Consider the following 72089-nt stretch of genomic DNA (forward strand, 5'->3'; position numbering starts at 1 on the left):
GCCTCCTTCTGTACCGCTCCAGCTTCGTTCCTTAGCTCTCATGCCTCTTTCTGCTCTTTTCCTGTCTGTTTCTGCACCTCTCTTGACTCTTTCTCCACTTCTCTTGCCTCTTTCTGCACCTCACTTGCCTGTTGCTGCACCTCACTTGCTTCTTTCTGCACCTCTTTTGCTTTTTTGTGCACTTCTCTTGTGTCTTTCTGCACTTCTCTTGCCTCTTTCTGTACTTCTCCTTGTGCACATTTCTTACTCTTTCCGCACCTCTCTTGTTTTTTTCTGTACTTCTCTTGCCTCTTTCTATACTTCTCTTGCCTCTTTCTATACACAAATGGGAAGTGCAAGCTGTCAAGTTTAAAAGTCTGCATGCTCTCTTGACTGAGGTTTTTGTCTACTTGTACATGTATTCTTACATGCGCTATGCGTCTGAAGATGGGAGCTTAAAAAGCTGTTAGCTTCTCCTATAGGTGGTCAAATCTTCTCAGTTCTGCTTTGTCATTCGGTTGCACAGGCAGACATGTCTTACATATATAGGTGTTATAGAGTCCTTCAACTATACTATTGAGTACCCATGTGTATTATGAGCAGAACAAAATACATACACCTTCTTATACACAAAATTACAGAGTATGCTGTTTGAAACATAGGTTTTCAAGTATTTGTTTGTTTATTTTAATGTAACATGCCACTAGGTAAAAGCAGAGACACATGCAGGTATATCTTCACAAACTTGGTGAGACTTACAGCAGTGATATGGTTAAGGTTTCCAGTTTTTCATTTGATAGGCCAAACATTTAGAGCAAGAGAAAAGTGATGTGTAACACATCTTGGAAGACGGATTAGTGATTTGGTTAGTTTGTTTAAGTCTGTGGAAAGTCAATATAGACCTCTTTCAGCACCTCTGTTGCTTCCTTCTGCACTTTTCTTCCCTCTTTCTGAACCTCTCTTGCCTCTTTCATCACTTCACTTGCTTCTTGCTGCACTTTTCTTGCCTATTTCTGCAGCTCTATTGCTTCTTTCTGCACCTCTCTTCCTCTTTGTGCACCTCTCTTGCTTGTTTGTACATCTCTGTTGCTTCTTTCTGGAATTTTCATGCTTCTTTCTGCTCCTCTCTTGCTCCTTTCTGCAGTTTGTGTGTGTCTTTCTGTACCTCTCTCGCCTCTTTATGCACATTTCTTACTGTCTCTACACTTTTCGTCTCTTTCTGCACTTGTGTTACTTGTTTATGGTGCTCGCTTTCTTCTTTCTGCGCCTCTTTCTGCAATTATCTTGCTTCTTTCTGTACCTTTATTCCTCTTTCTGCACCGCTCTTGCTTTTTTCTGAACCTCCTTTGTTTCTTGCTGCGCCTCTCTTGCTTCTTTCTGTACTTCTTTTGCTTCTTTCTGCACCTCTCTTCTCCCTTTCTGAACATTTCTTGCCTCTTTCTGCATTTCTCTTGCCTCTTTCTGTACCCTTTTGCCTCTTTCTGCACCTATGTTGCTTCTTTCTGGACCTGTCTAGCTTTTTCTGAACCCCTCCTGTGTCTTTCTGCATATCTCATGCTTCTTTCTACACTTCTCTTGCCTTTTCTGCACTTCTCTTGCCTCTTTCTTTACCTCTCTTCCTTTTTTCTGTACCCCGCTGGCCTCTTTTAGCACCCCTCTTCCCTCTTCCTGCACCTCTATTGCCTGTTTCTGCACCTCTCTTGCCTCTTTCTCCACTTGCCTTGCCTGTTTCTGTTCCTCTCTTGCATCTTTCTGCACCTCTCTTGCCTCTTTCTGCACATCACTTGCCTCTTTCTGCACCTCTCTTTCTTCTTTCTGCACCTCTCTTGCTTTTTTCTTCGCCTCTCTTGTTCCTTTCTGCAACTCTCTTGTCTCTTTCATCACTTCTCTTGCTTCTTTCTTCACCACTCTTGCTTCTTTCTGCACTTCTCTTGCTTCTTTCTGTACCTTTCTTGCCTCTTTCTGTACCTAACTTGCATCCTTCTTCACATCTTTTGCCTCTTTCTGCACCTCTTTTGCTTCTTTCTGCAGCTCTCTTGCCTTTTTTATCACATCTCTAGCTTCTGTATGCACCTATTTTACCTATATCAGCACCTCTATTCCCACATTTCTGTACCTCACTCTGTTCTTTCTGTAGCTCTATTCCTTCTTTCTGCACCTTTCTTGCTTCTTTCTGTGTCCACTCTTGCTTATCTCTACACCTGTCTTGCTTCTTTCTGCGTCTTTCTTTCTCTTCCTGCACATTTCTTCCTCTTTCAGCACCTTTCTTCCTCTATCTGCAGTTCTCTTGCTTTTTTCTGCACTTCTCTTGTTGTATTGGTTATGAAGAGAATAGCAATGTAATTGTAAGTATTTGCTTAATGGTTATTATGAATATTCAAATGTAATTATTTTAAAATTGTTAATTGATGTAACAAACTATTAAAACTGTTCTTTGTTTTTTAGAAAATTATTTTTTTATCACAAATTGAAGATGGCAAGAAAACATCAAAAGAGAATAGAACAAAGAAAACAGTACTACTTAAAGAAAAGTGAAAAGAGTACATTAGAATAAGAGCAAAATGGTACTCAGCATAAGCTCTCTTCTGGTAGGAGCAGTAAACAGTTTCTTAAAAGAGTTGTAAAGAAATTAAATAAGGCAATAATAATGAAAGGAAAACGAAAATGTTTACAACAAATCAGAATGAAAAGGAGAATTGTAATTGTAAAAAAAACATTATTTCATGGGAAAACAACACATATTACAAGAAGGCAATAAGCATTTAAAGATATGTATACGAATGTTTAGAATTAGAGTAATTCAAAATGATTTAAAAGATTGTAAAAAATATAAAAGAAGATCAGCAGCATATAAGAAAAAGCAACACATTGAAAGTGTAGTAGATAGTGCTTTTGAATTAAAACAAATGTTATGTTAATATTGAAGAGAATGAGAACATTGGATAAGACAATGGTTTTTATGAAAGAGAAAAGCAAACGAAAAAGACTTGTTAATAGAAATAACCTTTGTAAAATGTTTACTGGTGAATGGAAGCACACTTCCAGTACTGAGACTTTCTTTACTGAAGAAAGCTATTTTCAAGAGAATAAATAAGTACATCCAGTTGATACTAGTGGTCGATGCTATGAGATGAAAGATGGTTCTCCCATTCCAAAAGTAAAAATGGTTTCTAGGAATGTGGAAGTAGTAATAGCTGAAGAAGTTGAAGGGAGATGTACACATGCTCCTGTATATAACTGGAATTGTAGCAGTATTTGCAGTATTCGACAGGAATCTATTGACATATTATGAATTATTTTACGACAATATGCAAAAAAAGTGTTAGTCAGAAGATTAAAATGTTACAAGGACTAGATCCATGTAAAGTAAGAACCTGTATTAAGTTGCAAGGTCATTCTCTGGCTTGTCCTTGAAGAAACGTGTGCAAAAATACTTTTCATCATTTAAGAATGTTAGCTGTATACCACTCTGAAATGCGGAAGATAGTAAGGACACAGTACTATGTAAAAACTCCTGCATTATGTTTAAGTGAAATTAACACAGCTCTTCTGCATGGTTCAATATCGGATGCACAAAAAGTTTGTGATGATATACAGTTTTGTTTTTTTGGTTCAGAAGACGAGTGTAGACAAACTGAGAGTTTGATAGGTGTAGGTGTTGTACAACACAGGAAAGAAATTGTTTTTGTGTTTGTAGAAGAAATTACAAAGTTTAAGACAGTTTAGTCTGAACAACCAAACTATGTTTGTATTTGTTGTTGACGTACTCACTCTAAAAGACAAACTAGCAATGTTGATTTTTATTTAAAATTGAAAAGTAAAATAATGATAAGTGACAGCAATTCGGTGTTTATTTGTTGGTAGAAGGTCAGTTTGAGTGGGCTACTGATCAAGGTACTTGTAAATACTGTTACAACAAATTAGAAGATAACAAAATGCCAGCAAGAGAAGTAAATAACAACTTAGAGTTGATACCTATTCTTCAAGAACTGGCAGATTCAAATGCAAATGAGTCTATTCATATTCAATCTGTACACCCATTTCAGGCCATAGTTCGTATGGAGTCTAAAACAATTAAGCTGCCACCAACAGTTTTACAAAGAGGTCTGAAAGGAAGAGTTTGGTACTTACCGTCAGATTTTAAGAAAAACATTGAAACTGTTGGTATAGAGAATGAGGAAGGTGAGCCAGTAGTTAGTCTAGTAAATGGTGTATCAACAAAGGGTCAAAAAGTCTGGCAACAGTTTGTAGATGTTACTAAAGTTCCAAAGCCTACATTGTATCAGGTACAGACTAATATTTTTTATAAGAATGTAAATGTTGATGAAGAAGAAATATGCTTAAAAGATGAAACAGTAATGTCAAGAGGCCAGATAGAAAAAGTGGACCAGTCCAGGAGTGAAGAGATTTCTGAACAGTATACTAGACATCCTCTGCATTCAAAAGAATCATAGGAAACCATAGTGATTTATTTCAAATGTAGCAAGCAAAGGGAACTCCCATAAGTGTATGGGAAAAATGTTTTGAAGCTTGTTGTTTTCCACAGCTATTCCCCACTGGAGAAGGTGGTCAATTTGATGAGCGAGCTGTACGGATTCAAGCTTCAGAATACCGGTCAACAAGATTGTACTCTGAAGATTCAAGATTTCTACAGTGCATTCCATATATATTTCATCTTCTGTTTGAAAAGCGGCTTGTCTGCACTTTCATATGCAGTGAACCAAATATTAAAAACAGGATTTAATCTTCAACGTGTATGTGCAAAAGAGATCATGGAGAAAGTTCTACAAAGAGAAGAAAATTTAGCATTTAGAAAACCTTATTAATTCACTGAAAAAGCGGAGGTTTCAGGGACGTTATGGTTACAAATTTGCATTTTTAAAATCTTTAGAAGTTCATAGAAAAAAACAAAGGTTACAGGGTCCTTATAGATAGGCTGACATTTCACTTGCACAAAACCAAAAAATTCAGCTGTTATAGTTAGCTGAGCTAAATATAACTCGTGCCCCCACATCACATATTACATCCCTCATGACATGGTCAGTGATATCACTGATGACATCACTGATGACATCTCACATTACATCTCCGATGCATTGCAGAGAGGTATATATTTTTGGAAAGATGACTTGAAGGGGTATATCTATTAGGAAATCGCATATATGTTTACATGGTGATCTATGTTCAGTAAGGTTGAAGAAAATGTTATGTTTACGGTAGGGGTAGTGTTTTTCTTAAACATGGTGTGTTTAAAATTGAGAAGGATTAATAGTGCAGAATGCCTCGATTGTTCTTGTGATAGCTTCATTTCGAGTGTAACTTTTATCTGAGATATGCTGAATACAGGTGCGGCCCATGCAGGTAAGAACGGTGGGCTGGGTTGGGGGAGATTTTACAGACGACCCAGAGGGAAAATGAAATAAATAATTATTTTTCCCTCGTCATCGTCTGTCGAAATCCCCCCCACCTGGCGCCACCGCCCCACCACTTTTACCTACGCGGGCTGCTGCTGGCTGAATATATGTTTTAGAAGCAGAAGAAGTACTTGAGAAACGATGTAGGTATGCAATTTGCATGTTTTGTGCTTTGTAAATTTGTCAATATGTTGTTCTCTATTTTTGAAACTTACTGATGCATGTGCACGCTCAGTAACAAAGCAATGTGAGTTTCTAGAGGGCCATGTGTGCAATTATGCATCAAGTGTGATACTTAGATTTCACTCACACATAGCTCAGAAGAAAAGTACATATACAGTAAAAAAAAGTAGTTTGATACTGACAGAAGGAAATAACCAATGATTCAGAGTTATGTCACAACTGTTATGTATCTAACAGCATCGAACAAACTTTCTCAGTCAGTCAGGCACTCATGGAATCACCCATCCACCACTCAGTCAGTTATCAAATCGGTGAGTCAGTATCCATGGAGTTATTCAATTATCCAGAAACTATACATGTACTCTTATAATCAGGCAGGCAGAAATGATGTAGTCATTGAAGTATGTAGGGACTACATATACATTCATCTAATCACCTAGGTACTATCTATTGAGGTATGCAATCATTAAAACATTTGTGCAGAACCTCATCAGTCATCTAAATACCCACTTACAAACCATGCAGTCATTGAAATACTGAGGCACACACTGCATGATTTCACTGTTAAAGCTTGAGAGACTGGATGAAACTAAGTATTCGGCTGGGGTGATTGTTTTGCTGCAAGACTATTGGCTCAGTAATTAAATTACTGCATAGCTACTGGATGGGTGATAGGTTTACTACAATGGTACTCTCTACGTAATGACATGAGTGCATGAGTAGAGCCTGAGAGTTTCATTAGAGCACATGTGTGCCTCATTATTTCAATGACTGCATGGGTTGTAAGTTGGTGTTTGATGGCTTCATAGGTTCTGCGCAAATGTAATAATGATTGCATAGTTACAGCCTTGTAAATGTAGTGTTAAATTGAAACATTTGTATAAGAAGGAGAGATAAAACATTAAAACAGAAATAGCAAGTTGTGAGAGTAGTTGATAAGGCCTTTGCTTTGAAGAGGAAGCTTTTCATTTGATTCTAAATACAACAAGTGGACATTGAGTCTGGGCAGAGATGGCGGAGTACTGCTACATGGAACTCTGTAAAGTGCAAAGAAAAGTCTGCCATGCTATGCTGAGCTCTGCAAGCGTACAGTTCATTAGAACAATGGCATTTGCTGTAATATTCAGCACCGGGGGTTTGTCCGCGCTGTGAAATTATCACAAACAGCCCATGCACAGTGCAAATGGGCGCAAGCAGGTGCAAGCGGGCGCTGATTCCTTTCTGACACTTTCTACTCAGGCGACAGCTTTCTCAATGTGAACGGACGGTTTCCCAAAGCGAGCGGTCGTAAGCATACGCGGCCACCCGCATTGAGAAATCTCGCCAGGAGGTAGATTTTCCCCGCTCGCCACCTTGATGTTGACGAGCGCTAGTGAGGAAAAATCTCTGCGAGCTCTGTGTAAAGCAGACGGCGGAAAACTCTGCAAACTCCATCAGCAGGGCGGTGTTCACTGCTCTGGCTTACATTGGGTACATACTTCTTGTACAGAGGCTTTCTTTAATGAAGAAAGCTATATCCAGTATAACAAATAGTTCATGCTATTGAAAGAGGACAATGTTATCAAATGAAGAATAGTAGTCCTGTAGCAAAAGAGGTGATGGAACTTAGAAAGTAGAAAAAGTTATTGTAGAAGAGGTACGAGGAATGCATAGTCAGGGTACTGTATACAAATGGAATTGTAGTAGTGTTTCTGGTATTAGGCAGGAATCCATTTATATATTGAGAAAATCCCTATTTACCTTTCCAACACAAAATAAGTTATACAACTTAATAATTCAAACTTTAGGTAGGATGCAGTATTATGTGGAAACTCCTGCTTTTTTTTTAGGAGAAATAAGTGGAGCACTTTTGCATGCTAGTATGGCAGACGTAGAAAAGGTTTCTGGTGATGTGCAGTTTCATTTCTTTGGTCCTGAGCAGGACTCTAGGGGAAATGAAGCGATGTTATGAGAAGGAATTGCAGAGCAAGACACCTATATTATAGTTAATAGTTTTAAACAAGATATTACAAAATTTAACAGAGTGTTATGTAAAAGCCCAGAGTATGTTTGTATATGTTGTTGATGCAATTACGAGAAGATTTAAACACAGACTGTTGACTTATATTTAAAAATTGAAAAAGTAAATTATGATGACTGGCAAACGTTAGTTGTGTATTTATTTGTAGAGGGATGGTTATATGCAAGTAGTGTTACAATAAATTGGAAGATAATAAAATGATCAACACATAGATATTAGGTAACCTTTTTGTAAGACAATAAAATGCCTGCTAATGAGGAAAAACTATGTAGGTCAATAAGAAAAAAAACATAAACATTCAATATCCTTTCCAGCATTGCAAAGGACCGTTATGGACTGCTCCCCAAGACTAACTACAACTCCACAATCCATGCAATATGTTGTCATTGGGGAAAACTGGGGAGCCAAATCTTGAAGTTGAGATTGGACTTTTGAATGGACTCTCTGCTTCGGTATTGTTGTGCTGCTATTGAACTTGAGGTTCCTTCAGGTTTGTGTTGCCTTCTTGTTGCTCACTATGAACTCCTCTTATCAAATGTGCATAAAATATAAAAGGAGGAAAAAAATAACATGTGTGATTTTTGGCAGCATTGTAAATAGCTGTAACAGACTGCTCACCAGCTCTTATAACAATACTACATGCCATTCTTAAAAACCGTGGAACCATACCTGTTGTGGCAATCTGTACCTCTAAATGGACTTTCTGGTCAGGTTTTGTTGCTGCTGCCACTGATGTAGATGGCTCTGCTTCCCTCTTGTAGATCACCAGTTGGAAACGTTTTCTATGATAGATTTTAAGATAATATGAGATGGAAGTCATCAAACATGAAAAAATGTAGTCCTTCTTATAGAGAGGGTCTTGTCAGACATAGTTTTGCAGTAGTTTTTGATTCTCCATATGTTTGGGTAACAATAGATAGTTTGATGTTTGTTTTGAAGTTATTTTGTGTTTGTGTGTTTAGATGTTGAAAGTTATTTTTTTGAAACTGGTCTGTTTTTTACAAATATGTTGTTAAAATAAAGTTAAACCAATATGTTACTAAACAGCTAGACACTAATGTTGTGTAAAATATGTCCATATATCTGTTTTACACTTTTTCATTTGTATTCATGACTACTAATGTCATGACAACCTACAGTGTTGCTGTGAAGATAGAAAATGCATTTTGATGTAGTTATTTTGACAAATGAATACAAAGGGGAATGTTATATTAGTGATATCATCAGTGATGTAATTTCAGATGTCATCAGTGATGGTATCAGTGATGTCACTGACCATGTCATGAGCGATGTAATCTGTGAGGTCATAAGCAGTGCATTGCGGGGGCTTGAGTTATAGTTAGCTCAGCTAACTATAACTGCTGAATTTTTTTGATTTTGTATGACGTTCCTGTTACCTTTGATTTTTTAAGTAAATTTCTAAGGTTTTTAAAATTCTATTTCTTAACTGTAATGTCCATTTTGTTTTAGGTGAGTCTTTAAGATTTTCAGATCTTCTTCCTAAAATTGATATTGTATATTATATTTATATTATATACCACTCATTTTTTGATTTGGTGTGTGTTTATCAGAAGTATTTTATTAACTGGTTTTATTTTTAAGAATTTGTGAGTTGGCACAACATTGTTGCATTTAATGTGGAGTACCTGTGATCAGTAAATGTATTTCACATACTGAAAAATATACTTAAAGGCATTTTTCAAATAAAGTTCAAGTCTAGATATTGTTTTAAGTTTTCTCTTTGTCAATTATTTAAAAAACGTTTTCCCAAAAAATGTTATTACTGACATCATCGTGGTGCTGTAGGTAGTCGCAAAGAGCACATGGTTTGTGCAAAGTGTAAAACATATATATAGACACATTCTATTACAGCATGCATCACTGTATTACTACGTCTAAATGCGTGACTGCCTCAGTACATCTATGAGTGGGTGCATCAGTGTCACAATATATCTGTGATTGGTTGCATACGTCTCTCTCTCAATCTGTGAGTAGGTGCATGAGTACCTTTGTGCATTTTTAAGTAATCATATGACTGTCTGACTGGATATTTTTTCACCAATAATATGACTAAATTGCTAAAGGTACAGGAACAAAAAAACATTCCTTATGGCACAAGGATCCTGGTAACACCCTCTTGGAATCTAAGAGTTACACTGAATATAGCATGCAATAAAAACAGCAAGATCCTTACACAAGCAGCCAACAAAGACCTAGAACTATTTGATGACTACTTCACCTCTTTAAAAGAGTGCATTCATAACACCTCTCCCTCAAAAACTTGTCAATACCATATCGCACAAGCTGTTACCCTACCCAGGAGTGTCATAAACCTCTAGCAAAACACTAACTCACAAGCCTTTACCACACACATGAGTCAACCTGATAAGGTAAAATCTGACAGCGTTGAGGAGATCCAGCAGCCGAAACACAAGTCCAGAATACCCGAAGCTAGGAACATCAGCCCACAACACAATAAAACAACATTGTTCCCCATCTCCAATAGCCTCATGACTCCTAGCCCCATCTCCAATAGGCTAGTGGCTCCTAGCCCCAGTCTATGCCCCAACAACAGGCCTTTCCTTAGTCTACAAAATATGGTCGGGCAGAGCCAATGACCACTAGCCGGGACTACCGGAGATGTAAATATGCCTTCTATACTAACAATCTCAAGATATCCTTGACGAATAGGATTCTCTCTACAGTAAGGTCAGAAAGCAGCCACAATCACCAGAAATTAGAATTATCTAGCACTCCATTACACACACCCACAGGTTCACCACAACAGCCACTCATCTTTCCTCCCTCACATCTGGAGCTAGATACCCTCAGCCCCAATCGAACAAGACATACAGGGCCTTGAAACTCGCTATCAGAGACATGAAGAACATTTTACACCTCTGAGAACAATATCTCTCAAAAATAGACTTTTTCAGAAATCATTATACGCACCACACAGCAATCTAAACACTACACCAATGAGCTTGAGAAACAAACTAACCGTCCTCGCAATCAACCTAAATCAACTTAAATACCTCACAGATATTGATTTACAAATCCTATTGCTATCCTATGAGTCATCGCCCAATCTTCCCCATAAAGTGGACGAACAAAAAATTCAATCAGTCCTAATCAACGCAAATAGAACCTCACAGATGAACCAAAGAAAACCAAACCTCAATAACCTGAAAAAAGTAACTTTAATCCCCAAAAAGCAAGACTCAATAAGGGACATCCCACAGAAACCTATTTCATGCCTACTAATAAACTACCACTGAGCAAGGAAACATGCCGCAGACATAGCCGACCTCATCTTAAACCAGTAAACGTAACCATCCTAACAGAATCATGGCAATCAGAATCATCTTCCCCTTGATTTGATCTATTAGTTCCACCAAACTACAACATCCTGAGACTTGACAGAATAAACAAAACAGGAGGAGGACATCGCCTGTATACATAGACAGTACACTCAGACCCCCTTGAATAATGTGAATACCTTGGGCTATCCTTAACATCCACAGATAACGCATTTTGCAAACTACACGCATTTTACCATCCCTCAGTAAAAAATACCATAATCACAGACAAGCTGATAGAAATCATCACAGCAAACTCTGCTCCTCACTCCAACAATATTTTCTTAGGGGACTTTAATCTTCACTGGGAAGACCACAATGATAGTCTGGTCAATTTACTCAGAGTCTTCCTTGGAGATCAATCCTTGGTTCAAGCATGCAATCTACCTACCCACACGCAAGTCTCTACACTAGATTGGATCATCTCAAAAGAAATAGCAGTGGATACAATTGCGACCATCCCTTGTGACTGGTCAGACCTTCACATTATTACCTTCCGAGTACTGTAAATGAAAAGGAAAACTTCATCACAATCAATCAAACGCAGGCAATGGGTCCATGACGCTAAAGGTCTCAATATTGAGAATCTTGTATCACGATGTGAGAAAGAACTGCAACCACCCAACAACATGGCCGACATCAGCGAACTCAATGAACACTACACCACGACGATGACAAAATTAATTAATGACATAGCACCTTGAAAACTTAAAATAATGCCAATCAAAGACAATAACCCCTGGTTTAACGGATCCCTCAATGAAGAAAGATGGACTCTCAGATTAACTGAACGGAAATGGAGACAACATCCATCCTCCACCCACCTAAAACTACTAAGAAAGGCCAGAAATGAATTGGATAACGCAAAAAACAGACCGAGGAAACTCTTCGAACTATTAAAAGATCAATCTATCAAAATGGCCAAATCATCTCTAAAAGCAAAAAAATCAGAAATCAGCTGTGAAGAATTCTCTTCCTTCTTTACAGCCAAAGCCAATTACCTGAAGATCAAGTTCAAGAATGCCACGGTGACCCCCTTGACTAAATAGAGCACTCCAACTAAGCTTCAGTCTCAACCAGTACAAACAATTCCCAAAAATAATGCTCTCTGGTCAGAATTCAAATACTATGACCACAAAGATATTGCCAAAACCCCTTTGACCATAAAACCAAGCAACCATTTCAAGGACGTACTTCCCCAAAATGCTGGTCTACGATCAACCACTTGCTCATCCCCTCGTGGACTAAGATTATTAATGCTTCGCTATCACAAGTTTCATTACCAGACAGCCCAATCTTAAAAAATCCTACAGGGAACCCCTCAGACCCAAACAACTTTCAACCGGTAACAAATATTCTCATGCTAGCCAAAGTCCTGGAAAAATGTGTTAAAAAACAATTGAGCCAACAAATTTCTGAATTCAAACTTCTGAACGAATCGGGGTTCAGACCAAATCACAGTACAGAAACAGCAATTCTTCACCTAGTGGATGACGCTCTTCTTGCCTTAGACCGCAATGAAACTTGTCTCCTAGTACTGCTCAACCTCTTGTCCGCATTTGACATGGTAAAACATGCCAAAATTTTAGACCAGCTGGAGAGAAGGATGGGACTATCGGGCACAGTCCTAGAATGGTTTAGATCCTTCCTAAAGAACAGATCACAAAGATTTGAGGTGAACCAAATGCTATCATCATCAACCGCTAATCTCATTGGAGCTCCACAGGGATCAACACTATACCCATCTCTATTCAATCTTTATGTAGAAACTCTAACAGAAATTTTACAGCAGCCAAACATCTCCTTTCACATGTATGCAGATGACACACAACTATATATCAAGATTACTTCATTGGTAGAGATCAACATCATGAACCTGGCATTGAAGAGGACCGTTCATTGGCTAACTAATAATCATCTCAAGCTTAACCTGCATAAAACAGAATTCCTTCTGATTTCACCTCAGAAAAGCTCACTGCGTTAAACTGTACTCCAAAGAGAGTGGACTCAACCAAGTCTCTTGGAATCACACTAGATAAGAACCTATACATGCAATCTCACATTAGTACGATGGCTAAAACTGCCCCATTCCATCATAGCTATCTTAGAAAACTTAAACATTTCATTTCTACATCAGACCTCAAAACGGCTGTCCAGGCATTTGTCATCTCAAGGATTGAGTACGGATGCACAACTTTATCATGACTACCCAAGATTTCAACAGCTCCACTAAAAGCCTGTCTCAATGCGGCCAGAAGACTCATAACAGGCTCCAGAAAGTTTGACCACAGCACCCCTCACCTGACAACACTTAACTGGCTTCCTTATGAAGCAAGAATCCAGTTAAATATGGCATGTATCACACACAAAGCGATACACTACAAAACACCACTATACCTAGCCCAGAAAATCACATTGTCAGGAGGAAGCAGATGCTCTCTGAGCAATGGAGACCTCTTACTGAAACCTGCCCTCTTCCGTAAGAAGAGAACTTATGACAGAGCATTCGCTGGCGTGGCACTAAGAATCTGGAACTCACTCCCCTAGAGCATTAGAAAGATCTCATCCACAACAGTTTTCAAAAAAGAAGCTAAGACCTTTCTTATGAGCAAGTTCCTACCATAAATAACAAAAGACCAGACATTGTTATGATACCTTTTAGATTACAGACTATGCTAATTGTTAACACAGATAGATCTCTAGTAATCGTTAGGACATGTATGTATGTTATAGTAAGCACAAATGGTCCAAACTGATTATTTACATTTGCTAATGTTTGCTTGAAGGTTTATAACAAACCAGCCATCGAAAGTTCTTGTTATGGAATCATGAAGCGCTCTGATACCCTAATAGGGTCATGTCTGCGCTATAGTGATTCTGTCAGTGGGTGCGTGGGTCTCTGAGTGTGACTGTGATTTGGTATATGAGTCTCTGAGTGCATAACTGACTGGGTACATAAGTCTCTGAGTGGGTCTACGAGTGGCTGTGTGAGTGACTGTATGGGTGTGTGAGTGTCTGAGTGGGTCCATGAGTAGATTTATGAGTGAGTGGATGCGTTGCAGCACTGGAAAAGAACCTCAGAGAACTAACAGCCTCCTTGCAAAGGGACCGTGTTTCTTTCACCACAAGTCTTCCCCCTGTAAGGCCTTCGACTGCCACTACCATTCCTAGTTCTAGTGGCAGTGGCTTGGGGGCAGGAAACATGGTGGTGTCTAATGTGGCTCATCAGTCAAACATCGTGACAGCTGTCACCTCAGTACCAACCATGATCAAGCCTGTGCCCGAGCCTCCTGATCGCTCAAACACCTGTAGGAGGGATATTATTTTGAACTCTGTCTCCTTTTCTTTTCGCCAACCCTGGAATGTTAATGTTGGCGGTTTGCATTGTCTCGCTGACAAGCGAGAAGGGTCTGATGTTACACCACCTTCCCGTATTGTGGGCTCTGTCCACTTCCCTCCCGGGTCTACCCCTCTTGTCATGGTGTTAGCCAACATACCGCATCTTGACACCAATAACAAGGAAGACTTTTGTCAGCTAAAGAACAAGGTGGTGCACTGGCTCAATTCTAACATTGCCCCGGTCCTAGGGTAGAAAACCAAATTCTTATGGTGCGACGGACCGAGTGGGTTGGTGGCACCAAAAAATCTTGGCAAGGGGACTGTATCATTGTTAACTTTAATAACCCAATCATTGTAAACCATATTTTAAGCTCAGTAGTGCAATTAGAATCTAGGGGTTGGACTCCCGTTGGGTTTTTTTTACAGACCAGGTAATTTTCATTCGGGTGCTGACCAAGAGCGGATCTCCGAGGGGGATTTTGGAGGCCGTATGGAGGGGACATTAGGGGTAGCCACCGTAAATAGGTTTGCCCCATTGAGCACACTGGAAGACTGTGATTGGCGCTCTGTGGGTTCATCGGACTCCACGGTCCATGCATCACAGGGGAACATTCCACCCCCAGAACAGGTACTGTGTACGAATGAAGGGTGTAAGTTCCTGTCCTGGAACTTTGTGGGGATGGCAAACAAGATAGACAACCCTGGATGGATGGCCCTTGTGAAAACATTTGATGTGATTTGTCTCCAGGAAACCTGGGCCACTGAGTAAATATCACCGGGATGGCTTTAAAACTCTCTTTGTCCAAGCAACTCCGTTCTTGTCAGGGAGAGCAAAGGAGGGCTTATTACATTTGTCTCATTAGCAGTCCTTGATATCGCAGTATCTTTACTTCATGCCTCGCACAAAGTACAAGTGATGTTGCTGTCTAGTGGCAAGGGTAAAATCCTTTTGGTATATTTTTACGGTGCGGGAGCTATATTCGAGGGTGAGGGTAACACAACGCAGTTGGGGTTAGCATTATGGGGTTGTATCCTGAATGTTCAGACCTGTCATCATATCTTCTTAACAGGGGACTTTAATAACCACCTGTGTGGGGATATAAGAAAAGGAGGAGTGGAAGCCATGAGTTGTGCACGGCAATCAGGCCTGAACATGGAGCATACCCTTCAGGGTACTCAGCTTAACTATTTTCTGCTTGAATTCGACTTAACATTAGCCATAAATAAGTTGCCCCCAGGGAAAACTGACATCGCCCACACCTTTATTGGAAGAGGTTGTGCGACTTTTATAGATTTTACTATTGTATCCACCCCCTTCTTTTCTCTGGTCACACATTTTTCAGTTCAGAGAAGTGAATTTAGCGACCATAATCCTATTTGTATAGCAACAGGCTGGTCCCGAGTATATGGACGTCAGGTGGTGGGCGGGGGAGGAGTCCCTCTCAAAGTGGCTGAGGCAGGGAGGGGTCTAAAATGGGGGTGTGTAGCACTAGAGTCATTTCACATATCCCTCACAAACCAGTGTAGTAGGGAGTTTGCTACTTTTCTCGATGGCGATGTTGGTGCCTCGGACATCTTGGATGCTTTTGGTACTATGTCCACCGTCATACGGAGGCTACTAGATACCCCGGAGGGGGGCAGGGAGCCTGCACGCCCAAGATGGTTTGATTCTGCATGTTCCCAGGCTTCTAGGAAGCTGAGAAAGGCATTGAGCGACAAGCCCTGTGATATGGTCGGGGTTAAAGTTCTTCGCAGAGCATATAAGGCCGCGTTAGCAACCCGTAAGTCCACCTTGAAGGATGAGGTCTGGTCAGACCTAGTGGAGGCAAGCACATTTCGAAATAACTCTTAGTTTTGGGCTTTATTAATAGCCTATTTCTCTCAGAAGAGAGTGTTCACTTATTGGATGCTCACATCACATAATTCGAGGGCATCTTTCAGCCAGACTCCACGTCTATCGGGAGGCAGAATAGGGTGGATTGTAAGGTGGATCTCGTCTTCTCCAAATTAGAGGTAAGAGCAGGCATACTAGGCCTGATAAAGAGAAAAGCCCCAGGTCAGACGGGATTCCGCCTGATCTCTATATCGCCTATGTAGACACTGGGGCACCCATCCTTACAGCTGATATTAATGCCTCGGTCCAGGCTGGCAGCCCTGATTCTTAGGGTTTATCGACCATAGACCCGATATTTAAAAAGGGCGATCGGGACGACACCTCATGTTATAGGCCCATTTCCCTACTAGACTCTGTGGTGAAGGTGGATAGCTGCATGATTCTTGATAGATTAGTATCTTGGGCGGACGAAAGTAATTTCTTATCTCAGATTCAATATGGGTTTCACCCTGGTCGATCCACTGTGGAGCAGTGTCTTAATTTGTATCTTGTTTTGAACAAGTATACGGTGGCTCGTGCCTTCCCTATATACCTAGCCTTCATGGACCTGTCCTCAGCCTTTGACTATGTGAACAGGTCCAAGTTATGGCAGCTGATGTCATCTGTCGGCATTGACAATAACATCATCTGATTTTCGAGGGATCTTCATTGAGATTCCAGGGCAGTAGTACGTTACTCAAAGGACTTGAAAGTGTCCCACCAATTTAACATAAAGAGGGGGGTGCCAGGTGAGTATCCTTGCACCCTTCCTTTTCTATTGATATATCAATTCTCTAGAGAATGTTCTCCTAGATACTAAAGCATACACTCCTCAGGTAGGCAAGCTCAGTGTGCCGGTCCTCTTACATGCGGATGACGCAGTCCTCCTGGGGAGGACTGCAAGGGGGTTACAACTTCTTCTCAACTCTTTCTCCTCTTTTATGGAGGAGCTGGATCTATCAGTGAATCATTCTGAGTCATACATCATTCAAGTGGGCCCTGGTAAGACGAAGGCAAAGCAGCCCATTTATAAATTAGGATGTTCGCCAATACCTAAAACAAATGTCTTCTCCTACCTGGGAGTAGTGTTTGATGACTCCCTGAGTTGGTGCCCCTTGATTAACCGCAAGAAAGGGAACCTAGTGAAAGCCTCTGCAGCCATCTTTAACTTTGCCAGTAGTGTGGGAGGGAAACCAACAGAGGCCCTCTTGAAGATTTACCAAGCAAAATGTATCTCTAAGGTTAGGTATGGGAGTGAGATATGGGGTCATATTGATCTTTGGGCCGTGCAGAGAACTGAGAATTCATTCCTGCAAAGAGTTCTCTCTGTTCCACAATGTACTCCATCTTATGCTGTTCATGAGGATTTGGGGATGTCTTTCCTTGCTGATTATCTAGCTTTCCGCCCTTTGTCATTGTGGCTCAAAATTTGGTAAAAACAGGAGAATACACCTAGTAAAGACATCATACTGGATTGTCTCTCTCTTGATCATGCATCACGTATATGCTGACTCCAGTACATAAGAGTTGGCCCTGCCAGGCTAAGAAGAGTAGATTTTTACACAAATCCAGAGGGTATTTGTAAAAGGGACCTCGTTTGGGCCAAGGAGGGTTTTTAAAGAAATTGTCATTGTGATAGAGAGGATAAAGAGCTGTGTAAGCCGAGTGTTTATGAAAGTATGTGATATTGAAAACTGCGTCCACCACTGAGCCTTATCTTCTAGGGCTCAAATGTATTTATGACCGTTTTCTATTTTCGTGGTTCCGGCTCAACCTCTTTCACTATCTATTGGCATACCCCCAAGGCTCCCATAAAGGTCAGTGCCTTATGCCCTGTGGCCGCGACGGATAGTCTCCTCAGGACATGATGCATTTTTTAATGTTTTGTACTTTTTATGTTGTACCCAGAAAGGTGTTTATTATTCCCATTTTAGAAAAATGGGTTTTAGGAGGGTGGGACCAGCATTTATCTTTTTACAACTTCTTTCTAGTGATACTGTTTTGCACACTCTTAGTTTTTTACGGGATGCCATTAAACTTAGGAATAGCCGCAACTAATATTTTGCATTGCAAATCATGCATTTTTATCTTGTGTTTTCATTACTTTACAATTATGAATGTATGACTTGTATGATGGTACTTTGCAGGATGTTTGACTTTTATGGTTTTATTCTTAAAGCCAAATAAAATTGGTTGATGTGATGTGAGTGAGTGGATGTGTGAGTAGGTTCATGAGTGTCTCAATGGGTCTGTGATTGAGAGCATAACTCTCTGAGTGAGTGAGTGAATGGGTACATGCATGAGTGCCCAAGTGGGGCTGTCACTAGGAAGGCGAGTGTCTAGGTGGCCCTGTGAGTGGATGCATAAGCATTGACTGGGTGAGTAAGTGGGCGCATGTATATCTGTGTGAGTTTGTGTGTAATTTTCTGAGTGTATGAGTAAGTGAGTGACTGAGTCTATAAGTCTCTAAAAGGGTCTGTGACTGAGTGTGTGCTCGACTGCATTGGTGTGTGAATGGGTGTATGAGTGTCTGAGTGTAATTGTGAGTGGCTGTATGCATGTCTCACTGATCTGTGAAGACATACATAAGTGTGTGAATGAGTCTGTGAGTGGGTGATGGAGTCACTGAGTGGGTCTGTATATGGGTGCATGAGTGCCCAGGTGGGTCTGTGAGTGGGTGCATAAGTGACCAGGTGGGTCTATGAGTGGATGTAAGAGTCTCTAAGTGGGTATAACACTCTATGCATGAGTCTATGAGTGAGTCTAGAAGTAGCTGCATGAGTCTATGATTGGGTCTGTACATGGGTGCATCGCTCTCTGAGTGAGTCTGTAAATGGGTGCATGAGTACCTGAATGGAGTGTGAGTGGGTGCATGAGTATCTGAGTAGGTATATAACTGAATATATAAGTGTCTGAGTGGGTATGTGATGGGGTGTTTAAGTGTCTGAGTGAGTTTGTGAGTGCATACATGAGTGTGTGACAGAGACCGTCAAGTATGCACAAATATAAATACTTTTTATATATTTTCACCAATATTCGCAATGACATCGCTATATTCGCGATGTCCCTGCAACGGTACACGCGGGGCCATGCCGGCTATTACAGTGTTGTTGTGTACAATCAGAAAATTCTATTTTGAACACATAACTTGTGTCACATTCACACCCATTTGTCAAACATGGGGTCAAAGTATCTCAACCCTGACCCCTTATGTGGGCTTTCACACAAATGTTCAGCCCTGGGAACCATTCCCTGATGCTAAAATGGTTGCCGCAACTTTATGTTCAAGTTGTGTCCAGCCAATCATAGCATTTCTGTTGGCACGTACAACTGCAATTAATCACTAAACCGTGGCAAAATATCCAAGGCCAGACATATATCTATCATGTTTAGCCTAAATTTCTCAAAAACTACTCAACAGATTTGCACCAAAAAGTACAATCTGCGTAACAGCATCTCCCTTTCTGCTAAATTTGGTGTCATTCTGTCCAGAGGTTCGGTCTGTAGGTTCAACAGCGCTTTCCTTTGGGAATTTACTTTACAAATACACTCTTTTATTTTTCACCTATTCCTCAGTCCCCACTGCATGCATCACCCCTAAACTTTCCATGCCAATCAGAACCTACTTTGACACGTTTTTGGAAAATTTCATGAAGATTGGTCAAACAACGCCAAAGTTATAGGCAGGTCCAAAAATGCTTGTCCTATGGAAACTAGGTCCTAACTATATTTACCTACTGACAACCGTCTTTGATAGAAGACTGTAGTTGGTTGTGATATATATGGAGTTGGTTGAGGTATATATATATGGAGGCCACCAGTAGGAATTTATAGATAGGACCTAGTTTCCAGAGGGAAAGTGTGTTTTTACTTACCAATATCTTTGTCACTGTTTGACGAATCTTCACAACATTTTCCACAAATAAAAGTGCCTCAGTGATTCTTGTTGTGCATGTAATGTTTCAGGGTGATCCGTCAAGCAGGGGACCAGTAAAGGGGGGTCAAAAAGCATTTACCATGTTAATTCCCAATGGAAATTTAGACACAACTGCAACCTGAACCGCTGAACGGAATTACACCCAATTTGGCAGAAAGGTAGCTTTTGAACCCGAAAGTGACCTTTTTGTGAATTGGTGTAAATCCCTTCAGTAGTTGTGAAAGTATTAAAAGAAATTCAAATTTGTATATATAGAGACGCAGATCCTCCAAGGATCCAACAGTTCATGTGCTGAAATCTGATTGGTTGCCAATACTTCAACCAGACAGCTTTGACAGCCATCTTGGGACTCAGCTGCTGCAGAATCCCACAAAAACATTTTTAAAAAACAGAAGGAGGCAGGGTAGGAAAACCCTCACACCTAGGCCTTTTGGGGGTCCTAGAGGATTTCTGCCAGGGCAAAATAAGTTTTTTTTAACAGGGTCGCAAATCTGTTAAAATAAAAAAAAATGACGAGCAGTCTTCTGCACTTATTTTTATTGTAGCCCCCAGGAGGGCCAGGTCCTGGGGCAAATCTGTATAAATAAATGTAGGGGCCCAAGCGCCCCCCAACAGCCCCAGTGACTTCCCCCTCCCCAGGGCACCTGAAAATATGTTATCGGGTGGGCCCTCTGGGTACACATGCATCCCGGAGACCGCCACCTCCCCCGGGAAACTCTGTTTAAATAAATGCAGAGAGGCCCATGTAGTCCCCCGCAGCCCCAGGGATAGCCACCTCCTCAAGGCACTTGAAAAGGAAGCCCCCTTTCCGAGTGGTTAGTTGAGAAAGAAGGCCTCTGATGACATCTCACCTGTCCAGCTGTGGTGTGCTTACTTGTGGCAACAATAGGTGTTCTTGTCCCCAAGAACCCCCAGCAGCCAAGGGGACTTTATCCCCCAATCAATAGTGCGCCAGTAGGCCCCTCTGCAACGTGGTTGAGAAAGGGGGTGGGGCCTGTCCTGAGGATCCTGAAAAGTGACACCACTACCCATGTTGTGTATTCTGTGAGCTTTTACCTGACCAACGTATGGTACAAGCATGCACAATTTCTATCCCATGCAACTTTCTGAATAGTGAAACTGTTTACAATTATGTTAACCATACACAATTTTTTTTAACATGAAACTGCTTATAATTATGTTAGCCATGAACATGGAACCTGATGTCTTCTGATGCTTTGTATTATGCATCCCTTGATATTACATTGATAGCCTTTTTGCACTTCGATTACCTTGAACTTTAGAGTACTGGATGAGCTATGACGATTTGCACTCCCTGGCTTTGCATTAACTGATCTCTATATGTACAGTATATTGGTGACTTTGTACTTAACATCTTTGGATAGGTGAGACTGGCTCACAATATAATGCAAACTTTTTATTGATCTGTTTTTTATATGAGGAGTGTTGTGTCTTTTAACCTGTTTTTAAAGTTTTTTTTTGTAATGATAGTCTTTTTATTTCTTGTATGCTTTGTTGGTTATGACAACCACATAAACTATTTTTGAATTTGAAGTTGACTCCTGTTGGAGGTCTGTTTAGGTGTTAAAATGAAGTATACAGAATTTGCCTTGATCTTAGCCTACTTTTCACTTACCATCAATCCTTTTAACTGGTAAAGTTGCACATCACTAAGGGCCACATGTACGTACTGTAGAAATTGCAAGTTCTTAATTGCAATTCCTTGTAAATCAGAATTAGACAATCACAATTTCAAATTTTCAAAACTTTATTGAGTTCCATGTGCGATTCCCAGTGGGTCGCAAATGGACCTGCCTCATTAATATTGATGAAGCAGGTTGCAAGTTTCAACCCATTGGGAATCACTAAAACATAGGGATGGTGGCCTGCTTGGAACAGCAGGCCACCATGTCTGTGTGTACCTTTAAATAAAGCAACTTTTTTTTAACTGTGGCCCATTTTCCTTCAACGAAAACAGGATGTGTACCAAAAACAAAAACTTAAATATTTCAGTATTATGTTTTAAGATGGTCCTTCGGACTACTGCCTGCTCTTCAAAAATGTTTTTGCATGGATTCATGAAGGGGAAAGGGTCTTTTGGGGACCCCATGTCATTAGCAAATGCGTTAGCATGAACTTGAAATTGGTGTTAAAAAGCGAATGTTTTGCAATCACATTTAGTTTGCAAAACATTCCTGCATAAGACTGTGAGTTGCTATTAGGAAGGAACGTCTTAATGCCAAATTGCTAACCCATTTTGTAATTCTGTAATAGGTTACCAGATCACAAAATAGGTCTTTACGCATAGGAAAATGCTTTTTTAGGGGGCCAAACAGCCTGACTCTGTGAATCAGGCCGCTTGCAACCGCAAAAAAAGCCCAGTACATGTTGCCCCTTGTTTGATAAATGTTGTCATATCGCAGCCCTTCAAAGAATCTGTGCACTCCCAGAGCAATAACATGCTTTCTTTAAACAAAAAACAAATGGGCCTGACACAAAGTGAGTTTTTATCCTGTGTGGAGGGAGACTCAGTCGTTTCCCTGTTGGTGTACTGCATGTCAGATGCTGTAGGGCACATCAGTGGCGGTTGCCACATCATTAATAGGGCTGGAATATCACTGTGACCTCGACCCCTTTGTGGATTGACCACCAGGTCAGAGGTATACAGTGACCAAGCAAACAAAGCAACCGCCAGTGTAAATACAGCAGAAACAACAGGTCAGGCTGATCTGGAGAACTGCTAGTTTACAGAAGTGATCTCTCCTAGTCCAAATTCTAATTCTAATTGTAAATTCTAACGGAGAACTTATTACTCCTGCTTCATAGCAGTGGCATCTCCCACAGGTTATGCTGAGGGGCGGTGAGGCAGGGCGGGGGGCAAAGTGAGGGCAAGTAGTGGAGTTCAACATCCAGTTGGTGATGCAGCGAGCGCAAGGTAAGTGGTTTTGTTTATTTATTTATTTAATTTTCCCGTCGTATGTGGAACTCCACCACCCCCCCACCCAAGCCCTCCTCCCTGCCGGGCAGCATTACCTGTGCGAGCCACCTCTGCTTTATAGTATTGACTATCCAACCGTTTCTATTGTAATGGAAAATGGGAAAGAATGCATCTATCCACAAACAGGTATGTTTGGGGCATTCCACTACTGCAACACTCAACCCCTGACGCTAAGACAAGATGTACTCGTGCTACAGCTCTTATTATGAGTGGCACTCCCCCATCCCTGGACTTACAAATCCAGGGGACCCCAGTAAATCTGTTGCAGAAAACTCCACCCCAAACTTAAATGAGAAATTACCGGAGGGCTCATACATCCAGGTCTGGTTTCCCATTTGGATTGACGGTAGTTGCAAGCAGCCCATGGTATAGGGCATTAGCATAGTACAGATTATGTTACACTGAGATGAGAGAAACGTACAGAATCAGTATAAAACATTCTGAAATAAAAATTGTGAACCTGAATAGGAAGAGTAATTGTTTTAAATGAGGGTTCGCTCATCTCTATCCCTCTTAGATGTTGAAATTTAACGTAACAACCTACCTTAGAATAATACAGGTCACGAAGGGTCACGCAATGCTCTCATCAAACACATGAATTAGTTTTGTAATTCTGTGCAAAATTCTATTAATTAAAGTGACTTTGACTACTTTTTTCTAAGATCATAATGTGATTTCAGAATATGAAAAAGGTATTTCTTGAGAACCTAATTAAAACAGTGAAATGCAGCATATACTGTGATATATTGATTAAATGAACATAAATAATGTTTATTTTACATTAATGTTTACTAATTAGTGTCTATTTGTCAGTGGTAGAGAACACTATCCTTTCCATTTGATGGCAAAGGTATAATTACAAATGTGATATTATATCTGTCAATTGGAAGGGTCTAATTTACTTTTAAACATATTCAAGTATGAGTTTTGCATACGGGGTTGTGTCACATATGACTGCAAAAATCACACTCGCAAAATGATTATGTAACATATTTCAGTGGAACTCAGGTATGGGTATATTTCAGTTATGCAAATTAAGATTTTTTTTCAATATGTTACTTCACTTTTAATTATACATACCATTCAACAGACACTGAATTTATTTGGTCATTATTAAAAAGAAAGCGGCAATGAATTGCAGTTTGAACCCAAAAAAATTGCGTTTCGCAAAAACTCGAACATTTTGACTGACTTACAGAATAACAAAATGGGAATGAAATCACTGGCGTTCAAGGACCATACCGTTCGCAAATCGCAAATCTAGATGCAGCCAATAGCTTACAATTGCGATGCCCACTTTGAGAGCTGCGACTTTCCAAAAACACATGTGGTTGGTGTTGATGACATCACAGAAGTCAAAAGAACATGAAAGGAGCCCAGAGCGGTGTAAACATTTGAAAGGTTGTGCATGTGCCAAAGAGAATATGCCAAAGAGCATCTCTCAGTCTCAGATCACAGCAATTCATAGGAAGAATGGAAAGAGCTCTTATTCCCAAAATAAAAGAAATATAAGATTCAGTGACAAGGAACTAAGGGTCAGATGTACGACCACCAATTTGCGACTCGCAATTTGTGTCACATTTGCGACTTGCAAATTTGGATGTACAACAGTGTCAGACACTGTTTGCGATTCCTAATGGGGTCGCAAATTGCATGCCTCATTAATATTAATGAGGAGGGCGCAATTTGCAACCCCATTAGGAATGGCTAGTACTCACAGGGAAGGTGACCACCATTTCTGTGACTGCTTTTAAAGATGGTGTTTTTTTTAAATGCAGCCCGTTTCCTAAAAGGAAAACGGGATGCATTTTAAAAAGAAAAAATGAAACTTTTCAGTTTTATTTTTTCAAGGGTAAGCAGTTGTCCCTGAAACCACTGCCTGCTCTTAAAAAACAATGTTCTCACATACTCACAAAGGGGAAGCTTCCCGTTTGCGAATGGTTTACCACCTATTTGAAATAGGTGGTTAAGTGCAAGTGTTTCGCGACCGCAATTGCGGCCGCAAAACAATAGTACATGGCATGGTGACTCGCTATTAGGAAGGGACGCTCCTTCCTAATAGCGAGATTCGCAAATGTTATTTTGCAAGTCAGTGACTCGCAATATAGAATTTGTACATGCCATTACACTTTTTTGCGCTCGCAAACGGGAGGATCTCCTGTGTGTGGCACCAAAAAAGGGTTGTATATCAGGCCCTAAGTATATTAGTTTAGGAAGCCATGAAGGACCATGCTGAACAATTTGAAAGCAATAAACAACAGAATTGCCAATACTGATAATTCTTTTCTAACAATAAGGGGCCGATTCCGATCCTGGAAAAATTTTCCCCGTACGAATCGTATCCGTTTTTTTTTCCGTCCGAATCGTACAATTACCGTACAAACTGGCAAGTACGATTCGCATGGGAAAAAATACATACGAATCGCATTGGGAAAATTCCCCCACACGTCCTCGGGTCGGAAAAAGTGTCCGACACGTCCCCAGACAATTTACGTACGAATCGGAAAACTGAAGTCCGAGCGCGCAAGTACGATCCATCCCGTCCGTCCGATTGTACAACCGTATGGAAAAAAACACCGCACGGAGCGAACTTCAATAGCAACCATGGAGACATGTACCCGCATACGCGCCGTCCCCCCCCAGCCCCCCGTATGTACGCGCCTTCCCCCCCAGCCCCCCGTATGTATGCGCCGTCCCCCCAGCCCCCCCCGCGGATGGACGCGCCGTACCCCCAGCCCCCCCGTGGATGGACGCGCCGTACCCCCAGCCCCCCCGTGGATGGATGCGCCGTACCCCCAGCCCCCCCATGGATGGACGCGCCGTACCCCCAGCCCTCCCATGGATGGATGCGCCGTACCCCCAGCCCCCCGTGTATGTACAGAGTGTACCCCCACCCCACCCCCCATATGTCCGGTGCATACCCCCACCCCACCCCCGTATGTATGGTGCGGACCCCCACCCCACCCCCGTATGTATGGTGCGGACCCCCACCCCACCCCCCCGTATGTACGGTGCGGACCCCCACCCCACCCCCATATGTACGGTGCGGACCCCCAGCGTGTAGCTACCACCCAGCCCCAATACACTAAAGCCTGTCTGGGAGGTGGTTACACCTTCCTGTGACAGGAAACCTATTGTCCAGGACTCGCCTGCCAGAGTTTCGGTCAGCAGCAGGAGGCCATTTTGTGATGCGAGGGCTCTTTTAAGTTGGTACCGGGTATACCGGTGCTGTCATGTATCTCCCTCTAGAAGGGGGGGATCATACTCCCACAGCAGTTATTGGTGTGGGGGTATGATTCCAAGGTGTTTGACACCAAACACAACATGTTTCCGTGCTGCCAGTCCAAAGTTAGCGTTTACCGTTTTAGTTACAATGCACTTAAGAGTATATGGTCAGGCTGTACTACTGACAACCCCAGAGGATAGATTCCAAAGGCTAAGGAGGGGCTCAGCTCATGCCTGGGCACACTCTCACATATAACCAAGTACCCTGCCTTCAGGATTGATAAGGCCTACCATAGGGGTGACTGATAGGTTTCTAAGTGCAGTGATAGGTGAGATATAGTGAACCTATATCTCTGTAAGGGGTGCATGCACCACCTTACCCAGACTGCAGTAGCAGACCTGTGGTGTCATTTTGGAGGGATTTCCAGGGGTGGCATAATACATGCTTCAATCCTAGTAGCCTCTGGGGTACCTATTCCTTGGGTACATAGTACACCATATACTAGGGACTTATAAGGGCACCTCAGAATCCAATCTGTGGTGTACCTAAGGTACATGGAATCAATTTATAAGAGAAAGCAGATAGGCTGGGGACCTGAATAGCAGGTTCCCAGCCAAAGTAAGTCAAAAACCATCAAAACACCAGAAAAAAAAAGTGGGTTAATCATGTAGTCAGATTCCACTTCCCTACAACCCGCACCTGCTCAGCCGTCTCCATCTGGCACTCCAGCACACGGCATTGGAAGGCCATGTGTTGATCCTGGAGGTCTTGGGAGGGTGCCGGTGCTGTGGGTACCTCCTGCTGGGTGGTTTGGGTGGTGTCTCATTGATGTAGCTGGGCTGCCATGAGCCTGGAGGTGAGTTGCGGATGAGGTCAATGATGTCCTGGATGGTTTGGGCGTCGATGCTGGCATTGTCCTCTTCGTCATCCGTGAAGAGTGGCTGGGACTTCTCTGCAGGAGGTATTGACGGTGCCCCTGCGATGTGAAGGGGAGATGGTGCATTACAATGTGTCCACATGTGTGTAGACGCATGGTACAGGTTGACATTCAGACAGCATGACATTGTACATTGTGACAGTCTGTAGATCTGGGCGATGACCCAGAGTCATTGTGGGTGTGCTCTGTGCTCTGCTTGATGGTGCATGTGTGCCATTGTGCCCATCTCCACCCGTCCCCCCAGTACCGGGTGGTCACTCACCCTGTTGCGGTTGTGTTGTATCCTGTCGAGCAGTGTCCGGTCCCCCGACTCCGGCCACAGTCTCCACACTGATGATTGTCGACACCAGCTCCTCCATGTCATCCAGCTCCAGCTGTGGCACTGGGGCCCCACCTACTGTCTGCGTTGCTGCCTTCTGGTTGACGGAGAGTTTCTCCTTGGTTTTCCTCTTTATGTCATTCCATCACCTCTCAACCTCGTCCATTGTCCTCTTGTGCTCTCTGACGGCATTCACCTTGTCGATGATGTCCCGCCACATTCCAGTTTTGGTGCCCAATGGCACGTTGGAGGTGACGAAGAGTTGTTGATGGTGTTCCATCACCTCCGTGACTATGATCCTGTTTGCCTGTGGATTGAACTTCGCCTTCCTCGTCTTCTTGTCCTTGCCCTTCCCTGTCCCCGAGGTCCCAGGATGGTCATCCGGGGTGCTTGTGGAGTTGCGCTCCTCCTCTGTGCCTGCTCCGGCTGCCTCCATGGTGCTTGGGTTTAGGTCAGTTTGTGTGTGGATGTTTTTTCTGCTTTTATGGAGATTTTTCCCACCTGCCAGGTGTGTGTTGCAGGCCTGGCACTGCTTATCGCTGATTTCCTCATCGCGCTTTGGCCCATCGCGTGTTTTTTGGTGTTGTGGTTTGTGTTGTTATCTCCATCTAAGTGGTTTTATCACTGACATTGTCCGTGGTTTCGGCAGACTATTGCATGCTACTACCTTGTTGTGAATCCTACGTTGTCAGGGGGTTATTTTCCTGCGATAGGCTGCGATATTGAAAGTTGCGTTACTCCACTCTTGCAGTATTTATCACACGTTCTTGTGAATATACCCCCTAGTCTATAATCGGTTTTCCTCTTGGTGACTCAGCACAAATATTTTCAGTCTGCCTTAAGGAGATGACTCTTTGGATGAAACCGAACTCCTTAGTAGTAAATGCTGATAAAACAGAGTTCCTTATTTTATGCAAACCCACAAGTTGGTGGCAAAATATTGTGTGCCATATTCCACCTCCTATCCAAAATGCTATCTTTTGAAGAACAAATAAAGGTCCTCACTTCTACTTGCTTTTATCTTCTGAGTAGAATCATAAAAATTATTCTATATCTTCATCCATTTTCCAGGGACATCCTTATATTAGCTTAAGAACATCTATGCTAGACTTCTTCAATTCTCTGTTGGTAGGCATTCCACACCACTTGTTATAGAGGCTTCAGATGGATCAAAGTGCAGTGGTATCCTTAGTCCTCAGATTGAACAGAAGATCTTCCATCTCAAAGCACTTGTTTCATCTTCATTGGCTATCTATTTCCGAAAGATGTTTGTATAATTCTGTGTGCTTATGTAACAAAGCCATTTATACTGCCACACAGGAAAGTGTCTTCTTTATTCTCTTGGTAGCTTTCTGGTCATTCCATCCATTCTAATACATGCCATTTGATGATGGTTTCTAAATTTAAAAAGACTAGGATCTGTAGTCACTCACTTTATGTGATGACAACCTAGGCATGGGACCGAAGCAAATGAAGGAGGAAAAATGTGCAATTCCTTGAAATCGAGCGATTGCGCAAGGTATGAGGTAAGAGACAAGGAGACCCTAGGAGTAAGACGGGACCGACATCCTAGGCATGGAACCTACTGTCTTTCATCTCTTTGAGCTCAATCTAATGCTACTGTTTCAGGAAAGGGTTTTTAAAAAGTACCTGTTCTCAACTTTGGAATAACATATGTTTGCTTTGTTTCATCCTGTAAGTTCATTACTGCTATTTGACCACCTAGGCAGTGCAAGGACAGTGATTTTTGAAGTATTTGTGCGTTTAATAAATATTTTACATGTATATAGATAGTTGCAAATTGGAAAGTTAGATCCTTTATAGACTGTTGATGCACCTATATAATGTCCGAATCTGAATATCAACAATTCTACCACTGAGTTCTCCAACCAGTGGCTTCCATAAGACTATTGACCAAGGGGAGATACTCTTAACCACATATCAGGGTGCCAAGGAATTACAATCTAAACACTTCTAAAAGTCCTTGGAGTGATGAATCATGAAAGTTAATGGTTTAACGGGGACATACCTTGAGCTAAGAGTAAATAGAAGAGATGGGAAACTCTAAGGAGGAATATTTATATCATTGATTTAGCATAAAGAATAAGCATGGAAAATAATGATGAAGCTGCAGCTCCCTCCAACAAAATGTTTCCTCAAATCTTGGCTAGATATTGAAGAGGAAGCTGAGAGGAGGGCACACTTCTCTGTATATCGTTGGCATACCAATAATTATATTTTATTAGAAGGAGGTGCTAGCTGCTATTAAAAACATAGACCATTATTAGGAGTAACCTCTTGATTCTGATGAGGCTGGCAATAGCTCTTTTTGCTCCATTGGAATTTGGAGATCTCTGGGAACTCAGCATAATTCTACCCTTTCAACTGGAAAAAAAACTTTCTGGTGACAACAGCTCAAATCTCTGTATGAAAGTAAGGGGGAATTGATGAATTACCAAGGGAATCGGATTGTTAATTGCCTAGGTAATTTCTCATTGCTTGGAGGAACCTGAGGATAAATCTTGTAATTGGTTGTATTTTCCGCTCACCCTGGAATTACAGGTATCTCCTGTATCTATATCTCTTGGAATTGCGAAAATCTGGCCCATTTCCCAAGCCATAACAATGAGAGCCCTTGTAGGATGTTCTCTAATAGAACACCCAGCCACCACAATTTTGTGTCTGTATCCACCTGCCTGGGGATTTTTATTAATAGACTAATGCTAGACAAACTATGGAATCAGCAAACCAGTCCCACCGGGTGAGCATGGTGTGTAATGATGATCTCCAAAATGATAGCTGTGAAGAGGTTGTCTGTGCACATTAGGTAGGAAAGTGATATATTTTTGGCAGACTGACACCGGTTGTAAGATGTATGAAGGAGATCAGTAGGAGGTGACGTACCTTGCTAAGTTAATAGCTCTTAGGATGTTTGACTGAATGGGTTATTGTCATACTGGTACAGTTGTTCAAGGGGATATGAGAAGGCTTGTGAGTTTCAGAAACTTGATATATAGTATCTGCAAGCTGCCTCTTGTTGGAGCAGGAGTGGAATAGTAATTTTATATTGTTTTTTTCTATTCTTAACCATAAGTTGAAATGAATGTTATGACTGTTTTTTCAGTATTCTGCATTGTGACCTCATATGAAGATCAGTGTATGTTGCCGATGACCATGTATCACACCAAACATCTTTATTACTTTGAATATTTGCCCCTAATGTCTTCCATTTAATTTTATTTGCTGTCTTATTTACTTCTACTCTCATGTTTTAATATTAATTTGAATGAAATGTGGTTTCTTGTTGACAGAGGAATGCATCCTGTTCAAGCAGGAACCACAGTCCTAGTTAGGGTAAGCCAGGTAAGTTAACATGTCCCCTCCCATTGGTAGCTTGGCACAGAGCAATCAGGCTGAACCTAAGAGGCAATGTGTAATGTTTTCAACTTCAAACAGTAAAACAGAAAAGACACCACACAAAAATATACTCCATCTCGCTAGAAAAATAAAGCTTAACTTAATTAACAAAACAAGACCAAAACAACAAAAATCCAATAAGTATATCCAGAGTTATGAATTTGTAAAGAATGTCTTGAAATATAGTGCTTAAATGCATGAAATACCAAGTAGGGTCATCTAGTTGTGGTAGACTGTAGCCGAATACAAATGGTCAGGCCAGCTGTGATGGAGCATGGGTCGGATACAGGGACCAACCTTGTTCTGCTGAAAAGTACCCTGTTGCGTCATCGTTGAAGATCCGATGAGTGGTCAGAGGAGGTGATACATCTGAATCCATCCTTTCGGAAGTAAGTGATGCAATGGTTCTGAGCCATTCAAGTCGGTGATGTATCATCGTAGCACCCCAAGATGTAGGCGATGAGTCGTCGAGCCACACAGGTCAAGGATGTGTTGGAAACTTAAGGTGTTGCACCGTGCAGTCAGTTCTTGCTGCAGCTGTGATACATCGGTATTGAGACACACAGTGATGACAGTGTGTAGATTTTGATAGTTGCAGCACTTTTTACACACTTCCAAGGGCCCAGGACTGTATTGGCACCACTTGGCAGGGCATGACTCTCAGATGCTGTTGATGAGTGGTTAGAAATCTTTAATGTCTGTGAGACTCCCAACAGGAGGCAAGCCAGAAAACCCTTGGAGTCACTTTGATTCTGGCTTGTAGAGATGCAAGTCCAGTCCTTCTCATTCCCAGACAAGAAGGGTATCAGGTAGCAGGTCAGCACAGCAGAGAAGGAGTTCAGCAGAGTGTCTGTCCGTTCAGCAACAGGAACAAGGTCAAGACTGATTTGCATATGGCTGGGTCTGAACTGGGGTGGGGAAGTGACCTAAAGAATGATGATGGATTCAACCCAGATCTAATAGTGTCTGGTGGTGAGGTGAATGTCTGAAAAGTTTTCTGCGCTCTGTCCATAATCTCCTTGTGCTTGCTTTGCCCTTTCACTGGCACAGTCCTTCTTCCTGGCAGAATATCCTTAGGTCCAGAATTGTACTGAGTTGGTGGTGTCAAGGGTCCAGTACTAGGACCCAGTTATGCCTTTGAAGTGGGGGAGATTTCAAAGAGAGGCCATTGATGTGCACAGAGTCCCTGTCCTTCCTGACCTGGCTGCAGACTCACTACAGGGGTGTATGCAGCCCTTTGTTTGGGGACAGGAAACAGCCTTTTCAGGTGTGTCAGCTCTTCCCTCCCAAACTGCCCAGGATGGACCATCAGGATTTGAATGGCCTATCAGTCACCCTTTGGCTCCCTTTGTGTGTGGTTGTCTGGAGAGAAGGCACAAAGCCCAGCTGTCACCCACCCCAGACGTGTATTAAGAGACAGGCAAAAGGCACCAGATGCCTAAAGTAAGAAAATTACATCTTTCTAAAAGTGGCATTTTCTGATATTACAATTTAAAATCTGACTTCATCATAAGTTAGGGGATTTTAAATTTTGATACCAGAGAAACCAAACTTGGGGGTCTCATCTCTACCCAATTGGGAATTACACTTATAGGATGTAATAAGGTATTATCAATTTTAATACACGAGAGAGATAGGCCTTGCAGTAGCGAAAAATGCATTTAAGAGTGTTTTGCTACCAGGACATGTAAAACTTAAAAGTACATGTCCCACATCTTAAATGCACTGCACCTTGCACTTGGGCTTTTCGGAGCCTACCCAACAGGTGACATATGTTTTAAAATTGAAGGTTTGGGTCTGGCAGGAGGTTTATCTTGCCAGGTCAACATGACAGTTTATACTGTAGACACAGGCTCAGCAGTGTCAGGCCTGAGATATGTTTAAAAGGCTACTGAAGTGAGAGGCACAATCAGGCTGCAGGCCCACTAGTAGCATTTAATTTACAGACCATGGGCAAATGTGGTGTACTTTACTACGGATTAGAAGTAAATTTAATATGCCAATTGTGGACAAGCCAATGTTACTGTGTTTAAAGGAGAGAGCACATGCACATTAGCACTGGTTAGCAGTGGTAAAGTACCCAGAGACCTAAAGCCAGCAAAAATGTAGTCAGTAAAACAGGAGGTTAGAAAGCAAAAAGTCAAGTGAAACCATGCCAAGGATGCCAGTTCTAACATAATTCCACATGCCTCCTTCTGTTTTCATTTACAGACCCTTCCTTTTCCTGTTTCTTTTTCACCATATTCCCATGTCTTCTTCAGGGTGGTCTTTTTCATTTCCTCCTTTGTTCCTTTACTTATGGACACAGCCTCTCCCCTCTTTCACTTTTCCTCTACATTCCCCTATTCTTTTTTCCTGCTTCAGTTGTTCTGCCCTTCATACAGCCTCTATTCTCTATTTGGTTTTATCATTATTGTATTATTTGTTTAAACTATTTTTAAGGTTTAATAATTAAACTTTCAAAATTATACTTTTAGTTTTTTTGTTAGGTATTACCTTTTATCCTCCATTTTATTACAGATATTTGATATTACTAATCAGTGCCTTTTTCTTTCAGCAACATAGGAATATTAGGTGGATGGGGTTGAGGAAATTGGCTGCTTGGGCGAGTCATAAGTCATGCTTATTTCTTAATAAATATTTCTGGTACTCGTTACCCCTAACCCAAGTTATCCCCCCTGTAACTTAAGCCTTTTCGTCCATTTTTACCTGACCATGTTTGTGTTTCTGTTTTTGTCATTTTCAGGATTAAGGGTAGTACACTATTAACCCATACCACCCTGCATGACATCATAAGCCATCCCATGCAACTTCAGCTCTCTTCCATTAACCTAACCCATCTGTACCCAAACCAGCAAAAACCCAAAGGTCAACTTTACATAACCCCAAACAAAGAATAATTTGTGTTGTACTATTGGTGGAATAGTAAATGAGGGAAGTATGGAGCAGAGCAGATAGAAGACATGGCCTCCAGAATTATGAAGCAATCAATGACAACATTATCAAACAGAGTTGAAAAACCAATAGCAAAGAGGCAAATTACACATCACAATTCAGCTCATTTTTTCACAGTATAAGTTTGCTGTTTTGTTGTTTTAATACACTCTAATGCTATCTGTGCAAAAGTGTCACCTCATCCATAGTATGGGTTTAGTACATTAACACTTTTCTACATGTACTAACCTATTGCTCAGAATCCAGCAGAAGCAATGTGTTCTTCTGTACCTCAATCCTCCACCATTGACCACATACAGGGAAATCTGAAAGCCAATGGTACTAACAGGGACATGATGATGGGATAAGAGAGACAAAGAGCCACTTCTGTTGCTCAAGGATGTCTGTAGGACGTAGTGGGTATCTAAACATCAAAGAGATACGCTAAGTAAGTTGCCACACAGTTTTCTACACTTAACTTACTAATAAATGGCTGTACCTTAGCAACATCTCTATACTTTGAAACTAAGCAATTAAAGAATGAGTACTGTATATATATGTTCAATAAGATTTCTCCATATGACTTGAATAACTACTTCAATTTTCAACACTATGTACTCTCTGTGAAAGATGAGCTATAGTATCCGTTTGACTCATGAAGCACTGTGAGATAATCAACAATGTTAATATGAGAGCTTATATTTTAAGATTTGTAAATCACAAAAGCAACATTGTCTAGACAAGGGTGCCTTTCTGTTCCAGCCCGAAAACCCCTAATAAAGGTAACAACCACACAAGACTTCATGTAAATGTTATGAAATAATACAAGGTTTATTTCTACCTACAAAACCTTCTAAAATACATCTCTGTATTCCCAATGTCTTTCAGAACAAATCCATAGAGAAACAAGAGGGGCTTTGGCGAAGGAAATCCGAGATCCACATAGCAAGGTATTGGGTGCAGCATTGTATAATGATTGTGCAGTAAATTCTGGTTTTGTTTTTGCAGGATGTGAGGCCTGCACATGTAATAGGTCCACAATTTACCCTTACTGGGAACCAAGCACTCCATTGTACCGTTTGCCCCTGCTAGTAATCATCATTCACTGGCATGCAATATTAACACTCAATAAATAATTATCCAGTCAGTGCTTTTTCCTTAGAAAAGGAAAATTACATTTGTTACTCATACTACTAAATACTACACATTTTTTACAAATATATCAAAAAAACCTTAGATGTCGTTATAATATTACATTGGACCTCAAAGGGTCATGACCCTCAATATCTCAGTGCCCCCGCCCCCCATAGCAGACAACATGTCATAATATTCGGTGGTATGACTTCATACAAAACCGGCATATTGGCATTATGGAGGGTTCACCATATTACAAGTACAACAAACCCATGTCAAAAACACCATAATTTTGTGCATACACGCAAGAATTAATAATAAACATGCGTGAATGCAATGATTAATTTCAATAGATCATAACAACTTTGCTCACTAATCGCTGTCAACATTTTTATATTCACTATGGAAGATATGTAATTAAATATATATGGATATACCTGTATATGCACATATATCCACTGAAAAAACAAGGTTAAAGTGAAGTGATGTTTGGATTTGGTAATAGCACCGTTTTTGAAGATATTAGACCGACACTGAACTGTATTTAGCAACTGTTGTTGAGAGAGGTAGTCAAAATGGGGTGGTGCGCTGATCCAACCTTGCTCCAGAGTCGATAGAGGAGGTCAGAGTATGGGAAGAAAATGGAGAGAACAGAAAAATAATGTGCATAAATAGAAGAGGAAAAAGGGGAGAGGATGAGGGCTAACTGGAGCAGTTCACCTCGAAGCAGGGAAACCAGGTTCGAGTCTCGGCAGGGACGCTCAACATCCTGTGATTCTGGGCAAATCACAAAAATTCCTGTGCTTAACAAAAAATAAATGAGCCCGTCCATCTGTAACGCAACTGGTGCTCATGTAAAGCACTCTGGTACCTTTGGGTCGAGTTCGCGCAATATAAAAGAAAAAACAAAAAAAGATTACTTTAGGTGTCTTCAACTTTGTGCCTGCAGGTGGGAGCACTGGTTATACTGGGTTGGAGAGGTTCCTGATGTGTAAGCTGGTTTTAAAATGCTGGCAAAGTAGGAGTGTACAAGTTATGGGAAGTGTACTATGGGCTGCCGGTGCTTCCTTTATTAGCCAATAATTGGACTCTACTTTTACAATATTATCTCTTGATCTTTACACCCTGGCAAGAGAGTTGGGCCTTTTCCATCAACCATGGGATTGCACACGCCTCCTAGGGCTGTGGAAGAGTCAAAGGCGATCTGATAATATTCACCCCCACTGACATATGAACAGTGTTACAATTATACTCATTCAGTAACTATGTCTGGCCTAAGCACATCTTGAAACATCTCTCGAGGTTATGAAATGACTGAAAATGTTGTAGACAATGATTCCAAAATGCTTACACCACATTCAGAAAGAATATGTTTTAAAAAAAATGCAAGAGACATCTAATTAGCGGAGATTTTTAGCACGGTTCATTGCTACCTTTCGGTCAGCTTGTTCTTCTCCTGCTTTGATGATTTCACGGGAACATGAAACATCCAATTATCCAATCATTTTTACACTGGCTGAGTAGCAGCAAGAGAAGGTCAGAGGCCGGCAGATTTCAGATAGCAGAACTAAAATGATTTCATTTGCGCTAACACTGCTCTGCTTAATTACTTGAACAATTGTTTGAACAGAGTGAAATATTAATTCTGCATAGGAATAATCGCGTGCGTTGCCTCCATATGATAACAGAGGAGCACTTTGTTCCAATTATATTCAGTATACAGTTATGGCATGAATGTAGAGAGGAACCTCTCGCAGCTATTACGATGACCAGCCACAAAGGATTTTAGGTTTCTCAGGAATAACCTCTTCCTCCCCTGCGTATGATCCGAAAAGAGGGAAACTCTGCCTTCTGTGAAAAGCAAACTATTGTTACTTAAAATCTGAGGAGAGTACCTCAGAGCAATTCACACATTCATGCCGTAAAGAGAGAATCACTGAAAACTTCAAAAACAAGATATGTGTATAAAGTTTGTAGTATCCTTAGTTCAAATATTAGAAATAGCATTAAAAACAAACGCAAGAAAAATCGAGGTAGAGTGGTACATGCAAATCTTCACATACACTGAGGGTTTGTATCGAACAGGGGTTTTGTGAGTCGGTACTCTGTGGCGGAGTTCCAAGCTTTGGGGCCTGAGCACGGACTCTCATTTCCTGGGACATAAATGGCATTTCCAAGAAAAGTATGGGGAACGTTCATGACTTCCACTCTCTGAGGAGCCCCCGCACAAAGCCCGCCAGTGCCTCTTCCTTTGGTGCATGTGGGCGGTAAACTATGCCGAGTCCTGCTCCAGTGTCCCTGCCTGGGCTCTACTTTTCGCATTTAACTGTGTGCTGCTAGAGGGCCTAAAAACGTACAACACTTTACCGAGAAGGGAGTCTGTGGGACACAGGATTCGACTCCAATACTAAAAGGGGTAAAGCAACTGGCTAGATGAAATATCATTATGGACAGGAAAAAATAATACACTAATCTGTATAAATACCTTGATAAAAGAGCCCTGAACATTAGTTCGTCTGACCAGCCCACAATTGGGTGTCAATGGAGATATAATTTTTCAAGTGAGTTTTGAAATGCTTCAAATAAAACACACGAGTTTCAGTGTTTAAGTAAACAATAACCTCGACAAGGGTAAAAGCACAGTTATTGTGCTGAACATTTCGTAATAGAAAATGTTAATTTTCATCAAAAATCCCTTTGGATTGGACAGCTCCCGGCGTGTTTCTGGTTTTTAATACGACTGAAAAGGGGGGAGGAGGAGGTGCTGAGCAGGGCCGGGCAGTCCTTTTACTCCACGGGGTATTTCCCCAGCGCGCTGAGACTCTTCGAGGCCGGTTTCGAGAGCCCGGGGCTGCTCTGGTGCCCCTGTCACATTTACTGGCTCCCAAAGGATAATTACAGCAGACATGGAGAGGCTTCAAGAGAGAAAGAGTGAAAGGGGTGGAAAATAGAGAGAAAGCAATCAGAGATAGAGAACAGAGAATGAAAAGAAGGAGAAAGAGAGAATGGATGGTAGGAAAGAAAGAGATTGCGCCAGGAGACAAAGGAATTGGGCTAGTTTGAGCAAATTTGCTAGGGCTGCTTTTGGTTCCCAAGTCCAGTCCTGATGCTGTGTGCTTAGAGAGAGAGTCAGGACAGACTCCACAAAGCTTTATGAGGAAGGTGGCTGTAGAGGCAAATCAATATTAAAGAATGTGGGGGCATATTATCAAGACAGGTGATAAAATTATCGCCGCTTTAGCGGCAGAAAACTGCTGCTAAAACGGCGATAATGGGCTTGATAAAATGCCCTTGAGAATTCCAATAGAAGCCCATGTTAGATGTGAAGGACATCTAACCTGAGCTTCAATTGGAATTCCTTAGAGCATATTATCAAGCCCATTATCGCCGCTCTAGCGGCAGTTTTCTGCCGCTAAAGCGGCGATAATTTTATCGCCTGTCTTGATAATATGCCCAGTAGAAAGTAAAGACAGAAGGGCATATCAGCAACAACCGGTGATAATTATTGCTAAGCGCACTTAGCGCTAGGATAATTATCACCGGCTAACGTGGATTTTTATCGCTGAGATAGCGTGCTATTAGCACCGCTTAACCCAAAAGCGGTAAAAATCCTAGCGCTAACTGCCAAACATGAGATTATCGCTGGAAACCCAGCGATAAGCTCACAAAGTTTGGCGTTAGCTTGATGATAGGGCCTCACATACTTAGCCATAATATCCACCCTCCATAGGATATCATGGCTAAGTCAGTCCTGAAGCAGGTGTAAGGAAAGTTGCGATAACAGGGGTTATTGCTACTTTTCTTGCCGCTATGCTTCATAGCGTGGAGCTTGACGATAGGAGAAATGTCGCTTAGCGACATTTCTCCAGTCATGTCAGGTCATAATTTAATATCGCCTCGTTGCTGATATGCCCCAGAGATCCAAAAGCGACACCTAAAGAATAAGGAACTGAAGAGAGCAGGAGAGCTCCAATGATTACAAACATGTAACATACTCTGTTGGTTCACCTAAAAGATAAGGATGTTGCTCTGAAATTCTAACTGTCCTGTTGAACAGACAAGAATCCCTACAGCACGGGCTCAGTATGTAAGTGAATTTATTTAACCCGATATTTCTCTGAGTTGGGGCCATATTATCAAGATCAGCGTTAAAATTATCGCCGCTTACCAGAACATGGGCTCTTATTGGAATCCCCAAGGGCATATTATCAAGCCCATTATCGCCGCTTTCGCAGCAGTTTTCGGCCGCTAAACCAACTTTAATTTTTAACGCCGTCCTTGATAATATGCCCCGTGGAGTTATCCATACCTAACTCTGGAGCTCTGAGCTCACAGTGCAGGCTGGGAAACAAACATGAGCAGTTACACCTACTTACATCTGGAGATATGTGCTCACGGTGAAGGCTGAGAAGCAAAGCATGTGCATTTACACATACATACCTCTGGAGACCTGAGCTCACTGTGCACTGAGTAGCAAAGCATGTGCAGTTGCATACCTCTGGAGGCCTGTGCTCACTGTGCACTGAGAAGCAAAGCATGTGCATTTACGCATACTTACCTCATGGAGGTCTGTGCTGACATTGCACTATGAAAAGCAAAGCATCTGCAGCTACATATACTTACCTCTGGAGGTCTACGTTCACAGTACACTCTGACATGTACAGCATGTGCGGTTGCACATACTTATGTCATGGAGGTATGTGCTCAGAGTACACTATGATAAGCAAAGCATGTGCATTTGCACATAGTTCAGGAGGGCTGCCCTAAAGATGCACGATGAGAAGCAATGCATATACAGTTACACATACCTCTGCAGGTCTGGGCTCACACTCCATGATGACAAGCAAAGCATGTGCGTAGCCTGCGTCTATTCTGGCTGGATTAGGCGATGAACTAGTCTCTTTAAAAGTTGTAGCTAGTGGAAAGGTCAAGAAGGAATGGCAGATTAGTGATGCACTTGAGTATCATTATTGTATCAACCCTGGGGTGATTCTACTTTTTAAGTCTGCTTGAATCTTCTGTGGAGGTTAGTCAGGGCGAATTCTTTAGTCTGTGTCACTGCGACTGTGTCGGTCTGACATGGGTCATCCAAAAATAGTTGACTGATCTCAGCTGATGCTAAAAACAGTGACTCAGTAGGTACCCATTATGTTTTACAGCTTTGTCAGTGCTGAGCACTCGAAGGACCTGGGTCACTGTATCCAGTTTACAGCATACTTTTATCCCACTGATGAACCTATTTATAGGTGGTTGCAAAACACTACCAGGAATAATAACTTGTGTGGCATGCTCTAGCTGTTTTTTATGCCAATGTGAAAGTCGAAATTGTGGCCGGTTTACACATTTTGTTTTAATTTTCAGTATCTATCTATCTATCTATCTATCTATCTATCTATCTATCTATCTATCTATCTATCTATCTATCTATCTATCTATCTATCTATCTATCTATCTATCTATCTATCTATCTATCTATCTATCTATCTATCTATCTATCTATCTATCTATCTATCTATCTATCTATCTATCTATCTATCTATCTATCCATCCATCACAGTCGCGGTCGTCAGTTAGGTCAGCTTTTACATAGGAAATGCCTTTTTTTTGCTTTGCTTGTCACTTTGGCAACATTTGACATATCTTCCAGAAACTTTTTTTCCTAGTTTGTCCATGGAAATCCATTAAATGGAGGCTGAGAAAAAAAGGAGGGGGTCCCAAAACACAAAATCCCAATGCATTTTCTATAGACTTTTTTTGGAAGCACTACTGCAAAACTGCTGAACGGAATTTCACCAAATTTGGCAAGAAGCTAGATCTTGATCCATTGATTGTGTTTTGGGGGATTTGGTGAAAATCCATTTATTTGTTTTTGAGAAATGAAGGTTAAAAAATATTTGCATATCTGGACAATTGGGTACAAGGGAGTCTCATGAGAGAAGATCTTATGAGTGATATAGCATGTGAGGTCATAAGCAGGGCATGGCAGGTGCAATGTCGTGAGCCTTTGTGTGCCAGGACCCTTACAGTCCTGGGTGAACTCTATAGAGGAAGTATGTAACTTATTGGGAGGTCTTAAGGTGTTGGAATTAGCAGTTATGACATAATCAGAGAACAGAGTGAGACTGCTTGCGGAGGAATAAAGACATACAATCTAGAGCTTCATGTGTGGCATATTCATTTGCATGATCCCGGGCTGGGGAGGATGCTACAACTGGAGATAAGGATGAGATCCGTGCCCTGAAGAAAACAAGACTGCTCTGCCTGGAAGTTTGTAATGCTACTGCAAACTCCTCATGTGTACCATGTGCGTTTACTTCGATGAGAAGCAATTCAAAGTTGGTTTGGGTGGAATCAAAGTCCACCTCCCACCCACCTATGGCTCTTGAAGAAGTTAAAAGTTCTGCAAAAGAGCACATTCAAAAGCCTGCCAGAAACCCACTGGCAAGGCAAAAAGAAGAGATATTGCACCACAGCCAAATACAGAGCCATTATTCATGTAAAGCAAATGCTAAAGGCGGCAACAACCAGTTACATCGCAAAAGGCAGCAACAACCAGGTACGAGGAACAACTATTTACTCACTAGCGATACCAGATAAAACACTTTACAACCATCAAAATCGAGCGAAATGACTCAAGCACAAACACAGGGGCTGTACTCACAACGTTGCAGGTTCCCATGGAAACAACTGAAGAGCCTTCAGAATTTGTAATGTTTTCAATGGGTGTCGAAAGAAGCTCAAGTACGACAAAGCTTTATTTCTGAAACCACCACTGCCATTCAACATCGCTAAAAAGTAGAATATTGGCACCAGATGGACTGCTTAGATCGAGACGTTCGATTATTTCATAGATACTATAGAAGTGGCAGATGACAATAAAATACTGAAGTATCTAAAGAACCTTTCCAGTGACAGAGTAAAAGAAGTTCTGAAGAAAATATCACAAGCTGACAAAGTATCATACCGTCAAATCAAGGAAGCTTTGGAAGCCAAATTCAATGCAATGCCGAACGTTGACTATGAAAGGTACACTTTCAATCAAGAATGACAGCAAGCTGGTGAAACAATGGATGAGTTTGTTGAAATACTTAATATGCTTATTAAACACTGCAAGTTCAGTAAATTTAATGATGAAGTAGCCATATTACTAAGTTATTAATGGCTATCTTTTAGACTACTCCAGAAGTCGCATGTTGAGAGAGACGCGCATCTTAGAGAAAGTACTAATGGCTGCCACTGCCGAAGAAAGAGTGGACAGACAAGCCACTGACATGGAAGCTGGAATGGTGAAAAATGAATCAGTATTGGCCATGATTAGTAACAACAAGGAAATGCATGTGAGTCACTGTCTACCAAGAAGAAATGGTTGTGTTTCTGAACTGAATTTTCATATTCCCATGAAGACAGATGACCAGCCGTGGGACAAATGTGCAACAGCTGCGGTAAGGAAAACCACTTCATAATGGTTTGCAAAGTGAAAGAGAAACTAACTACATAACAACACGAAGAGAAAATGGACGCAAGAAAGTTCCAGAAGCCTTCTTGCCAAGCCCACAAAACAAAAAGGTGGCATCCATAACAGCAAGTAAAAAACAGACAGAGTTGATCTTTGTCATGTCCATCAGCATGGATGAGCCCCATTGCATATTCGGAATGTCCATGATCATTTGTGCCCAGTGGAAGCGTAACTTTACCTCTGAGAAATAATTAAAACAGTGCACGTTTCTGTACAATTAGGGGCTGCACATCCCCTTCTGGCCAAGTGTATCCACCAACATTGGTGTCCCAGATTTACTGATATGGGGTGTCTATACTTCCATTCAACCCTCCCGTATGAGACTTATTTACCTTCATATCATTGAGCTGGATGGCCCTACACAGGTACTCCATGTCGATGGTCCACATGTTGTTAAAGAAGACTGCCAAAATACGCTAAGGGTCCCCAATGGACCACAAATGCAGGCAGGAGTGGATGTTTTTGTACACTTAGTTGGGAGTTTTGCTCCCTCCAAGAATCTCTTCTCTGGGAATACTCTGGGCCAAACAGTAACCTACCCTTCCTTTGTCTCCTGTGTAGCGCAGTTTGAATATTGCTAGGTTTGGTGAAAAAGTATAGAGCCATTGGGTTGGTCTCATAGTGTGTCAGATTTAGTACTACTCTGTGGGGTTCTACCTTGCTGGGCTGGATTTTGGCCCTGATTCTGCATTGGTATAAGTGGAGAAGTCATTTTGCATTTTTCAGGGGCCTCCTCTTGGGACAAGTAAAGTCGGTCTGCACCTACTGCATGCTTTATCAGTGAACAGATGTAACATGACCTGGCTGATGTCTTGGAGCCCACAGTGGTCATGTCCTGATACCACATGTTGTGTAAAGGGGGCTGTGTTGTGCATGTGGAATGCTAGTGTTTGGGTTGGAGTAATATTAGGTGACATGGAGAGAGATCCCTACACGCATGGCAGTGTTTTAGCAGTGAAAAGCTGTGGCAGCTCCCAAACTAGACAGAGACTACATAGAAGTGCAATACATAGCTTGTTAGTGAACATTGCAGGTCTTGGTATGGATCCAGGGGAAGTGTCTGTGGTACTCTGGTGATTGGGTTTTTCATTCAACAGTTCAATCAAAAAATGTTTACAGTGCAGTTCATCATTTTGATTCACACACTATAGATCCACATTGGGGTGAATATGTGGCACCTAGAAGGTGGTGCATTTGGAGGTTTGATTGCAGACCTGTTGGATAAGAACTTTGTTAATTTGTTAATTCAGAAAAATATTGCATGTGTGCCACCGTTAATGATCTTTTCTGCTGGGATCCTGTATTTTCTTCAGGGGTGTGCCCTCCAAGTAATTTTTAGTGAGGCACCAGAAGGTGGCCTTGAACATGGGATCTTTTTGCTGGTTAAACGTAAAGGTGGATTGTTGGTGAACAGACAAGCTATTCTACTTTATGAGCCTTCATACCTAACTGGATGCTTTGATTAGTGCGAAATGTTTAGGGAGTGGTCTTGTGATCATATGGGTGGATCGTATCAATTTGTACCTGGTCTTTACAGGCACTGCTAGTTTTCCGAGACTCTGTCTCTCCTGGTTTGTGCATGGGGGTGCCATCAGTGTGGGCTACTTTCAACCTACATGTGTGCAGGACTGTGCAAGGAGAGGGACTGTTGCTTTTAAGTGTTGTTGGTGGATGCAAAGTGCCCTGAGAACAAGTGTATGTATTCTTCTCTGTTCTCGGCATGCGGCGTGCAACATATCCCTTCCTTGTGGTGCCAGATAACTCAACTGTACTTTTTTCTAGAGACTTCTTTTTAGGCTAACTTTGGGTTTCTTTTATTGGTTTTTGGGTGCTTCCCTAATTGATCTGCTATCTCACTTATCATGATACAGAGTGGGTTGGAAAGTTGTTCTGTGGTCCCCATGTACCTGTGATCATACCATATTGTGGTTTCTGATGTTGGGGCTTACTGCTCTCTCATGATGGCGTATGTGAGGCCTGGTGCATGTATTAATTGCTAGGCCTGGTACAGGGGAAAGCACATTCTGTGTTCTACTCTCGCCTGGATCTGTGATGGTTTTGCGGTCTCCTCTTTCCCAGGCAACCCCCTTTCCCTTACACCAAATCTTGGCAGTGCATTTGGATCTGCAGGTCCTAGCTTGTTGCTAGGTACTTCTAACTAGCGGGTGTGCTCCTGTCGCTATTTTGGAAGGGTATGGCATGGTGACCAGACTTTGGAGATTTAAAAAACCCGAAGGAAAGAAAAGAAACCACCGCCGGGATCATAGGAAACGTATGGAGTCTGGACCAAAGGTACAGAACCCTTGCCAAATTTTGCCTAGGGATGATGACTGGACTTGGACTGCATTGCAATTCTGGGATGTCTGGCTAGCCTGGTGAACCTCTTGACTGACCCAATGCCATGCGGACACCTAACAACTTATTGGCTCTCGTGCGTGTGGGGTGGAGGTTATGGAATCTTCACTATTCCAGGCGTAAGAAAAACCTGGCTCCTGTAGCTTGAGGACAGCTTTGATTTAGAACTGAAAAATGGGCCCTCCTTTTAGGTGAAGGATTATACTTGTTGTGGAGGCACTCTTGGAACTTTACGCCATGAAGGAACCTTTGGTCTGCCCGGGTATCGGGACCTTTCTATATAGTGACCAAAACCTGTCCCTATTGACTTTGGATGCGGGGACCTGGGTGCCTAGTTTTAAGTACTTTGTCTGGGAGTCAGCCCACCCCCTCATCAGACTTCCCCCCGGAGTCTAGTCAGCTAACCCCTCCCTGGGGGGGTCAGCAGCAGAGTTAATTTTTGGGATGTGGGCGAATAGGTGGTATTTTACTCTTGGGTTTTATCTTACTACACATTTGGATTCTGTGTTTGTGTGAAGACATTTCCTACCCCAGACAGTTACTTTAGGATTTCCCTGGGCTTGGTTTGTGGCTGAGGACTTTATGGTGGCTGGCCCGGTCCATCAATCTCTATTTATGGTATGCTTTTAACTGGCATCTGTCTGCCAGGTGCCTCATCCTGAAGCAATAGTAACATTCCCTAGGGTCTGGTTGCTGTAAACCTCCCTGAACTCTGCTGCTTTTAACTAGGTTGAAGCGCTCTGGGGTTTTGTGGTGGTGCTTCCTTTAAGACTGGTGCCATTTGAATGCTTGAGGCCAACACGGCCCATTTGAGGGTGGTATTTTTCAATTTGTGTTGAACCAATTTTGCAGTGCCTATCTGTGTTTGCTCTAGTTTTTCGATATCCTTGTCTTTCTTCTTTTTTTGTGGTAATGCAATATATGGGCTTGTATCTCCCAATAGGGTGTGGTGTCTAACCCAACCATACTGTCTACTGTCTAATCCACTTTTCATCTCGGTGGACAGCACCTTTTTGAGAATATTGCACTAGAATGCGACGTGTGGGACCATATCAATCCAAGGCTATTCTGTCTCTTGTCCCCATTGTTTCCTCATCCCATCCGGAAACCCGGTTATCGTCTCTAATGACTTTATAGTTTCCACCATTAACCATCCTGCATCAGGGAATATCTCCCTCAGTGCTGTCCATATTCAGTGCCTATATGAATTGAATGTGGCCACGCCATGCTTAGTGTTTGTCAGCATAATTGATGGGATGCGACCTCGGGCACACAACATGTTAGTCTGCTTACCAATAAGAGTACTTAGCAGACTTTTGATATCACCTATCACTAGGTTTATTCCTGTGGTGTTCTTTTCAAGGAGATTCATTTCCTCACTTCATCCAGCAATGGCGGTAACTTTGCCCTTAGCCCTTTTCTATCTATTTGAATCCACGGCACATAGATGGTCCCTCATGTGCCTTTCAGTAGTAGGGGGTACATTTTTACTTTGGGTAGCATGACCAGCTTCTCCATAACATAGCATTCATATCTTTTAAGGCATTCCTGCATATTGGGGAAGTTCCACTCAGGATTTCTTCCGCTATGGCCATGTCCTCTTGTTCGAAGTATCATTGCTTGGGCCAAGGTCTATCGTACTGGTCTTTTCCTTTAGTCCAGTGGGCTAGCAAGTGGAAGAATGGTCGTGTAAATGTATTGCCTTCCTCTCTGGCCCTTATCCCCCTTGGGGTCAGTCTAGCTATCTCGTGTGTTCGGGTGGACCAGCGTACATCTTTGTTGCAGTCCCCCCGTGCACACGCAAAGGCACCATGCTGTTTTTCCTATGTCTCAGCTGGGTCAGCACCAGGCTACCTTGGTCTCATATTTCCCAGTAGGCCCCCTCTCCTATGTTAAAAATTTGGTGAGTCTCGGATCCCAGCCGGAAGCCTCTCACCTAATTCTACCTCTGATTGTTACCCGATCGGTGTCCTGTGCCTAATCCCGCTGCTCTGTTTTCTCACTGTGCTTTCTGGGTGCAAGCGCTTACTTTTCCCCTCCTTAGCTTGCACATTTCTTCCATTTACCACCTAGGTTGGCTCCTTTGATTTGAGCTATGTGCTGTTCTTTTTGGTTGGGCTTTGCCCTTAAATTCCTTCTCAGTTGTTTCCTCGGTTACCTGAGCAAATCCAGCAGCTTTGCCCTCGTCATCAGATCCCATGGGCCGCCCTTCTCCACTACCTCTAGCTCTTTCACTGTCCAGAATCACTACAAAACTCCCTGTCACTCATGTGTGTTTACCTAGACTAGTGGGGGTGCGTGTTCCCAGCTCTGCTGGGGTTCTATGTGTCGGATGTGTTGGATGGGGGGTCGAACGTCTGAGACCCCTCACATTGGATTGGAGTTGCACGTGGACTGCCTGGGCCTGCTGGCCTGTTAATCTTTCATACATAGGCTTAACCATTTGTTGATCTGTTAGCAGCCCGCTGGCTTCTTCAACTGGCAGATTGGAGTATCCTAATGCAGGGAGAGCAGGTGAGAGTGCCTCCATACCTGCATATGGTAGGGGAGGTGCTGACACCTTACTTGCTATCTGTAGTACAGGACTGTCGACTTCGTCTTCCTAGAAGATGGCACATAGTTCTAATAATTCCTCTCTCTTTTCTTTCTTTTGACCTGTGTATTTGGTTTGCATGTGTTTTCTCATGTGCTCAATTGTGCTATTGTAAAAAGTACCTTCCTTTGGCCAGGGAAATGTATGTGCCTTCGTGTGTGCATGCCATTCTCGGCAAAACTTATTACGTTTTTTAGCATGTGTGGGGAACCTGGTTTGCATGTGTTTTAATGGTGGCTCCATATTACGTTTGGTAGTTTTAAAGGATAAGATAATTTAGCTTCTTTGTTTTAGGGACACTTCGGTTTGATCTGAATTGTGTGAAGAAAATGTTCTCCGGGTTTAGTGCTTCCAATTATGTAACTACGAGCTCAGCGCTATCTACAGATGCATTAACAATTTAACATGATCATATCATAAATACAAATAACAATGCAGATGAAGGGTTGCAACATAGAAAAAGAGCATTTTGTCAATAGACACAGTGTCTGAACTCTTGGCATCAAATACAGTTTGTGAGAAATAGCAGCACCTTCATATTAAAACTTGGGTCATCGATAAAAACACAATACTTAGGACAAAACACAGTTTGCAGTACAGCACCACAACAGCAGACATATACCTTACATCAATCGAAACAGAAACTGATCGAGAAAAAAATATGACTTTGTTAAGAATTCCTTAGCTTGCTCCTAGTGCATGCTATCCTATGACCAGGGAAGCTCTGCACAGTACACAGGACGCAGGACTAAGTGCGCCTGATAGTCTGTCAATATTGGCTCCAGGACAAAGCCAATAACAATAGTTCACAGAAAACAAGGAATAACTTGAGAACCACAGGCCCCTCTTGGCCAAACTCAAGTTACGTCAAATCTCCCAGGTCCAAATCGTTTTACCTAAATGTCAGAATGGAACCCTATATCACATCCAGCTGCCAAGCGTACCATCTGTGTTATGCCCAGTGGTCCAAGCATACCGCCTGTGTCACGCCCAGTGGAAAAACATGCCATCAGTATTTGTTGAGTAGCGCAATTCTGGTATTTCAGGGTGATAAATGGGGGTGGACCTCTCTCATGGGGTGCTGTGTTCCTAACAGTGGGACCTTCTGGAGCAATCAACCTCGATTACCTACCAAAATAGTCATGTTATCGAAAACCTCATTTGGAGCCATGTCTGTGACTTACACCCTGTCTCGTATGTCATAAATAATCTGTCTTGCAGTGTCCTGAAAACACTATTCCCACAACTGTATCAGAGTAGCAGACATGTGTTTAAGTGAGGGTTGTTGTATGAAAGGCTCATAATCTTGCATCACACTCCATATATCTTCCACACAATAAATTGGGTGCCGAGCCCACTGAGCTGCCTTGTTCACTATCATCTGTATCTCCTCCGCTCCCACAGCTGAACGCACCAGCGCCTTCTGTACATGATCCTGCACCGCTACCCAGCTAGTATGAGGGTGTTTACGCACAGGCGTTTCTGTGTGCAGCGGTGTTTGAGGTGTAGCGCTCGCAGAAGAGAGGGCTGATGCAGAGACAGGTACCATCACATAAGGGGTCAGTGGTGGGGGTGTGAAGGGAAGTGTGGGGGACAAAGAATCAAGAGAAAGGGCGGGGGAAGAAAGAGACAATACGGGCGATGAGACAGTGTCTGTGCCAGAGGTCAGCGGGAATACGAGAGAAGAGAGGGGGGCTGGGGCTGATGCAACGGTGCTAGAGGTATCGGTGTGGACAATCCCAGATGTAGGGTCCGGGGAGGTGGGAACTGCAGGGTATATCCATCGTGGTACATAAGGTGGCGAGGGACGAGAATCCAAAACCTCTTCAATATGGTCCTCTTCTTCCTCCCTGTCAACATAACCTTTGTCAGTCTGTAATCGAAACTTTCCATCCTCGTGCTCTTGTCCTCACTCTTTTTTTCTCCATAGTAAGCTACTGCTTTCTGTGTAATCGTTTGCGTCTCTTTCCTTCTAGCTACCTTCTCTGCTCTCATGCGCCGCTGCTTCGTCACCTTCTGCCACATCCTCACGGAGCCAAATATGGACTGTTTGCTCCTTCTAGCAAACTGTTTATCCTGCAGAAAGTTTATTTTCTGCTCATCAAATGAACCAGTAAGTGGCCACTGCTACTTAGCATTGTCCTTGGTGTGTTTTTTCCACAATGTACTAAACATAATAGGGCCAATAGCGTGTTTAACATAGATATCAAAATTCGGAGTACCCTCTGGAGGTGCGGGTTGGCTCTCTTCCAACCGCGCTTCAGTAGAGTAGCATCGGAACCCGAAACATCCAAACTTACTTAAGCAAGGCATCTTAATATAAGTCAAATATACTGTCCCCTGCGGACAAACAATACTCACCACAATTGCAGCGCAATAAGAAAGACAAAATACTGACAAATCACCCAAAACTTGCATCAAATTCCTTAAACCAAGATCACCCCTCACTCAAGTGAGCACTTCACCATATTCTTTGCATCACTACAGACCACATGACACTCAGCCACTCACGACGGACATACACATGCACACTTAATAACTCCTTATCAGTCAGCCCACTGGTTGCATCATATTTCAAAAATGACAAATCCAAGACTGAAGAAGAAAGAGGAAAGAAAGGAGACGGGAAAAACAAACAAAGAAGACAGGCTCTAGCCCCAGACCTTTTCGAGTGTATGCCAATTGTCAATCGGTCTGGTAGAGTGTTCGCAAACTCACCAAGACAGTCCGAAAACTGAAGCAAGGCACCGCCCACAGGCAGGTGTCAATCAAGCAAGGCAGTCCGTAGACTGTACTCAAGACAGTCCAGAGACTGTACCAATGCAAGAGGACAGGCCTCAGCCCCAGACCTTTATGCAAGCACAGACAATTTCCAATTGGTCTGGCAGAGAGCCGGTGAGCGGCCCCGGACCTTTTACAAGACGGCCAATTTCCAGTTGGCCCAGCAGACTGCTCACAGGTGCTCTGTGTCCCATTAGAGTCCACGGACCCCCAAGTCCAAAACAAAACAGTCCGCAGAGTGTACCAAGACATACAGCCCGTCGGCTTGTGCTGTTCAAACCGAACAGTCAGAGACTGTACAAGGCATGGCCCGCAGGCACATGTCAACCAAGAATGGTGCCATTAACCAAGAACCAAGTCACTCACCTGGTGCACACAGGTCGAGTCAAATTATTCTCCACCGCCGGCTCTTCGGCCCAAACGGTCAGCTCCAAGGTTTTGCCTTCAGGACCCGGCCAAGGATCTGTCCAATCAGGAGGGTGGAGCAGCTGCAAGAATCAAACTCAGTCTTGTATGTGAGGGCCCCTGATCCGCCTGACCGACCAGACACCACCCCTGCCCCTACAACCCGATTGCGGGTGACGGGACCCTTTTCGTGTGGTCCCTGTTCGGATGCCAACTGGAGGACGGGGCCCTCTAAGGCCTCGCTGGTACTTACGACCACCTGCTTTGCCTTCCCAAAGGAAGAGTCGGTCAAACAGTGGAGAATACAAAAAATCATTTATTTGTCTTACTCTGCAGAGGAGTCCATCATACCTGTACACTGGAATGGTCAGAGAGGGACTGACCTCTCCACATTTGCTAATAGATGATAGATCCTTCAGGAGGCTTTAGCCATGACCCCTCTGGAAAAGTACTGGCCTAACCCGGACCTGAACAAAGAAGGCACAGAGATGATCCACCACCTGCCAGTCGGGCATACTTATCAGTGGTCTAAGGCCTCTGTACTGCGTCTCAACGTCTCCTAACATGGGAGCAGGGATATGCGTATACAATGGAATGCAAAGCAAAATAATCATCTTTGTTAGTCAGTCGAGTCTCAGCCTTGAACATGAACAGAAAATATAACAGAATAATGTTCTGCTGAGGCGAGTGATTCTACATCCTAAGGCCTAACACGAGCTTGGCTCTGGCAGTTTAATAAGGGTTACGAAATCCAAGATGGAAGCACATTTGCTCATGCGGCCTCCATACTATGAGAAACACCAAACAGGCTACAGAATACAAATATTGAAATATGTAATTTTAGCCATACACTGATAACTTAAACAGCACAACAGAAACATTATTGGAAACAGACCCTCCTTTTAGCAGTTTAAGGCTAAAGCCTTTATTGCTGTCCGACAGGGTCTTTACAATTCTAAGGGAAAGTGCAAATATACTGTCTTACAATAATCTGAGTACAATAGAAAAATCAGAAGCAAACTTTTATCAAAAACACCATCTAATAATCAAAAATATGTTCATCGATCAGCATCATGGACTGTGCTTCTTGCAACATCATTGTTGAGACCTTTTTGCCATGTCCTGAAACTCTGGGGGTAAGTTTAGTCACACAGTAGGTGCAACATACTGGGAGGCAATGAATGCAGATACAACAAAGTGAAAATAATACCTGCAATGCCTATCAGAACAAGTAAAATCTTCCAACCCCAGGACGCTAGTAGACCCCAAAGCCAGTCTGTGAGGGACCAAGAACCATTGTTCTCATGAATTTCTGAGGCAAGTTTGTGTAATTTCTGTATGGCAGAATAGACAGTCGGAGCACTATCTGGTATGTAAACATAGCAACTGCTCCCTATGACACGACAGGCTCCACCCTGATCGTCCAAGATAACATCTAAAACCATTCTATTTTGAAGCAAGACAAGTCTTGTAGCCTGGAGCTCAACTGTAATATTTGCTAATATACATGCAGTAGTATTAATGACTCCCTCAACCACTCTGGCAAGGCGATAAATGTTGCGGCTATTGAACATGGGACACCAGAATGGTACAACACCCTTCATTATATCAGTGAATTGTTGCAAGGAGGAATCAGTTTTATCAATATCGTCTAGATCAACATCCCTCTTAACCTGATGCACATGAAGATCCCTACGATACAAGTGGTAATCTTTATGATAGGTGGACGGTGCAATGTATACAGGAGGCAGGAGGAAGGAGAGATAGCACCGGCCAGACCATCCCCTAGGAAGCCAAGTGTAAGCTTGTTCCCCACAGATGAAATAAAAGTTTGGGGGTGTCAGCAAGGGCGGAGTACTGGTAATATTCAACTGAAAGGTATAGTTACAGTGACTCTGTCCTAATGAAACATTCCCTGACCCTTGAACACAAAAACTAGCTGTAGCATTTTTCACGGGGACGGGCATGGCTTTATCTTCAGTGATGTTATGCTCCTGGAAACATTTAAAATATTCGGTGACATTGAATCTCTGGAAGTCTAGTACTTCATTTTGTAACCAAATGACATTTTAATGACTTGTAAATACATTCATACAAGCATCAGGATGCAGGGTACCCTCCTTTCCGTCTGTCCCAGGTGTATCCCCCTGATGTACCAAGATATAATTCAGAACCTCCTCATAATCAGCTTGTGTCATCTTCATCGCATCTGCATAGTAATTCATATATACCATAGAGAGCAGTTGAAACCAGGCTTCACAGCTACCTAGATATGATAAGGGCAATGACACTAATAAGTCATTTTTGTGCATGACTGTAGGGAGTAGCCCTCACACCCAACACTTCGTGGCATTAGTGGTGCTGTGTACCGGATGGAGCATCTGGATGAATGCATTCTAAGTATAAGTCTTTCTATGTCTTTCTTTATGCTGAGCCAGTGTAATAAATGAATGCTCAACAGGAGCCGGGGTAGTTCCTAAGAGAGTATGCACAGGGTGTTGTTCCTCTAAGTACCAGACTACACCAAACAGTGTTATCGTAACCAGGAGAAGAAACACCACTACCACTACCCTACTTCCAGTAGACCAACAAGACCACCCAGGGCCATTCTGCTGCATTGGAGAAGCCACTAGAGGCTCCTCCCGCATCATTGCACGACCAAACGGGTACATAAAAAAGTACTTTAGGAATTGGAGCCAGCATACAACCAGCCAGAGGGATGTTCTTCTTCCCTGTATCCTTTATGAGCCTCACAGGCAGGCTCCATCAACATTGTCTCTCCCAAATGGAGCTGCACAATCTCAACCCAGCAACAGAATTGCAGCCCGTGCTGCAAACAATCCTTCTTTCAGGATAGGGTAACTTCCCTCCAGGGCAAATACCCTCAACGATCCTGTCCAGTGTACAAACAGTGCACCAGTATTCTTCACTCTAAACTAAAGCAGACACTAAAGGCACAGCACCTGCACCCTAATCGCTAGTCTTTCCCTAACTCCTGTGTTGTCCTGCTGGCGCATTGTCTTTTTGTCTGGGCTGCAGATTGTACCTAGTGTGCCCAGGCACTTCGTTGTCAACAAACAAAGGTAAGGATGCGCTTTCAGTTGGGGATCGGGACTCTGGTATTTGTAAGGCGGGATCTGGAGCATCCGGGGCAACCCTTGTCTAAGGGGGGGCTGCCTCAAGCAAGATCTCCTCGCTCTCTTTCTCGGTCGATACCCCTCTCAGCCGGGCATCAGTAAAGGGAACAAAATGAGGAACCAGCTCTCCTTCTTGATCGGCGATCCAGTCCTTCACCCAGGAGTCATATGTAAGCGGGAGTCGCACCCGCTTGACATGGGAGGAGTGCACCCAGTGCTTCCAGCCGTCAAACTTCACAGCTGTTCTAGTTGCCAGAAGCACCTGGGTAGGGCCTCTCCACCGCAGCTCCAAGCAGGACTTGCGCTGAAACTGACGGAAAAGCTGGATCTGATGTCCGGGACCCTCTGGCAGTGGTTGTAGGGCAGCAGATATCTGTTGGTGAACAGAACTGAGATCTTTAGACAAGGCATACAAATAATCAATCAAAAGAGGTTAGTCTCGGAGAATCTTCTAGGTCTTGGGACGCCCCAGACATTAGCAGGGTGCCTGAAGACTACCTCGTAAGGGGACAATCCTGTCCTTGAATGTGCAGTTACTCTGGTTGGCATTAGTGCTAAAGGTAATGCGTCTGGCCATTGCAATCCTGTGCTCCCATGAATCTTTGCTAATTTCAGTTTGATAATGCCGTTGTATTTCTCTTCAAGACCAGCTGATTGTGGATGGTTTGCTGCATGGAATTTCTGTACTATTTGCAAGCTTTTACACACAAGTTTGATGACTCTAGCATTAGAGTGGCTCCCATTGTCACTCCAGATCACACGTGCCAATCTGTAGCGTGGGAAGTACGCCTTTAAAAGTGCCTTTGCTGTTGCTATAGCCGTGTTTTCTTTAGTTGGGTATGCCTCTACCCATTTACTAAACGCACAGACTACCACTAGCACATACTTAAGATTGTTTATTCTCTCTGTTTTGATGAAATCCATCTGAATAACCTCAAAAGGGAAAGAAGGTGGTGCAAAACTACCAGTTGGTGTAGGGGTGCCTTTTCCAGAATTGTGCTTCAGGCAGACAATATAGTGTCTCTCTAAGTGTGTTGCAACTTTCGGGATATTCTCATTCTGCCATACAGGGTCTAGCAATTTAGAAATACCCTTCGCACTAATATGTGCTGCGGCATGGGCCATGGTGACTACAGGAAGGACATAGGCATTAGGCAGCAACCATCTTCGTTTGTCCGACAAATCAGTCCAGCACCCATCCACATCTGAGCGTCCTGTTCTTTCCTCCCGCATTGCCAATTCATCTGCAGTTGCCACTCTTTGTATTTCTCTCCCACTTTCCACAGTGTCCTCAAACATTCCATTGTCTGGAACCCATCAGACGGGTCCCGCTATAAACATCTTATTCATTTTTGTTCTGGCTGTCTCTTTGGCTGTTAAGTCCACAAACGCGTTATCCCTTCCTACATCATCCACAACTGCTTTGTGTGCACTACATTTAACTATAGCCACTTAACTGGAAAGAGTCAATGCCGATAATAATCTGAGAATCAGTGGGACAGGTTGTATCCTCTGTCAATGGGACATCAGTAAACCTCTCTCTACCCAGAGGCGCCCAAAATAATGTGCTACCCCGAAGGCGCCCTGGCTGTCAGTGTCGATGTTAACAGTCAGACCTTCACTCAACTCACAGGCCTTTAGAAGGGCGACTAACTCAGCCGCTTGGGCTTAGTTTATAAGGGACACGAGATGTCTCAACAACTGTACGTAATGTTGTTATTGCAGAAGCTGCGGTAGTGGTGCCATCCAGCAGTTTGAAACATGAGCCATCGACATATAGTTCCCCTTGAGGTTCAGATAAGGGAACATCAGTCAAGTCTACCAGTCCCTTTGTTTCTTCTTCTGTCCTGAACAAACAATCATGAACATCACTGTCCTTTACTTCCGAAGGGAGGGGTAGTAACGTGGCTGGGATCAGAGTAGCACATCTTTTAATGGTAATGTGTGGTGAAAACAATGTTAACTCATATCCAGTAAGATGTGCACTGGTGAGATATTGTGTCTTTGTCTTGTTCAAAAGCGTGTCCAAAGCATGCAGTACCATGACTGTGAGGGCAGTATCAAGAACGAGCCCTGCCGATTGTCTGATAGAGACTGCAACAGCCTCTGCAGCTCATACATAGCTCTGGAGCACTCTGGTGACATTGTCACGAATAGCAGAAAAATAAGTGCAGGGTCTCTGCTTACCACCAAGACCCTGTGTTAGGACAGAGAGCGCGCAACCTTCCTCCTCATGTACATAGTGCACAAAAGGTTTCTGGTAGTCAGGAGTGCCCAGCACAGGAGCGGAGCAAAGCGCAGATTTTAATTGTTCAAAAGCTTGCTGGCATGCAGGTGTCCAAGGCAGAGGTTCCTGCACACCCTTGGTAGTCAGGTGAAGAAGGGGTTTCGTTAGTAGGGAGAAGTTAGACCGACAATATGATGGTATACCCAAAAACGTGCATACCTCGCTTTGGGTCTTGGGAACAGACATGTTATTAATAGCTGCTATGCGCTCTGGTGTTTGTCTGCAACCCTCCTTCGACAGGAGGTGACCTAAGTAGGTGACCTCCTGTTGACAATACTGACATTTTGTTATAGATGCCTTGTGTCCTTGGTGTGCTAAATGAAGCAGCAATTTAACCGTGGTCTCTTTTCACCCCCGCTCAGTGTCTGAGGCCACCAACAGATCATCAACGTACTGCAACAGCACATTACTAGGGGGAGCTCTAGTGAGTCCAGCTGTGCTTTCAAAGCCTGACTGTAAAAACTGGGACTCTCCATATAGCGTTGTGGAGCACGACAGAATCTAAAACTGCGGCCAGCAATTGTAAATCCAAAAAGGTGACGGCTGTCAGGGTGTATAGGTATACTAAAGAATGCATTCTTTAAGTCAATCACTGAGAAGAATTTAGCTGTGGATGGGATCATTGTCAGTAGTACTGTGATGTGAGGGACCACTGGGTATTGGGGAACCACAATCTTATTGACCGCTCTCAGGTTGATCACAAAACAGTAGATGTCAGGGTGGGAGTCAGGACAATCAGAAGGTGACCTTTTAAGGATAAGGAGAATATGACGGTTTCACACATTTGACACGGTCTCTTCAACCACTGCGGACTTAATCAAATCTTGAATTATCTGCAATAGGGCCTTTTCCCCTGCTTGTGATATCATGTATTGTGGTATTCAGGGCAACTGGGCATTATCCCATACCTGTATGGAAACAGGTGGGATCTGAAGTAACCCTACATCCGTATCTCCTGTTGCCCAGAATGTGTGTGCCACCTCTCCAAACTCCGGAGGGAGGGGGTCATCCTTGACGAAGCATTGCTTATGATGAGCTACCCGTGGGCCAACAGTCATAGAGACACCATCCCGGGAAAAATGTATTTTTGCATACAATCTTTTCAGCAAGTCTAGTCCTGGAATTTTTTTTCCACAGTTAGATGTCAACAAAAATGGGGAGGCTACTGTGAAGGGACCAAATGTATGATCAAGAAGTTTAGAAATGGGGCAAATAACCGGTACACCTGAGAAACCCACAGAAACATTATTTTGGCCAGACAGAGCTGCTCCTGGGACCAGTGAACAGGAAGCAGAGCTATTCATAGCCCCTGTATCAGCTAGAAATTTCTTGGTGGAACCATGTAAATCTGCAGTAACATATGGTCAACGCTGATCTACAGGCACCGGAACTGGTCCCTTGCCCTGCCTCTGGCTGTCCTAGCTATGAGACAACCCCGTCACTTTGTCTATGTGGTAATACTGCCTACTCCGAGGGTCGTCAAAGTAATTCTCGCTCTGCCCACTGTAAGATACATCCTGTGCCTGTGCTCCACGCCGGCCTCCTCCTCCACGTCCTCTCCCTCCAAAACCCCTACCTCTCTGTGCTACGCCTTTCTGCAGCAATTCCGGACACTTGTGCTGTCAGTGTCCCTCCTTTATACAGTCCACCCATTGGTTGGGCACCACAGGCACACTTGAAGACCCGCCTCTACTTGATTCAGGGCCCCATGGACCTGAAACTAAACCACGTCCTCCACCTCTTTGCACCTGCTGCAATAACACTCTTGTCTTCATATCTTTTCACTTCTTATCCACCCTTTCCTTATCCTCATTCTCCCTATGTTCATAATATTGAGCCATACTCAAAATAATGGACGGGGATGATGTCATCCCTGTACTCTTTGAAACCTTCTAACCGAACCGCAATTTCAGGGAGTAGGTTAGTGACAAACCTGTTCACAAACAGTCTAACACCTCCTGTTAGAACTGGGGGTCTCTAGTTGGCAGAGGTAGGTACCTTTGACCAAGTAAGGACCCTTGCTTCTAATCAGGGTAAGGGGGCTACACTCCTAAAAAACCCCTGCTCACCCCCTTGGTAGCTTGGCATGAGCAGGCAGACTTATCGCAGAGGCAGTGTGTAAAACATTCGTAAACACATAGAGTAATACAGTGAAAACACTACAGATGGACACCACACAGGTTTTTATAAAAATAAGTATTCTTTATATAGACTTAACACAAGACCAAACCGAATAAAATCCACAATACTGTAATTAAAAACAGACTTTTAGATGGTATAAATAGCTTAGTTTAAGTTGATGGTAAATGCGACACGTTTCTCGCAAAAGTACCTGGAATGCATAACGCAAAACAAACAAAAGGATTGCAGGGAGAACAATGTGTCTGTTCCTTGCTTTGGGGGTGGCGATGCGTCTGTCCCTCAGTGCTTGCGCAAAGTAGGCAATACGTCTGTTTCCTACTGGAGAGGAGGCAATTTGACGATCTCGGGTGCGTTCCGGTTGCGATGCGACAAGATGGCGCCGCGATGCGACGATCCGATGCGATGCGATGTGATGCGATGCGATAAGATGGCGCCCTTGATGAGATGCGGCAACATGAAGATGATGTGTGCACGCCCAATGGCCATGCGGCAAACTCTGTAACTTTGGAGCTGCGACAGGCCCAGTGACACGCTTCTCCAGTGATGCAATGACGACTCTTGCGGTGGCGACACGCTTCTCCGATGATGCAACGGCAACAGCTGCGATGGCGTCACGCTTCATCTCGTTGAGTCGCTCTTCCAGCTCCCAACAACACGCAGACAGAATCCCCAGCAAGAGAATTCAGAGGGGAGCTGGTGGTGAAGTCTTGTGTCCCTGAGACTTCAGCAGGAGGCAAGCGCAATTCAAGCCCTTGGAGATTCTTCTTCAAGATGATGAAAGTTTCAATAAAAGTCTTTTCTCCTTTCCTTGGCAATAAAGAAACCACTGCAGGCCAACCCCAGTAAATAGCACCTTGGCATAGGGGTAGTCAAAAACTCCTGCTGATTCTCTGGTTCTTCTCCTTGGCAAAAGGTCAGTCTTGATTCCCTGACGTGATCTAAAGTTCTGGGGTCTGGGTCCCCTTTTTATACACACAAATCCTTTGTCTCTGAAGGCAGAGAGTGTCTGTACCTAGTCCAAACCAGTTCTGGGTGCATTCTGCCAGTGCACAACTTCTTCTTTTGTCATTGTGGGCTAGTGACATCAGACACACCACAGGAGGGGGAGCCAGCACTGTGGAAGGCAGGCACAGCCCCAGGTGCTACTCCTCCCACCACTTCCAATGCAGATAGGTCTATTCAACCTATTGCTGACTTACCTGTCTCCTGGAGCCACCCCTGCCCCTGTCACTCACAAACCAGACATGCAATACACAACTTAGTAGAGGCAGGCTAGATGGTTAGGTAAGAAAATACCTACTTTCTAAAAGTGGTATTTTCAAACACAGAATGTTAAAACCAACTTCACTAAAAGATGTGTTTTATCATTCTGAGTTCAGGCATACTAAATTAGTTTTTCTTCCATATTCCCTGGGAAAGTTAGGATTATAAAATGTTATAATCAAACTGCCCATTCTGGCCTATGGGAGCATTTAGCCTTGCAATAGTGAAAAACGAAAGTGGCTGTAATTCACTATCAGGACATGCCACACACATCAGGGCATATCCTACCTCTTACATACAATGCACCCTGCCCATGGGAGTACCTTGGACCTACCTTAGGGGTGACTAGCATACAGAAAATGTAAGGTTTAGGGACTGGCAAGTGGGTGCACTTACCAAGTCAACATGGCAGTACTAGACTGCACACAGGCTCTGCAATGGCAGGCCTGAGACACACTTTACAAGCTGCTTCTGTGGTTGGCACAACCAGTGCTGCAAGCCCACCAGCAGCATTTTATTTATAGGCCCTGGGCACACATGATGCACTGTACTAGGGTCTGACAAGTAAATCAAATAAGCCAATGATGGAGTCACATATCCATTACATCAATTTAACATAAGGAGCACTTGCACTGTGGCACTGATTAGCAGTATAAATACCACCAAAATTACCAATACTGAACCAAGATTTACTATCCGCATTGTTTAGCGGGGGAACATATTGAATGAAAACAACGTGAACCTCTAGACCACTTTTTCCGTCTGTTTAATAAATTCTGTTTCATCAAAAATATCACAAAAATGTAGCTGTTTTGATCTGCACAGTATGGTATGCGAATGAATGTAAGATATGAAAGATTTGTAATGATTAGAGTGTGTCAAGAATGAAAAAGTGTTATGTGTTCACAGCTACATTTTTGTGATATTTGTTTGAAATTCATTTTCTGAAGTCACTAAAAGTGCTTTAGTAAACTATTGATGAAACAGAATTTATTAAACAGACGGAAAAAGTGGTCTAGAGGTTCATGTTGTTTTCATTCAATATGTTCCCCCCCTAAACAATGCAGATAATAAATCTTGGTTCAGTATTGGTAATTTTGGTGGTATTTATGTTTATAGGCTTGGCCTTACTGATATAAGCCTAAAACACAGTTTTTGTTTAACTGATTAGCAGTGGCACAGTGCCCAAATCATTTAAAACCAGCAAAACATATCAAAAACAGAGGACACAACAGCGAAAAATGGAAGGGAGACTCACGCCATTGGTACCAGGTCTAACACATGTCCCCCCAGCTGAAATGTGGGGAGAACTACCCAACCTCTTGGGAGTCCTCTTCACTAAGGTGGAAAAATCTGGACAGACCATCAGCATTGGCATGTTCTGTACCAGGGCTGTGTTCCACCGTGAAGTCCATCCCCTGTAGGGAAATGGACCACCTCAACAACTTTGGATTCTCACCCCTCATTTGCATCAACCATCTGAGGGGCCTGTGGTCTGTCTGAACCCAGAAGTGAGTCCCAAACAAGTATGGTCTCAGCTTCTTCAGTGCCCAGACCACAGCAAATACCTCACGCTCAATTGCACTCCACCGCCGTTCCCGTGGAAGTAACCTCCTACTAATGAATGCTACAGGTTGGTCTAGGCCCTCCTCATTGATCTGTAAAAGAACAGCCCCCACACCATGCTCTGAAGCGTCTGTTTGGACAATGAATTCCTTTGAGAAGTTGGGCGCCTGGAGCACGGGTGCTGTGCACATGGCAGTCTTCAGGGCGTCAAAAGCTTTCTGACAGGTGTCAGTCCAGTTCACTTTCTTGGGCTGCTTCCTGGAAGTCAGCTCACTTAAGGGTGCAACAATTTTGCCATCCCCCTTGACAAACCTCCTGTAGTACCCTGTGAGTCCTAAAAAGGCTCTCATCTGTATCTGGGTTTTGGGGGGATCCCATGCCAGGATGGTATCAATCTTGGGTTGTAGGGGTGCCACCTGGCGGATTCCTACCTGGTGCCCAAATACACCACGGAACCCTGCACGATCTGGCACTTACTCGCCTTAATCGTGAGGCCTGCTTCCCGCAGTGCCATCAACACTTCCCAGAGGTGGCACAGATGTTCTTCCCAACTGGCTCTGAACACTGCAATGTCATCCAGGTAGGCGGCACTGAAAGCTTCCAGTCCAACCAACACCTGGTTGACCAACCTCTGAAAGGTGGCAGGGGCAGGGGCATTCTTCATCCCCAAGGGCATAACCCGGAATTGGTAGTGGAGAATGCTGACCTCTCTTTGGCCCCATCAGTTAAGGCGTTCTGCCAATATCCAGACGTCAAATCAAACGTACTGAGGTACCATGCAGCCCCTAGCCAATCAATGAGCTCATCAGCTCTGGGGATGGGGTGCGCATCAGTCTTGGTGACTGAATTGAGTCCTCGGTAGTCCACACAGAACCGGAGTTTAGGTGTGGTACCAGGCGCGGCAGTCTTTGGGACCAAGACCACTGGGCTGGCCCAAGAGCTGTTAGAGGACTCAATCACCCCTAAGGCAAATATCTTGGAGACCTCCTCCTTGATGTACGCTTTGACCCTGTCAGTCACTCTGTAAGCCTTGTGCTTAACAGGAGGACTGTCCCCAGTGTCCACATCATGGACGCACCACTCAGTGATGCCAGGAACCAGGGAGAACAAATAAGAGAATTGCCCCAACAGTTGGCGACAATCATTCTGCTGCTCAGGGGTCAGCATGGCAGAGACAATAACACCATCCACTGACCCATCTTGCTCCGTTGCAGACAGGAGGTCATGAAGAGTCTCAGTCTCCTCTTCCATTCCAGCATCTGTCGCTAGGAGCATGCCCACTTCGGAACTCTCTAAGTGGGTCTTCAGGCGGTTAACATGCAGGACCTGCAAAGGGTTCCTGGGAGACCGCAAGTCCACCAATTAGGTGACATCACTCTTGCGCTCCACCACCTCAAATGGTCCGGTCCACTTATCCTGGAGCACACAGGGCTCCACTGGGACCATGACCCAAACTTTCTGACCATGCTGAAGCTCAATCAGAGTGGCATTCTGGTCGGGCCACTGCTTCATCTCCTCCTGGCTGGCTTCCAAATTCACCTGAGCGAGTTGTCTGAATCGCCTAGTCTGGTTCCTGAAGGCCAGCATGTAGCTACATACATCCTGGGGAAGTTTCCTGGGAGCTTCCCCCAGCCTTCCTTAACCAGACTCAGAGGTCCTCTTACCGGGTGACCATACAGCAGTTCAAAGGGGCTGAACCCCAGGGACTTCTGTGGCACCTCATGGTAAGCAAAGAGAAGGCATGGCAAGAGGACGTCCCACTTACGCCTCATAGGTTCCTCAAGACCCATAATCATTCCTTTGAGGGTCTGGTTGAATGTCTCAACCAGCCCATTACCTTGGGGGTGGGAGGGAGTGGTGAACTTATACGTTACACTGCACTCAGGGACTTCAAATACTTAGATATGAAGTTTGTATCACGGTCTGATACCACCTCTCTGGGGAACCCCACACGGGAGAAAATCCCATTCAGTGCACTACCCACCACGGGGGCCGTCACTGTCCTGAGCGGGATAGCTTCCGGGTACCGGGTAGGATGGTCCACCAAGACCAGGATAAACCTGTTGCCCATGGCTGTCTTGGGGTCCAGTGGTCCCACAAAAACAATTCTCACCCGTTCAAAGGGGGTACTGACTAAAGGAAAAGGTTGGAGAGGAGCCTTGTGCTTCCTTCCACTTTTACCACTTGCCTGGCAAGTCTGGCATGTCCTGCAATGAATATTTGAACTCTTGCGCATTTGAGGCCAACGAAAGTGGGAAACAAGCCTTTCAAAGGTCTTGTTCTGCCCCAAATGTCCTGCCAAGGGCACATCATGAGCCAAACCCAGTAGGAAGGCTCTGGAGCGCTGGGGTACCACCAGCACACAGGCTGACTCAGGCTCAGCAACCTTAGGCTCGCTATATAGGAGACCATTCTCCCAGTAGATCCAATGTGATCCAGACTGATCACCTGCTGCCAGGTTTGTGGCCTGTTGCCGCAAACCCTCAAGAGAAGGGCACTTCCTCGGCTCCTCGCAAAATTCCTCCCTCGAGGGTCCTCCTTCTTGCTGCCAATGGGTCAGCTCAGGCAGGTCCCCCAGTTCGGCCACTTGTTCCCCTGTAGTTTCCAGGGCATCCCCCTCAAGGTCTGCCTCCTCCTGGACCGTGGGAACTATGGGGGCTGGTTTCCCATGCCCCCACTTCTTCTCTTTAAGGCTGGTGCCTGGGCCATATTTACAGGCTCCAGGTCCTCTTGAACACCCTTACTGTCTGCCATAGACTGAGTGGTCACATACGCTCACTCAGGCAAACCCAACATTTCCAAATGAGACCTTCTTTCCACCTTAGCCCAAGGGGAGTTCTCTAAATCATTGCTCAACAGACAATCAGCAGACATGGCTGGCCTCACAGCTACTTGAAGAGTACCTGAGACCCCCCACTCAAAGGGAACCTGAGCCACCTCACACTGGCTCTTGGAGTTGTCCGTGGCAACTACAGGGAAGAATGCATGGGGGACCACCTGCTCCTTAGACACCAGCCGACAACTGACAGCTGTCACACTGGCCCCGGTGTCACTCAGAGCCTCTACTCTATGGCTATTGATGGTCACCCACTGCCTGTATTTTTTAGTGTTATCAGGCAGCTGGGTCCTTGGGACCACCTCACAATCTCCTAAAGAGCCAAGGGACATTTCTGTGGGACCCCACCCACCTTGGGCACCCATCTCCTCTCCCTCAGGGCTGAACTCACCATCTGACGGAGTGGTACATGGGGTGGTGCATATTGACCTTTTTGGGGACACTGGGGATCATACCAACGGTGTCCCACTTGCTTTCACTGAAAGCATGTAGGGGGCCCTGTGTGAACAGGTTTACCTGTCAGGGACTCTGTCTTCTTCTCAGGGGGAGACTGGGAACCCTTACCTTGGTTCCCTTGGGAATTACTTTGGGGTCCTTTCTGGAATTCCCTCTGTTTACCCTTGTCCCCCCCACTGTTTTGCTGGGGACCCTGTCCACCTTTGGCAAAGTCTCCCACATGACCCTTGTGGACCCGCCGGGTACTGACCCAGCGGTCCACCTCCTCAGCAAGCTTCCTAGGGTTAGTTAACTTGCTATAAATAAGGTGCAGGCGTAACTCTGGAAAACAATTACCAGACAAGTGCTCCCATGTAAACAAATCATAGAGCTCCTCAAATGTACTCACTTTGCTACCCTTCACCCAACCATCCATACCTCTTCAAAAGAAAGATACATATTCCAACCAAGTAGTTGCCTCCAGCTTTTTACAATTCCTGAACCTCTGTCTATAGAGTCCTGGGGTCAACCCATACCTTGGCAACAGGGCTTACTTCATGTGGGCATAAGACATCCTATTCTCAACAGGCAGGTCTAACAAAGTATCCCTCCGCTTACTAACAAAGTGGCCCCACAACCCGGCTCCCCAATCCCTGTCAAGGACGCCGTGGGCCAGCATTGCTATTTCATAGGCTGCAAACCATTGCCCAATATCTTCATGCTTATTGAAATCTTTGATGACATCCTTGGGAAATATACCCTGCCTTCTGCAGGCACAGACGGTGGGCTGCCACCAGAGGGATTAATTTCTAAATTTTTAGCTTTGATCTCCAACTCCCTCAACATTCTCTCATGCTCTGATCTCATTCTCTCTTTCTCTAAGGATAACTTATTATTTTCAAACTCCAGCTTCTTATTCTCTAGGTACTTTAGATCCTCCATCTTGAGCCTGACCAGCTCCATTCTATGCCTTCTATTTATCTTCCTATCCTCCAGCTCTCCTGGGGACAGGTCTTTGGAAGAAACACTGCTGACTGGCGGGGAAGGTACTTTACCCCCTAGTGAACCCAATGGCCCCTCTAGCTGCCCTTCTGCCTCCTCAGCCTCTACCACAGGGTGCTCCACATTCTCAGATGTATTTCTTTCTTTCAACCATGGCCCTCAGTGCCTTTTGGTACTCATCCTTTTTGGCGAGACCTTGAGTAGCCACTGCGTTGGATGCTGGTTGACTCATGGCAATAGGAGTTGGTAGTCTTTAGCAAAAAATAACAGTTCCAAGGAAAATAATTCTACCAAAATGTATGTGTTTGAATTTGGTCTGCACTCACTAGTAGTGTACACCAATTACTGTATATGAGTCACAAATGTAAGTCCAGAATCCTCACTGCTGACCACCAATGTTAGAACTGGGGGTCTCTGGTTGGCAGAGGTAGGTGCCTTTGACTAAGTAGGGACCCTTGCTTCTAGTCAGGGTAAGGGGCTAGATTCCTAAATAGCCCCTGCTCACCCCCTTGGTAGCTTGGCATGAGCAGGCAGGCTTATCTCAGAGGCAGTGTGTAAAGTATTTGTGAACACACACAGTAATACAGTGAAAACACTACAGATGGACACCACAAAGGTTTTATAAAAATAAGTATTCTTTATATAGACTTAACACAAGACCAAAACAACAAAAATCCACAATACTGTAATGAAAAATAGACTTTTAGGTGGTAGAAATAGCTAAGTTCAAGTTGATGGTAAATGCAACACGTTTCTCGCAAAAGTACCTGGAATGTGTAATGCAAAACAAACAAAAGGTTCGCTGGGAGAACGATGCGTCTGTTCCTTGCTTCGGGGGAGACGATGCGTCTGTCCCTCAGTGCTTGCACAAAGTAGGTGATGCGTCTGTTCCTTACCGGAGAGGAGGCGATGCGACGATCTCGGGTGCGTTCCGGTTGTGATGCGAAAAGATGGCGCCTCGATGCAAAGCGACAATCCAGTGCAATGCGATAAGATGGCACCCTTGATACGATGCGACGATGTGAAGACGATACGTGCACGCCCGATGGCCGTCAGGCGAACTCTGTAACTTTGGAGCCGCGACAGGCCCTATGACACGCTTCTCCAGTGATGCGACGACGACCCTTGCAATGGCGACACACTTCTCTGGTGATGCGATGACAAGCAGCTGCGACGGAGACACACTTCTCCGGTGATGCGGCAGCGACCTCTGCGGCAGTAATACGGTTCGCCGATGATAAGACGGCAACAGTTGCGACAGGTTCACGCTTCTTCTTGTTGAGCCACGCTTCGAGCTCTCAACAACACGCAGGCTGTTGCAGACAGAATCCCTGGCAAGGGGATTCAGAGGGGAGCTGGTGGTGAAGTCTTGTGTCCCTGAGACTTCAGCAGAGGGAAAGCACAATTCAAGCTCTTGGAGATTCTTCTTTAAGATGATAAAAGTTTCCATAAAAGTCTTTTCTCCTTTCCTTGGCAATAAAGAAACAACTGCAGGTCAACCCCAGCAAATAACACACTGGCATAGGGTAGTCAAAAACTCCTGCTGATTCTCTGGTTCTTCTCCTTGGCAAAATGTCCATCTTGATTCTCAGAAGTGATCTAAAGTTCTCGGGTCTGGGTCTCCCTTTTTATATACACAGATAGTTTGTCTCTGAAGGCAGAGAGTGTCTGTACCTAGTCCAAACCAGTTCTGGGGGCATTCTGTCAGTGTACAACTTCTTCCTTTGTCAGTGTGGGCCAGGGACATCAGGCGCATCACAGGAGGGGGAGCCAGCATTGTGGAAGGCAGGCAAAGCCCTATTCAGGCCCTATTCAGGCCCAGGTGCGACTCCTCCCACCACTTCCAATGCAAATAGGTCTATTCAGCCTAGTGCTGACTCACCCTGTCTCCTGGAGCCACCCCAGCCCCTGTCATTCACAAAACAAACATGCAATACACAACGTAGCAGAGGCAGGCTGGATGGTTAGGTAAGAATATACCTACTTTCTAAAAGTGGTATTTTCAAACACAGAATGTTAAAACCAACTTCACTATTTTACCGTTCTGAGTTCAGGCATACTAAACTCGTTTTTCTACCTTGTTCCCTGGGAAAGTTATGATTATAAATGTTATAATCAAACTGCCCATTCTGGCCTATGGGAGCAGTAGCCTTGTTATAATGAAAAATTAAATTGGCTGTAATTCACTATCAGAACATGCCACACACATCAGGGTATGTCCTACCTCTTACATACAATGCACCCTGCCCATGGGAGTACCATGGGCCTACCTTAGGGGTGACTAACATGTAGAAAAGGGAAGGTTTAGGGACTGGCAAATTGGTGCACTTAGCAAGTCCACATGGCTGTACAAGACCGCACACACGCTCTTCAATGGCAGGCCTGAGACACACTTTTCAAGCTGCTTCTGTGGGTGGCACAACCAATGCTGCAAGCCCACCAGCAGCATTTGATTTACAGGCGCTGGGCACACATGGTGCACTGTAATAGGGTCTTACAAGTAAATCAAATAAGCCAATCATGGAGTCACTAATCCATTACATCAATTTAACATAGGGAGCACTTGCACTGTGGCACTGAATAACAGTGGCACAGTGCCCAAAGCATCTAAAACCAGCAAAACATATCTAAAACAGAGGAGACAACAGAAAAAAATGGAAGGGAGACTCACACCAATACCAGGTGTAACACCTCCCTACTGTGACAAATCCTGACCACTAAAGTCCAGGAACACCCCTTCATACCTAGTGAAGAAGTCCGACACACTTTCATCCTTTCTCTGATGAAATGCAGTCAACTTATCCCAATCCACTTTTTTTCGGCGGGATGAGGGAGTGCATGTAGGTAATTATACGCACGACAAGGCGAGCAACTCCGCTCTTGGCTTCTCACCCAACTTACGTTCTTTGTCCCATCCTCTAATCTCGTCCCAAGTACCTCCCAATTCCAACGCATGGTCCTGCATATGAACTTGTCTCCATATATCCACCGGTACCAACAAACCAAAGAACAACTCTATGTCCGCCAATGTCATGACAGTGGAGGAGGCCGCTTCAGTCAATTCCTTATAGTATGCAGTGGTTTTTTTTCTCGGGTCTGGTAATTGGCCTTTGAGGGACAGGACCTCACTCCTTCGCCAAGGAATGTATATCCATTGCTCTTGAAACCGAGCGTCGACTCACTGTCTTATTACAGTATTTGTTGAGGCGCGCAATTCTGATATTTCAGGATGATAAATGGGGTGGACCTCTCTCATGGGGTGCTGGGTTCCTAACAGTGAGACCTTCTGGAGTAATCGTCCTCAATAACCCACCAATGTAGTCATGTTACCTAAAACCTCATTTTGAGCCATGTCAGCCAAACTACAGGCACAACACTTTAAAACTATTTTTTCTTTGTATATTACCCCCAACAAGATCGCCAAGTGGGGAGCTGGCAAAGGGACTTTATGCCCCCGGTGTTCTGAGTTTGGTGCCGACTCAATCCACATCTTTGCAACCTGTTCTAAACTTGCCTCAACCTTTCTTAAAGTACAGGAATTTCTAGGGGAAGTCACCACCCAGACTACTGTACTAACTCCCTCAGTCATTCTGCTGGGGACTCAATCTGAAACCATAAGGATCAAAAGTGAGGGCCTAATTTTCATTGCAATAACAGTCTGGAGGATCTGTGTTGCTTCTGCATGGCTGGATGCTGATCCTCCACCATTCTCTCAATGGCTGGCCAGATTAGTCGCTACATACCACCTAGAAAAAGCAGTTTACGCTAGGAAAGGGCGCAAAAGCCGGAAGAAGGGCCTGGATGTGTGGGGAAAGCTGACATCTTGGTTAGAGCAGCCGGGCTGACCCGGCTTGTGTTTCTTTCCTTGCCTGTTTTCTTTCCCCTACGTTGTTATATTCTTTTTCTTTTTTTCTACTTCTCTTCTTTCTGACATCTGGATTATCTCTTAGTACCCTCTCTTTTATTATCAGCTCTTTCTTTTTTTTTTTTTTCTCTTCTTCTTCTCTTCCGATTCTTATAAACGCCATTTAATTATGTTTACGCTTCTTTTAGTGCCATTGATTCAGTAGTTACACAGAGTGGGGGGTGGGGGGAGGGATGGGCGCCTTGAATATTTTTTCTCTGTACCATCTTTTTTTGGATTATGCAAAATAAAAAACTTTTTAAAAAAATAAATAAATTGAGCCATGTCTGTGACATACACCGTGTCTCGTATGTCATAAAATATTTCTGGTGTAATGCCCTGAAAACACTGTTCCCACAACTGTATCAGAGTAGCAGGCATGTGTTTAAGTGTGTGTTTTATGAAAGGCTCAAAATCTTCAATCACACTTCATATATCTTCCACACTATAAATCGGGTGCCGAGCCCACTGAGCTGCCTGGTTTGCTACCATCTGTTTCTCCTCCTTTCCCACAGCTGAACGCACCAGCGCCTTCTGCACACGATCCTGCACCGCTGCCCAGCTAGTATAGGGAGTTTACGCACAGGCGTTTCTGTGTGCAGCGGTGTTAGAGGTGTAGTGCTCGCAGAAGAGAGGGCTGATTCAGAGGCAGGTACCATCACATAGGAGGTTTGTGGTGGGGATGGAGGGGATGTGTGGTGGATGAGGATTCAAGAGAAGGGGCGGGGGAAGGAAGGGACAATACGGGCGGTAAGACAGCTTCTGTGCCGGAGGACAGTGGAAATACAAGAGAAGAGAGGGGGCTGGGGCCGATGCAATGGTGCCAGAGGTATCGGTGTGGACAATCCCAGATGTACGGTCCGGGGAGGTGGGAACTGCAGGGTATATCCGTTGTGGTACATAAGGTGGCGGGGGACAAGAATCCAAAAGCTCTTCAATATGGTCGTCCCCTTCCTCCCCGGCAACATAACTTTTGTCAGTCTGTAATCGAAACTTTCTATCCTCATGCTCTATTCCTTGCTCTATTTTTTCTTTGTCGTAAGCTACTGCTTTTTGTGAAATCGTTTGCGTCTCTTGCCTTCTAGCTAACTTCTCTGCTCTCATGCGCCGCTGCTTCGACTCCTTATGCCACACCCTCAAGGAGTCAAACATGGACTGTCTGCTCCTTCTAGCAAACAGTTTATCCTGCAGAAAGTTTATATTCTGCTCATCAAATGAACCCGTAAGTGGCCATTGCAACTCAGCATTCTCCTTTGTGTATTTATTCCACAATGTACTAAACATATTAGGACCAATACCTTGTTTACCATAGATTTCAAAATTCGAAGTACCCTCCAGAGGTGCGGGTTGGCTCTCTTCCAACTGCACATCAGTAGAGCAGCATCGGCACCCGAAACATCAAAACGTACTTAAGCAAGGCATCTTAATATACGTCAAATATACTGTCCCCTGCGGACAAACAATACTCACCACAATTGCAGCGCAATAATAAAGACAAAATACTGACAAATCACTAAGCCTGGGCAAAGCACTACGCTACGCTCACGTAGTTTGCGAAGTTCACGCTACTTTGCACTACGCAAATTGCACGTAGCACAGTGCGAACACGCGTAGCGTAGTGTTGCGTAGTGCTGCGGTCATTTTTTGCTTGCTCGCGGTTCTCAACGTCAAGTTGGCGACCGCGAGCAAGCAAAATGACATCCCGGCGAGACTTTTTCCTTGTTCGCGATCAGCAACATCAAGTTGGCGATCGCGAGCATGGTAAATAAACCTCCCGGCGAGATTCCCAACGTGAGGAGGTCAGGTTTCTCATTGTGAGTGGTCGCCTATGCTCGCGACCGCTCGCGATGAGAAACTACCAGTTCGCGTTGAGAAAGTTGCTGCTCGAGTAAAATCTACTTGAGCAGCAGAAAACTACAGCTCGCACTGTGCAAGATGCCATTTTCAATGATTGCACAGTGCCGGTTGCTTGTCCGCACTGTGCAATCATTGAAAACGACATCTGGCACAGTGCGAACAAGGTACTACGCAGTTCGCGAAGTGCCACGCGTAGCTCTCGTAGTGAAAAGTGCACTTTGCGTAGCTTCACGAAGTGCTACTTCGCGAACTACGCCCAGGGTTACAAATCACCCAAAACTCGGGTCACATTCCTGAACCTACAATCACCCGTCACTCAAGTGCCAATTCACCATATTCTTTGCATCACTACAGACCACATGACACTCAGCCACTCACGACGAACATACACATGCATACTTATTAACTCCTTACCAGTCAGCCCAGTGGCTGCATCATATTTCAAGACGACAAATCCAAGACTGAAGAAGAAAGAAAAAAGAAAGGAAACCGTAAAACAAACAAAGAAGACAGGCTCTAGCCCCAGACCTTTTCGAGTGTATGCCAATTGTCAATCGGTCTGGTAGAGTGTTCGCAAACTCACCAAGACAATCCGAAAACTGTAGCAAGGCACTGCCCGCAGGCCGGTGTCAATCAAGCAAGGCAGTCCATAGACAGCACACAAGACAGTCCAGAGACTGTACCAATAGAAGAGGACATGCATCAACCCCAGACCTTTTTGAAAGCACAGTCAATTTCCAATTGGCCTAGCAAAGAGCGGGTGAGCGGCCCTGGACGTTTTAGAAGATGGCCAATTTTCAGTTGGCCTGGTAGACTGCTCACAGGCGCTCTGTGTCCCACAAGAGTCCACAGACCCTCCCAAGTCCAAAACAAAACAGTCCGCAGACTGTACCAAGACACACAGCCCGTTGGCTTGTGCCGTTCAAGCAGAACAGTCAGGG

The sequence above is a fragment of the Triturus cristatus genome, chromosome 11 (assembly GCF_964204655.1).
Source record: "Triturus cristatus chromosome 11, aTriCri1.1, whole genome shotgun sequence".
Classification (NCBI taxonomy): Eukaryota; Metazoa; Chordata; class Amphibia; order Caudata; family Salamandridae; genus Triturus; species Triturus cristatus.